Genomic DNA, 72,089 nt, shown 5'->3' on the forward strand with positions numbered 1-72,089 from the left:
AGGAATTTGAAGAGTTCTATAAGAAGTTTAGTATAGCATGACAAAATACTACTCCATACACACCTTAACAAAACAGAGTTGTAGAAATAATGAACCATTGATGGAAAAGGAAAGAAGCATGCTCAGTGGCATTGGGTTAGGACATGAATTCTGGGCAGAGGTAGTGGAGACTACATGTTACCTGGCTAATAGATCACCTTCACCAGCGTTGGAGGATAAGACTCCAAATGAGGTATGGAATGGTAAGAATCCCTCTCTTTCACATCTGAGGGTATTTGGCTGTGATGCATATGTACATGTTCTAAAGGTGAAAATAACCAAGTTGAATAGTAAATATGAAAGGTGCATCTTTATTGGGTATAAGGATGGTTTAAAAGGTTATGAGATTTGGAACCCAGAAACAAGGAAGGTTATGTACAACTAAGATGTGGTGTTTACAAAAGTAAAATATGTTATTAAACATGAATTCCTACCAAAGGAACTTGAGAATATAGAGTTTTAGCTAAAGGAGGAAGAATCAGACTCTACAGCAGAACGAGAATCAGAAGATGAAGAGCCACAAACTCCTGCTGTGAGAAGATCAGTTCGAGAAAGATGGCAACTAGAAAGGTATATTCTATTTGCTTTATGTTCAAATTTTGCTTGATCTATTACTGATGATGATCCCAAAACTATCAGGGAGGTAGTAGATTCAAAGGATGGAAAACTCTAGAAAGAGGCCATGGTTGATGAAATAACATCTTTGGACAAAAATGAGGCTTGGGATCTGGTGGAGTTGCAGACTAGAAGGAAACCCATTGGAAGAAAATGGTTGTTTAAGAAGAATATGAATGCAGAAGGCAAGATGTATAAATACAAATCTCAGTTGGTAGCAAAATGTTATTCCTAGGTGCTGAGAATTGATCTTAGTGATTTTTTTCTCATGTTTCTGAGGTAGCTTCTATTAGATTACTTTTATCTGTTTCCGCTGCTTTTTATTTTGAGGTAGAATAGATGGATGTGAAGACAACATTTCTTCATGGGGATTTGGAAGAAGAAATCTACATGAAGCAACCTGAAGGTTTTGTGGTTAAGGGAAAGAAAGAACTGGTATGTACGTTAAAAAAGTCTTTGTATGGGTTAAACAAGTCACCAAGGATGTGGTATCATATATTTGATACATATATATGGGGAATTGGCTTCACTAGAAGAAAAGAGGATCACTATGTGTATTTTAAATTAATTGGTGACCATGTTATTTATCTAATCTTGTATGTGGATGATATGTTGATGATTGGAGATGACGAAGAAATTATCCAAGATTTGAAGACCCAATTGTCCTCCAAATTTGACATGAAGGATCTTGGTGCTGCAAACTATATTTTCGGCATGAAAATTAAAGAAGATCAGGAAAAGAGAAAGCTCTGGTTAAACTAGAAGAAGTATGTCGAGACAATCCTACAGAGGTTTAATATGTAGGATAGTAAACTGGTGAAGGTTCCTATTCATGTAGGTGTAAAGTTATATGTTGAACAGTGTCCCAAGACACAAGAAGAGGAAGAGGACATGCCCCATGCTCCATAAGTAAGTGCAGTTGGTATTCTGATGTATGCAATGGTATGTACTAGACCAAACATTGCACATGCAGTGGAAGTATTGAGCAATTTTATGTCAAAACCAGGGAAGGAGCATTGGACAAAAATGAAGCAAGCTTTTAGGTATTTGCATGGCACTAGTGATTATGGTCTGTGCTACAAAGGAAGACCAAGACTGGACAAAACTTTGGACATTCGTGGCTTTGTTGATGTAGATTAGGCTGGAGATCTGGATCGGAGAGGATCTACAAGTGGGTATGTGTTTAACCTATTTGGAGGTGCAAATAATTGGATGAGAAAGAGATAGTCTGAAGTGGCACTTTCAACTACAGAGGCAGAATAGATGACAACAACTCATGCAAGCAAGGAAGCAGTTTGGTTGTAGAGAACATGTTCAAGTATGGGGTTAGTACAGTGAGCTGTAAGGATAGACTATGATAGCCAAAGTGTGATTTTATTGGCAAAGAACCATTCTTATCATTCGAAGACAAATCACATCAATGTTCAGTATCACTTTGTGATGGATATGTTTGAGGACAAAATGGTGTTGCTGGTAAAGGTGGACACCTTGAATAATGTTGCAAATGCATTGATGACACTTGTGAGCACTCAAAATTTTTCTTGGTGTAGAGAAACAATGGGTGTTGCAGGGTTGAACCAATGACTAAGCTCTCCTGTGACCCCCTGTGTGGAAAAGAAAACAAGTGGGAGAATGTTGGGTGTGTGTTATATTATTTCCATGACTAGTCACGATAGCTTCCCATGTTCATTGCACTAGGAGCAGTAGGAGGGTCATAGCCCCCTTAGACAAGGTCCAGGGAAATGCATCGGGAATTATTTTTTGGACCCTATATTATGTGGGCAGACCTACCTATGATTTTGTGCATTGGTTTTGCACATGGTTTTGAGCATGATGGTTTCCTGCCCATGGTATTTTGAAGATCCGGTTAAGGGAACTACGATTGTGTTCTAATCCAGGGTTAAAGGATTGGGTTTATGAATTCTTTGACATGTATATATGTGTATTGTAACATTTAAAGCAACATAATGAAAAATCAATTTGTTATTTCCAGTTTTGGTATCCAGGGGAAATATCTATATATTTGTTTTATATTCTTGTCATTGTCTATTTATTTTTTTAGAATTCTTTTGCAAGTAATTTCTGTACAGGGTTAAAACTTACAATCAAGGCTTATAAATCAAGGAAGTTAAATGAAAATGAAATAAATTATGTCATCCATGACCTAGAACTTGAAGCAACCATTCATGCATTAAAATGTGGTGACATTACTTGATAAGGAAATTTTTTGTGTTGATGTTATACCATGTGGGACTAAAATATTTATTCAACCAACCCAAATTGCATGCAAGAAAGGCTACATAGTTATCCCTCCACAATGAATTTTACTTCGAGATAAAGCATTTAAAGAGTAAAGAGAATAGAGTGGTTGATGCTCTTAGTAGAAGTCTACAAGTAAATCACTTAGCAACCATAATTTTTTGCAAATCTAGAATCCGAGAAAGCATTAGGGAAGCATTGGTACAAGATGAACACTTCCTGTATGTGGAATATTATTTGAAAATAGAACTAGAAGGACCTTTAAGTAGAGACTACACACTCATAGCTCAATCTGAATGATTTTCATAAAATCTCATATTCTAGTCATCCTGGGTATCAGAAAATGATTAATACTATATAAAAAAATGCATTATTGGCCAAGTATTAGAAAGGAAGTCATGTAGTACATTTCCAAGTGGTTGGAGTGTCAACAAGTGAAGGTGGAATGTAGGCATTTGGCTGGAATTTTACAGCCAATCCCAATCCTTGAGTGGAAGTGGGAATTCCTATCCATGGAATTCATTACATGATTACTAAAGACACCCATACAACATGATACCATCATGGTGATGGTGGACAAGTTGAGTAAGGAAACTCACTTCAAACCTATTAATTTTGCCCACAAGGCCATTGATATTGCACAAATCTTCATGAAATAATTATTAAGGCTATATGGAAAAGCTAAGAAGATAATCTCAAACTGGGATGCCAAGTTCACCTCCAACTTATAGAAAGCATTGTTGACTAGATTTGGGACTCATTTGGCATTAATTACATCATGCAATCCTTACTTACATGAGAAAATAGAGAGAGTGAATAGGACGTTGGAGGGCATGGTAAGAATGTACGTGATGCATCGACTAAAGAGATGGGAGGATTGCCTTAACTTAATTGGATCTACATATAACAATGGATATAAGGAATCATTAAATGTGGTCCCTTTTCAAGCTATGTATGCAGGAGGTGAAATACACCCAATAGTTTGGATGACTAGTAAACATGGTAACTCTCGAGACACAGTTATGTTAAAGGAGATGAAACATGAAGTTACTAGTATCAAACAAAATATGGAGGTAGCACAAGACAAACATAAGAGATATGAAAATCAACAGAGAACACATGGATAATTTTAACTAGGGGATCGTGTGTATCTCCGAACTAGACCGAGGAGGAGCTCATTGAAAGCAAGGTCATGTGCTAAGTTAGGACCTAGGTTTTGCAAACCTTTCTAGATTTTGGAGTGAGTGGGGCCATTGACTTATAGATTAGCCTTTCCTCCCACCATAAAAGCACATGGTGTACTCCACATATCCTTATTGAAAAGGTATGTGTGTCATTCTAATCATGTGATTGATTGGTTTGTGAAACAGGAAGAGCCCTAGGGAGAGTTCCAACCCAAACCTCTATATATTCTAGACTAGAGGAAGTGTGTTCTCTGTAACTGAGGAATAAAATAGGTCAAGGTGAAATGGAGGCACTTTGGGCCCAATTAGAAAACCTAGGAGCATACTAATCAGATGGAAGCATTGTACCCATTTTTTTTTAATACATAACGAATGTAAAATAGTTGTTTTTATAAAGCTCAAATTTCATTTATTGTCTTTTTCAATTTTGTAAGAACATTGGGGACAATGTTCCTTTAAGGGGGTGGGGTTTGTAAAACCCATATGTTAATATGTTATTTATAGACATTTTTCTGTAACTGAGCATCTCACCCAATATTTGATTGCTCGAAGAACCTCCATCTTAATATAATGAAGACCATTACTAATGAAATTCGTCTTTATTTCGATCTTGATACTAAGTTGTGTGAACACCTAGTTTAAATATTAATCACATTTTCAAAACTAGAATAAACAATCAATTGAACCTTAATGTTACAATTAATACGTAATTTTATTCATAATAGTCGATCATCATAATTAAACATAATTGATCATGATTGATAATAATGAATTAATCATAATTATGTGGTGGCCACGATTAACTTGTAAGCATGATTAATTTTATTTAATTAATTGAAGTTATATGGTGATCACAATTAGATTGTAATTCATTTAATTATTCATAACCTGTAGAGAAGAGATAGGTCAGAGTTCGAGAAGGGGTAGATTATGGCACAAATCCATTAGAGAAATTTTGAGGTCTAAAATGGGTCTCCTAAGGAATATTATAAAATAACAGTGGAAATAATAAAATAAGATTAGATTACCTCATCATGTTTTGGAGGGAAAAAAGAAAAAACTATTTTTTCGACTTGTATTTTCCTTTTATCTCCCTATGATTTTACTCAAATTTTGAGCAGGAGCACTCGTTGGATGCAAAATTTATTTTTTTGTCCAAGGACTACCAAAGTTGCATACTTTCTATGGACCCTACTACATGAAAAATGTGAAACACATGAAAACATGATTACAATAATGCTTTTCATGTATTTCACATTTTTCATTTAGTAGGGTCCATTGAAAGTATGCAACATGGGTACTCCTTGGACGAAATATGAAATTTTTCATCGAACGAGTGCTCCTACTTGAAATTTGAGTAAAATTGTAGGGAGATAAGTTGAAAATACGAGTTTAAAAGGTAGTTTTATTTTTTTTTATCTTTTTACCTTTTTACCCCAAAAATCATGAATCATCCCTCATGGTTGACATCATCATATTGAATCCTATTGGCTATATATATAATTTTGTTGTACATTTTTTCTTAGGCCCATTTTAGACCACAAAATTTCTCTAATGGCCATGCCCATCACCTTAAAAATTAAATGTCAATCTCATGGTAGGAAAAGGATCAGTCCATTAAGTGGTCATTAATGTAGTTCTGCTACCCACTACAATTGGATTACCTTCTCATGCATGGAAGAGGTAACTTGATTGGCAAGGCAGTGTGAAGAGCCACCTGCGGAGGGAACCCCCAAACTGATATAAAAAAATTAACTAAACTAAATAGGGGGTTCAGTGTTCAATACTGGAGGGAGAATTTATAAAACAGAGGGTAGCATAGTGAACAACTATAGGAATATTTAATTCTCTGGAATCCACTACCCATTTTGTACTCCCAATATTTATCCAGTGTGACAAAACCTATATGCAGAAGGAGATATAATTCCCAAGTTGGGCAATTCCTGGGGGCTGACAAACCACGATGCTTGCTACAATTGATAAACCACTTGCCTAATGATTTATTGGTGCTTTTGAGGACTAATAAACCACGTGTAGTTTCTACAACTAATAAACCATCATGCTTGTCCATAGCTGATAAACCACCTATAACTAATTTTTTTGTTCCCTTAGCTCATTTGGCGAACTGCTTGGAAATTCAAGCGCTCAAAATCTAAACCTTGCACGGGGTGGAAAGTCATGCAAAAACGTCTCATGACTATCTACAGTTGGGAGGTGAACATGTCTCCTTTTCTCGAATTTCCAACAAAAAACCAACTTACCAAATAAGTTATATAGTCCCTGTATGTGGATTTTGAAATTACAATATAGCAATTAAATATGTTTATTAATTAATATGCTCTACACTATGTGTTTTAATTGTGTTATATACTTGACCTTTATTGTTCATTTTGTACCATATATTTTAAGTGTATCGTGTAAATACAAAACTCGCCCTTGAATTAGTTTCATTGGCTTTATAGTCGACCATTCAATTTAATCTTAATGACATTATAAAATGACCTCTCAGTTTTAGTTGTAATTATATCATAAAAAAATGTCCCCATGCCTCTTGGATTATACTATCATCTGTGTGCTAATATGTTTTAAAAATGAAAAATGTAGAATTAAAACCCATCCAATTATATTTTTTCACTCATTGCAAAATCAATATGTTTTAAAACGATGAGTTTAACAAGGACCAACCTAACTACCTCTTGATCTATCATTGTGGGATTAATATGCTATAAGTCAACATTGATTTATATTACATTCGGCCAAGTCCCTTTTATATCAATGTATAACTTAGTTCATGAAATTATATTTCAATTTAATATGTTACCTTTCAGCTCAAGGTCCATGTATTATACATATAAGTGCAAACAATTTGAGAAAGGTCAATTGAGAGTCGCACCCCTTTTGTTACTCACATTATTAAATGGGAAAATGCTACAACCCATTTAGATTGTGTAATATTGAGTCCCAAATTAGTAAATATAAGAAATCTAGGAGAAGTCCTCGTAAATTAGGTTGCTTGATTGTTTTGATGTTTCCAATTTGTTGTAAGTTCCTCCCTTTAGATTGTGAAATAATACACTCGATATTGAGGTCCTTACGGCACTTGAACACTATCAAATTAGGATGGATTATTCACAATCATTGTGTTATCGTATAACCTTCATGCCATTTGTAAAATTGATTGACCTCAAGATGATTTGAAAGACCATCTTTCATCTTGTGTTGAGAATTTGGGCCCCCAAACCATTCACATTGCTCCAAATATTCGACATTTATAGATCCTAACCAGTAGGTTGTAGTATGGGATAAGCCCCACTGACCTAGTAGGCCATTGAGGTTGTGGTGAAGTCATTATCATAAGACACCATGCCATGATCTATGGAGTTGACCCAAAATTTTGTGACTAAAGGTTAGTTGTCAGTCCATTAGGACCTAACCCTCCACTCAATGAATGAGAATGATTGGTACCTATGGGGGCCCCACTAGGGTCAAGTTCTATGAGGTCAAGTTTCCATTAATTGGGAGAAATTGTAGTCAAGATCCTTTGACCCAATGGGAGGAATCCTGAGTGATCCATATAGAGCACAACTAACAACCACGAGGACTTTGTTAACATGGGGAGTAAATAGTGGGTCTGGTGGGCTACAAGTCTTACTGACCTGCAACCACTGGCAAACATGAATGAATATACAAATCACTAGTGATTAGTGTTGAGCACAATCCAATAATGACCAAGGGCTCCAGTGAGCCCCACACTTAATTATATACAAAGTCTGCAAAGGAAAGACATGGACATTGGGCATTGGACTCATGGTGTTGTATGCACATATGATTGCATACATCACTTAATCATGGCTATATGTGTGTGTGTGTGTGCGTGTTACAAGTCTTATCATTAGATACAATTTTCTTATTTATTTGTTTTTTAAAACAAATACTTTTATTTATACCACGTGGGTCATCCACATCATAATCTTTCATGAAATGTCCTTTTAAACATTGATTCACACATGTGGTTATAGTAGTTATGGAACTCAAGACGTGCGTGTGTGTAGAAACCTGTTGAAGCCCTGAAAATCGGGTTGACAACAAGGGGGATACCCGCCCGGTCCGAACCTTGGTTGGTAGCTCCTTATCCATTTGGTATAGCGGGTCCGACTAGGGATAATGGGACCAGTTTCCCAATCTATGAGTGTGTGTGTGTAGAATTTGATGTTGTTGATCTAACAATTCCTATTTAAGATATTCTAATTCAAACTTTAATCTAATTTTATGCTATTGTAATCTAATAAACAACACATCTAAATCTATACTAACCCGGGATGTAATTCTTCTATTATGCGATCTAAAGATATTTCAGATAACAACTGGTAATAAAGATCATTCAGCGATTATAAGAAAGGAGACCAATAAAGATGAACCATTTCACATAAAAAGTTAGATGAAACAGTTGTGAAAAACATATCGCATAATGAGCTATTCATACATTAGGCATAAATAAATAGCTATCACCGTACAAAAGTGCCAAATGATAACCCAGGCATTCATGCAATAATACATAAACAACTAAAAAATGTATATCACTTTAACATATAAGCAGAAATGGTCAAAAGATAAAAGTACCATTTATGACTAGTCCTACTCATAAGCTTCAAGCGACAATGATTTATCTTTCCTTGCTCTAACATCCACTAAGAGTACAGAAGTGCAACATTAGTAGCAGATATCAAATGCAAACATCAACAAATCTTGATCCATTCATTCACCAAAACCTCCTCTGAGGGTGCAAAAGTGCATGTTCTGAGGACAAGTTTTTGATAAATTTCTGGACCCTTATCTAAATGCATGAGAAGGGTTTAAATACTACTTGATAAATCTAATAATAACTTATTTACAAAAATTCAGGATGCGGTTTAAATGACCGCCTTTTTTCTAAGCAAAATTAAATCGAAAATTGAATCCAGAACTAAACTACTTCTGCATCTGGTCTTTAAAACTGCATGTATGTAGCATTGGTTTAAGGAGAGTCGACTGGCTGACTTCTGCTTTTAACTGGGCTGAGAAAACGGAATCAATGAGAGCTGGTACCATCTTTTCAGCCGCATTTATGATACACTTAATAGTCATCCACTGGCTATGCGGCTTCACCAAGTATGCCCAGTAATATTCCCAATTTAACCTGTTCAGCCCTTGAATTTCTTTTGCCTTTTCTTGCGCTCTCTGTTTCCATTCTGCCTCTAGTTGTAGTTTGTTCGGTAAATATCCTGGGGTGGTTTCTGCGATCAAATTTGCCCTGTGCAAATTCTCATCTACACAATCAATAAGATTGCTTGCTGTCGTGGCTGCTGTTTCTGCTGCTTGTTCTACCTCCCTGATTTGATCGTCCCACTTGTTAAAGAGTAGCTCTTTATGGTTCTCATTTATCCTTGGTGCGCCTGCTCTTTTTCCCTCATCTTCATCCTGCCAAGCCAAGTACTCAGTCACCCGTTTATCAATCAGATCATAGTCACTTCATAAATCGACCACTTGATTAGTGATCTTATCACTAATTTCACAATAATAACTCCACTGTGATATCTTTTGGCCCAACACTTCTTGCTGCTGCAGTAATTGTTCATTCAAGGAAATAGATTCCGAAATAAACTCTGTAAGCTTAGGGTCATCTTTGTGCATCTCTTGTAAATCCTGTAACTGCTTTCCTTTCTCATCCAAACTTTTCTGATATCCTATCTGCATTTGCTGGAAGTCCTGCTGCAACCTTTCAAGCTGTTTCTGTGCTTCATTATTGGTGTTGGCTTGTTGCAATTGTTGTTGCAGTACTTGTATCTGATCTTCCCGTTCTTTTAACAACTGCTGTACTTCAGATGCTTTATCAATAGTCGTAGAGGTGTATGCTCCTGCGATCTGAGATAGTTTGGTGAGATTTTCAGTAGGATTGCTAGTGGGATCTTTCCACAAGACGTCTAATTGTTCTGTGTCTTGAGAGAGTGTATTTTCCAATTTCCTTTTCTTTCTCTATCTTCTTACCACTGATTTATGTTGTGGGCTATAAAATATATCCAGAGGGGGAATTTCTTCTATGTTAAGTATAAGCTTAGAAGATGGGGCAACAGGAATATGCTCTGTATCTGAGACATCGCTGACTATTGTTGTGACTACTTCTTGTGCTACCTGTGTATTGCTCACAGGTGTTTTTAGGGCTTGTCCTTCAAGATTGATCAATTCGTTGAAGGTTTCCCATTCTTTATCTAATTCGGTTGTGACTGGTGGTGCTTCAATGATGAGAGGAGGAGGATCTCTTTGCAAGGAGGCAATAACCTGCTGTTGTAGAAGTTCTATTGACTGAGAAGTATCTTTAGCTGACTCTTCGCTCCTATCCTTGTCATTTCCAGATCTTTTAGAGTGTTCGGGCATTTCTTCTTCAGACTTGGATTTAGATCCATTAGTGCTTGAACTCCCACTGAGGCTAACGCTTGGAGTTGATTCTCTTTCGAACAGTCATAGTTTCTCTAGAGGAATATTGGCTAATCTTCTTTCTTTGTATACCATGAACTTTTGAAAGTCTTCTGGAGACAATTGCAATTGGGTCTCGTGCAAAATCTCTTGAAGTGTGCTTTTCTGTTGGAATATATCATCAAATAAATCCTTTTTCCCAACGAACACTTTTATCTTGACTGTAGTTGTGAAATTCTGGGCAACCTCATTCAGGTCCAATGGTCTTCCCGGGAATTTGAATAGTTGTAAACACGTCATATTCTGTACTTTAGTGAATGTGTGACCTACATCAAATAGTGAAAAGGCCCCACAAGCTACAGGAAACTGTGGCCATATAGCCTTCTTTTTTTCCTTTAAGTCTTTAGTTAGGCCACCTTCTCCACAGGTTTGATATGCAATTTCTTGAGCTAGGAGTTTATCAGGGATATACAAAGGTAGAACATGAGGGGGTGCAGTACTTCCAAATACCCTAACATAAGTGAACAATTCCTCTTCGAACCCTCTTGCGACGGGGAGGATGTCTACCTGTGCTTCAGGTGAGCACCTCGGGGGGTCTTTATCATACAACATTCTATACAAGGGCAGCATAATTCCATGACAAATTTGGTAGAAGTATGGAGTGAACTGAGATTCGTACAATTCCTTATGATAGACATGGATGGGTAAGGGGTCTTGGGTTGTCCACTTCCAACCCATAACAAGGAACTTAAAAACATAACATATTGAATCCATAATATATGCAGCTAAGTAAAAAGGAGGATAAATCCTTTGAGACGTGGCTCTTTTGGACCGGTAACTAACAATAGCCGTGATTAGGTTATTAGATAAAATTTTGGCCCAATATAAAATAGTGGCATTTATGGCAGCATCTAGTAATGGTAACCATTCGGATGAAAATTTGTTGATATCTGGCATTCCAAATATTCTACAGAGCATGGCAGCAGCAAAGCAATATGGGGAGGTAAGGGAACCAGTACTGTACATACCGTGTTTATCTTTCTTGAGCGGTTCGTCTTTCCTGGACCAGTCTTTGGTGGTTTCTGACAGGTTTTGGTTCTCCTTCACGAATTTCTCTATGAATTGCGTGTTATAAGTTGCCTGTGGCTCAGGTAGATGATACATGAGCTTTAAATCCTGTGCAGCAAATGACCTGATGAGCCCTTGACCATGAACCTTGAACTGTCTATTTTTTATTTCTGCGCTATCAAGTATCCACTTGACCATATCTGTGTATGGGAGGATTTTTGGCCTCGCTGCTATCCGATGTAGGAATGAGCAAGCTAGCTCTGTTAGGGTTGCTTCAGAAGAACTCTGTGAGCCCACAACAGCAGTAACTTCCATTACTCTGGGGTTCTCCTCTTCGAGTAGCCTGTACATGCCTTCCCACGTAGCTATTCCCGCGTCTCTGTTACAAGCCGTGTCTGTATACAAAGGTGCCATTTCCTTTTCTTCGGAGCTCGGGGCTTTGTTTTTCTTTCCCATTTCAACCTGCGTATTGCTTTGTATCATCCTCCGTTCTCCGTTCCTGCAATTCACAAGTGAAGTAGAAATGAATGACCAGGAAGGGTGATGGGAGAGTTTTAAATGCCGCAGACATACCAAATACACCACCTTACGTGAAGTGATTCTTTGAAAAGAACGCGTTCATATTTTATTAATAGCTGACAACTAACTCCTTTATTAGCATTTAAAGCGCATAATCATGTGTCAGCTTATGGAAAATAGCTTTTCTTGAATATCGTTCCCGAAAGATCTGCGATGGAGTGATTTTGCGATTTGCTTCGCAACATCGCAGATCGCACCATCGCATATCACAACGTCGCAACATCGCGAAATCGCACGAACATAACATCGCAGCGTTGATCTCGCCTAGCATCGCAACCATCACTTTATCGCGATATCGCAATATCGCAGATCGCAGAAGTTTTATGTATGACAAATTTCATTAACGTGTTTCCTGCGATATGCGATCTTGCGATCGGCGTCATCGCAAATCGGTAAATTCTGAAGTATTTCATATAAGTTTTGCTTAATGCGACGCGATATTTGTTTAATGCCACGATCTTGCAAATGCCGGGATTGCACTTGAATGGTGGCATCCTACTACCTTTTTTACGATGCGATTTTAAAGATTTTTCCTTATCATAAACTTAGATTTTAAGTATTCAAAGGAGTTTCCTAAGCTTATGATGGTAACTTTATTTGCGGAAAAGGAATTTAAGCACTACTTTTGCTTTTCCTAAATTTTAACTAAGGGTCCCCACACATTTAGCATTTCGAATGATACTTAAATGAGAGGGGGGGGTGTTGCTGGTCACAACAATTGGCGATTCACTCGGAAGAACCAGTTATCTATGTCTTTCTATTGAATTTTCTAAACTTCCAAAACATAAAATTTTTCAGAAAATTAAACTTTATCATGGAAAGATAAAGTACATTATGCTCTATCCTGTCAATGATATTTTGTTTCAACCATTTTCAACTTTGATTATTTGCTTCCTCAGGCTAGTCCTTGTATTTACATCAGCCATTACTTGGTCTTGTAAAGATAAAACAAAGTCTCCTCTGTAAACCAGTTTTAAATATGCTCATTTGTCGTAGGTAGAGCCTCTGCTGCCAGCAGGCATTTATAGCCTCGACAGGGTTACCTGTTACCTAGTAATGATCCTGTATCCTACTTAAGGTGGCCTACAACTTTCAAAAAAAAAAATCCATATCCACACTTATTGCTTTGATTTTCTTTTTATTCTTAAAGAACAATGTCTTGGTTTGGTAGCGAAATTATGACATAGTCATTCACTTGATTTATAACATTGCTGAACAAGCTAGCTCGTGATGAGACCCCTTGTCTTTTGATTGCAACAATCTTGAGTCATTGCCCCGTTGTGTTGTACAGTATTGGCAAAGTCAGCAAGTTATAATATATGTGATAATGATAAGCCGGCTCATGATGAGACCTCTTATTCTTCAAGATAAAGTGTATCCTTGGGTTGTTCCTCTGAAAGTTGTGATTTCCTTAGCAGGGAGGAAGGCATTGTTTCCTTAAGATATCTCTGGACGATAATAATATAGTTTTTTAGAAACAGTTGTTCTACAGAGAATCTTTATTTTGTTATTGATACCTTTCTTTGTACTAAGATAAAACAATTTCTTCACTAAAGGTTGTTTTCATCAAAATTTTTGAAGTTGGAACTAGTATCATATCTAGGCTAGAGTTTTTAACTGTATCTATCAATAATAAAGATCGGTTTTCCAAAAGATTTGCCATTTATACAAGCGAAAAGTTCAAAATATGAAAGAGAATTGGTGTCTTTTCGTAAATGCCAAATGCAGTTAACAACAGCAGATTTTATTATGGAAAAACATATTTAAGAAAATGAGAGGTAACTATTCCCTTGGATTATTTATATGATATGAAGAGGGTTAATTACTTCTCTTATTTTGCCTGCAAACTGTTAAAAATAAACTATCCACCTAACAACCTAACTAAATTAATTCTACTCCTATTTTAACTATATACATAAAATTGACTAGGTATAATGATATTTCCAGTGTAACCATCTTCTCATTTTTATTCCTGGACATATATACATTTCAAATATTAGTACTAGCAATGAAACTTTTTCTGAACTGAGAATATTAAATGTGAAACTAGAATGCGCAACTATTGTCAGAATTTTGCTCGAAATCTCCTTATGAAATTTTCTTTCTAATTGAATACCTATTGGATCATAAAAATCAGGATGAGTTTCCATCATGGATTGGTAAATGTTCAATAGGAAAGATGACAGGCCAGATTGAGAATATGAGTTTTTGGATTTAATAGCCTGTAACGTATTATTAATGTTATGCGTGAAAGTTAGGCCTTTGACAATTTCTAGTGAAAGAAAGGTTTCCAAATATATCTTTCTGAATGGATCAATGAAGAATGGATGGAAATCTCTCAAAGGAAAATTATCAATTAACTTGAATTGTTGGCAATTTTCTAAAAATACATTCTTTTGTTGACATTGTTTTGGATAAGATAGAAGCTTTTCAAAAAACCTTGATATTGATTGGAATTGAAATTGAAATAGTTCTACATTCTTTCGAAAAACTTTAATTTTCCAAAATGGTAAAACATCACTCGAATGTTTGACAGTAAGGTGCTCAGTATGCCAGAGTAATCTATCAAGAGTCTGAAAATTAAAATCTAAAGCAAAATCCGGTTTTATACAAAATGAGTGCAAACGAAAAAGAATGCAATGACTATCTGTACAACTAGTGCTATAGCACAATTGGGATCGTTTTGAAATATTTTCTCTTTCACAAGGATTGGCAAGAATTATGGGATTCGAGTAATTTCGAATTCCATCTTGTGAATTAGAAAACCAATTATGATTGTGAATAGGCGTGAAGGTTTGTTCATGATATGAATCATACATTGGAATGCTCTCTTGGGTAGTGAAATCATGCAGATGATTTGCTGCTTTAGAATGAGGATCGGTTGAAATGATTTTGGATTTAAAATATCTCTCATTCTCAGATATTTGAAGTTTTTGATGATTCTCTCGAGATAAATCAACATCTTCCATATCAAAGTAATTATCATAAATGACTTCACAAGATCCCTTAGATTCCTCTTTTTCATCCAGTATATTCAAACAAGGAGGGACAAGTCGTTCACGTTTGTTAATGGCAAAATGGTGTTCTATAGCTGCTTCTTTATCTTGAAAACCTAATGGTGATTCATTTAGATCAGCCTCTGTATTTTCTGAAATATCGTTAATACTGAAGGGGGAAAAATTACCATCATTAAAAATATCAGAATAAAGAGAAAAATGTGAATTTGAAATAATTCTTTTAAAAATATCTTTCTGTGATAATTCTTGTGCATTACATCCATCGTAGATTTCAGGTTTTAGATCATACCTTTGTGTACTCATGTTTTTTGGAAGAAGATTATTTTGTTGTTCTAACCTTGGCATTTGCATTTGTCGAGTTGCGATCATATTTTCTGAATTTGTCTCAAAGTTGCTTTCTAATTCCAAGGCGGCCTTTCTTCCAAAGTTGCCGCTTTTTTCTTCTTGTATGGGATCAAACATATCCTCTAAGCTTTGGGAAACTTCTTCATCGTGATTTATTTGCACATCCAAATTGGATTTCTTATTTATATTAGAAGAAAATGGAACAAAGCTTGTACTAATTTCCACTGGATCGGGGATAGGAGGTAGAGAATAATTATGATCAACACACTCTAATGATTCTCCATTCATGAGTTCATTTTCAACATCATATTTCAAACAATTAAGATGAAGTCGAATATTAAAATCTCTAACAGACTCATCTTCTTTGCGTAGATATTCAGTTTCATCATATACTTGATCATAATCATAGCAATCAAATTTACAAATGAAAACCGTGGCAAATTGATCCCAGCTATGAATTGAGGCAACCGGAAGGGTTCTACACCAGTTTCTAGCTTCCGCTACAAATGTGAGAGTAAAAATTCTGCATAAAATGCCTTCATCAATTCCTTGAAAATTCGAATTTGAAACATTTTGAATAAATTGAAGGGCATGATTAAAAGCAGAAGAATTTCTCTTACCATTGAATTTTACTTGAGACAAGAGTCTTACCACTTCGGGTGGAGTGTTGGAAGAGGCACGAACATGGATACAACTCCAAATGGGAAGTTTAAGAGAGGCCATCCTAATTCGAATGTTACAATTGAAAACAAACCCCAACAGACAACATGTTTCAGGCCCTCCTTCTAGCGCCAAATATGTTGAAGCCCCGAAAATCGGGTCGACAACAAGGGGGATACCCGCCCGGTCCGGACCTTGGTTGGCAGCTCCTTATCCGTTTGGTATAGCGGGTCCGACTGGGGATAATGGGACCAGTTTCCCAATCTATGAGTGTGTGTGTGTAGAATTTGATGTTGTTGATCTAACAGTTCCTATTTAAGATATTCTAATTCAAACTTTAATCTAATTTTATGCTATTGTAATCTAATAAACAGCACATCTAAATCTATACTAACCCGGGATGTAATTCTTCTATTATGCAATCTAAAGAGATTTCAAATAACAACTGGTAATAAAGATCATTCAGTGATTATAAGAAAGGAGACCAATAAAGATGAACCACTTTGCATAAAAAGTTAGACGAAACAGTTGTGAAAAACATATTGCATAATGAGCTATTCATACATTAGGCATAAATAAATAGCTATCACCATACAAAAGTGCCAAATGATAACTCAGGCATTCATGCAATAATACATAAACAACTAAAAATTGTATATCACTTTAACATATAAGCAGAAATGGTCAAGAGATAAAAGTACCATTTATGACTAGTCCTACTCATAAGCTTCAAGCGACAATGATTTATCTCCCCTTGCTCTAACATCCACTAAGAGTACAGAAATGCAACATCAGTAGCAGATATCAAATGCAAACATCAACAAATCTTGATCCATTCATTCACCAAAACCTCCTCTGAGGGTGAAAAAGTGCATGTTTTGAGGACAAGTTTTTGATAAATTTCTGGACCCTTCTCTAAATGCATGAGAAGGGTTTAAATACTACTTGCTAAATCTAATAATAACTTATTTACAAAAATTTAAGTTGCGGTTTAAATGATCGCCCTTTTTCTAAGCAAAATTAAAGCGAAAATTGAATCCAGAACTAAACTACTTCTGTATCTGGTCTTTAAAACTGCATGTATGCAGCATTGGTTTAAGGAGAGTCGGCTGGATGACTTCTGCTTTTAACTGGGCTGAGAAAACGGAATCGATGAGAGCTGGTACCATCTTTTCGGCCACATTTATGATACACTTAACAGTCATCCACTGGCTATGCGGATTCACCAAGTATGCCTAGTAATATTCCCAATTTAACCTATTCAGCCCTTGAAATGCTTTTGCCTTTTCTTGCGCTCTCTGTTTCCATTCTGCCTCTAGTTGTAGTTTGTTTGGTAAATATCCTGGGGTGGTTTCTGCGATCAAATTTCCTTGTGAAAATTCTCATTTACACAATCAATAAGACTGCTTGCTGTCGTGGCTGCTGTTTCTGCTGCTTGTTCTGCCTCCCTGATTTGATCGTCCCACTTGTTAAAGAGCAGCTCTTTATGGTTCTCATTTATCCTTGGTGTGCCTGCTCTTTTTCTCTCATCTTGATCTTGTCAAGCCAAGTACTTAGTCACCCATTTATCAATTAGATCATAGTCACTTCGTAAATCGACCACTTGATTAGTGATGTTATCACTAATTTCACAATAATAACTCCACTGTGATATCTTTTGGCCCAACACTTCTTGCTGCTATAGTAATTGTTCATTCAAGGAAATAGATTCCGAAATAAACTCTGTAAGCTTAGGGTCGTCCTTGTGCATCTCTTGTAAATCCTGTAACTGCTTTCCTTTCTCATCCAAACTTTTCTGATATCCTATCTGCATTTGCTGGAAGTCCTCCTGCAACCTTTCAAGTTGTTTTTGTGCTTCATTATTGGTGTTGGCTTGTTGCAATTGTTGTTGCAGTACTTGTATCTGATCTTCCTGTTCTTTTAACAACTGTTGTACTTCAGATGCTTTATCAATAGTCGCAGAGGCGTATGCTCCTGCGATCTGAGATAGTTTGGTGAGATTTTCAGTAGGATTGCTAGTGGGATCTTTCCACAAGACGTCTAATTGTTCTGCATCTTGAGAGAGTGTATTTTCCAATTTCCTTTTCTTTCTCTGTCTTCTTACCACTGCTTTATGTTGTGGGCTATAAAATATATCTAGAGGGGGAATTTCTTCTATGTTAAGTATAAGCTCAGAATATGGGGCAACAAGAATATGCTCTGTATCTGAGACATCGCTAACTATTGTTGTGACTACTTCTTGTGCTACCTATGTATTGCTCACAGGTGTTTTTAGGGCTTGTCCTTCAAGATTGATCAATTCGTTGAAGGTTTCCCATTCTTTATCTAATTCGGTTGTGACTGGTGGTGCTTCAATGATGAGAGGAGGAGGATCTCTTTGCGGGGAGGCAATAACCTGTTGTTGTAGAAGTTCTATTGACTGAGCAGTATCTTTAGCTAACTCTTCGCTCCTATCTTGGTCATTTCCGGATCTTTTAGTGTTCGGGAATTTCTTGTTCAGACTTGGATTTAGATCCGTTAGTGCTTGAACTCCCACTGAGGCTAACGCTTGGAGTTGATTCTCTTGCGGACAGTCGTAGTTTCTCTAAAGGAATACTGGCTAATGTTTTTTCTCTGTATACCATGAACTTTTGAAAGTCTTCTGGAGACAATTGCAATTGGGCTTCGCGCAAAATCTCTTGAAGTGTGCTTTTCTGTTGGAATATATCATCAAATAAATCCTTTTTCCCAACGAACACTTTTATCTTGACTGTAGTTGTGAAATTCTGGGCAACCTCATTCGGGTCAAATGGTCTTCCCGGGAATTTGAATAGTTGTAAACATGTCATATTCTGTACTTCAGTGAATGCGTGACCTACATCAAATAGCGAAAAGGCCCCACAAGCTACAGGAAACTGTGGCCATATAGCCTTCTTTTTGTCCTTTAAGTCTTTAGTTAGGCCACCTTCTCCACAGGTTTGATATGCAATTTCTCGAGCTAGGAGTTTATCAGGGATATACAAAGGTAGAACATGAGGGGGTGCAGTACTTCCAAATACCCTAACATAAGTGAACAATTCCTCTCCGAACCATCTTGCAACGGGGAGGATGTCTACCTGTGCTTTAGGTGAGCACCTCGGGGGGTCTTTATCATACAACATTCTATACAAGGGCAGCATAATTCCATGACAAATTTGGTAGAAGTATGGAGTGAACTGAGAGTCCCACAATTCCTTATGATAGACATGGATGGGTAAGGGGTCTTGAGTTGTCCACTTCCAACCCATAACAGGGAACTTAGAAACATAACATATTGAATCCATAATATATGCAGCTAGGTAAAAAGGAGGATAAATCCTTTGAGACGTGGCTCTTTTGGACCGGTAACTAACAATAGCCGTGATTAGGTTATCAGATAAAATTTTGGCCCAATCTACAATAGTGGCATTTGTGGCAGCATCTAGTAATGGTAACCATTCGGATGAAAATTTGTTGATATCTGGCATTCCAAATATTCTACAGAGCATGGCAGCAGCAAAGCAATATGGGGAGGTAAGGGAACCAATACTGTACATACCGTGTTTATCTTTCTTGAGCGGTTCGTCTTTCCTGGACCAGTCTTTGGTGGTTTCTGATAGGTTCTGGTTCTCCTTCACGAATTTCTCTATGAATTGCATGTTATAAGTTGCCTGTGGCTCAGGCAGATGATACATGAGCTTTAAATCCTACGCAACGAATAACCCGATGAGCCCTTGACCATGAACCTTGAACTGTCTATTTTTTATTTCTGCGCTATCAAGTATCCACTTAACCATATCTATGTATGGGAGGATTTTTGGCCTCGCTTCTATCCGATGTAGGAATGAGCAAGCTAGCTCTGTTAGGGTTGCTTCAGAAGAACTCTGTGATCCCGCAACAGCAGTAACTTCCATTACTCTGGGGTTCTCCTCTTCGAGTAGCCTGTACATGCCTTCCCATGTAGCTATTCCCGTGTCTCTGTTACAAGCCGTGTCTGTATACAAAGGTGCCATTTCCTTTTCTTCGGAGCTCGGGGCTTTGTTTTTCTTTCCCATTTCAACCTGCGTAATGCTTTGTATTGTTCTCCATTCTCCGTTCCTGTAATTCACAAGTGAAGTAGAAATGAATGATCAGGAAGGGTGATGGGAGAGTTTTAAATGCCGCAGACATACCAAATACACCACCTTATGTGAAGTGATTCTTTGAAAAGCACGCGTTCATATTTTATTAATAACTGACAACTAACTCCTTTATTAGCATTTAAAGCGCATAATCATGTGTCAGCTTATGGAAAATAGCTTTTCTTGAATATCGTGCCTGAAAGATCTGCGATGGAGCGATTTTGCGATTTGCTTCGCAACATCGCAGATCGCACCATCGCATATCGCAACGTCGCAACATCGCGAAATCGCACGAACATAACATCACAGCGTTGATCTAGCCTAGCATCGCAACCATCGCTTTATTGCGATATCGCAATATCGCAGATCGCAGAAGTTTTATGTATGACAAATTTCGTTAACCTGTTTCCTGCGATATGCGATCTTGTGATCGGCGTCATCGCAAATCGGTAAATTCTGAAGTATTTCATATAAGTTTTTCTTAATGCGACGCGATATTTGCTTAATGACATGATCTTGCAAATGCCGGGATTGCACTTGAATGGTGGCATCCTACTACCTTTTTTACGATGCGATTTTAAAGATTTTTCCTTAGCATAAACTTAGATTTTAAGTATTCAAAGGAGTTTCCTAAGCTTATGATGGTAACTTTATTTGCGGAAAAGGAATTTAAGCACTACTTTTGCTTTTCCTAGATTTTAACTAAGGGTCCCCACACATTTAGCATTTTGAATGATACTTAAATGAGAGGGGGGGGGGTGTTGCTGGTCACAACAAAACCACAAAGGACCACATACACCCACATCTAATTTCGCAAAGTATGAATTTATGGCAATTTGTAACTTGACATCTGAATAATCTTACACTTTAAGCTTTTGTGGTAGTTTTTTGGAGTAGTATGATCCGGATTATCTACAGTACTATGTTCATTATGTCGACGTTTCGAATCCCGAAGGGGGTCCATCATCAAGACCAAAAATGATAGATCATGAATGATAGATTTTGAGTTAAAAAAGTGTGTAATACCTCCCATAAAAGATGAAAATAAAAGTGATATGTTAGGTACTATTACACCAATCTTCCATGATTATAGTGAGGGAGTCTTGACACTCAAAGTACTTCTTAATAAATATAAACAATTTGATAGAGCTCTTCAAGTTTTTCCTTGTCTCTTCCATCCTCTTGTGAAACACCTTCATCTACTCCTTCAAGTGCTTGTTCTCTTCTTGAAGCTAAACATTGATGGCCCTTAAGTCTTTTGGCTTTTCTTTACTTTCTTTACTCATGCTAAGGTATGCAATTTTCTCTTCAAAATTATAGTAGTCATGTCATGGTTAAGGATGTAACTGTTATGATACCTTATGATCCATAAATGAGGTACTTATATCCCACTCTCTTCACCAACATAGATATCATGCATAATTCTTCTAAGCTATATTCTCAAGGTTTTACAAAGTTCTCTATCTAGAAAAATGCCACTAGGCCTCTATTCCTCTTGCACTATACAATAATATGTGATCTTCTAATGGTTGTAAGCCCTTCTCTTGGTTGCAAAGTTCACACCACGACCACTATCTAGTGAAAATAATTAATGTGTGATATCAATAATAAAAAATCCTCTGCAAACATTATACACCTAATAAATCTATGTAGCCAACTACCTAATATTTTAAGTAGGTCTCTTAATTCTAAACTAGGTAATGGAAAATGGATGTGTTCTATTTTTCAACTGTGTGAGTGAAACATACAATCCAATTTCATTAATAAAAATAATGGATACCTCCAATGACTCACTAATACACTTGTTAGTGTGCTCAAACCATCATTCAACAATAAGAACCATGTAAGCATAATAATCTAGTGTTAAAGCATGATTATTTCTTGCAACAATGAAACTTAGGATTTTTCAACATAACATGCTTAACATGGTTATTGTGAGTAATAGTGAGTGAGCACTAAGAGATGATTCTTATTTCAAGATCAACCAATGTATGCATTTCCATTTTCTTTGAAGGATGTGCACTAATTCAATGGGAGGTTTCTTTCAATAGCCAATTTTGATAGAATATATGCAAAACCTATTGTCACTATGTAAACTTCACTCGAAAGAATGAGCTCGAAGGAAAGATATAAATTTAATACACCATTGAATACCATAATCTCATTGAGCATTGAGAACAAAAATGCTTGAAGGTCAAACATTATTCTTGTCACAACAAACATGATCTTGAATTTTTCTTTAATATCTTTATTCTCTACAATGAATAAAAGAAACACCTATAACTTAATGCACATTTCAATTAATGAGTCCATTTTTAATTATAGAAATAACTCACAAGTCTCTTTGCATCCTCATGATTATTGTAACACCCTCCTCCCACATCTACCCAAGCAACCAACCAGTCAAGGTAAACATGCGACAAAAGGACACTATGATATGATTCAACCTCCTAAATCACGTTAAGGAAGTGGAACCAACAAAAACACACCATAAATACATCCAACATCAGCTTTAATACCCTCAAGAACCAATCCAACCTTTCTCCCATTCATCCCCTAGCCCCAACTGAGATTTTGGACCACTTGACCTCTGGATGCTCTCACAAGCCTACAAGCCAATGTCTAGGGAATATTTTTGCTCAATTTTGTGCCAACATCCCTAGGATTTAAGCCACTTTTTCGGGCCCAGAGCGCAATTCACTTCGTAGAATTGAATTACATCTTCATAATAGTAAAATAACAAGGAAATGACAGTGCAAAAGCAATTACTTGAATAAGACCTTGACTAGAGCCCTACTAGCCATGATAGGCATTTCATCAAACATATCATGAATATGTAATCTACAAGTGTAAATAACATATCTGAGCATAGGGGTCTCATACATATCTGAGATTCGTTATGGGGCATTGTTTCCTTATCACTTTAGTTGTAGTTTCATCCACTAGGCCATAGATACATTGTTCATTCATTTACAAGTATAAATATGATGAGAGTCATACATAGCTAATGTCATAAAACATATATATAACCAACATAATAGCAATAGAAATACCAATGAAATCACATCCATATGATCCACATATAATCCAGTATAATATTTATGGAAATACAAGGAAAAATAACATCATATTAATGATGCAAAATCCAACCCGGTATGGGACTACCACGTTCCACCCAACCGTAGAATGGCTGAGCCAAATCTCTCTTCATCCATTCATCCCTATGTCATATTCCAAGAATGAATGTGGGTCTCATAGAACACATCAATCCAAAACCATCCAGGGATTCCAAAGGCCATCCACCTCAACCCATCAAACAGTGATTCCACCTCATATTCGAACATCACAAAACCATCATCTGATTGCTCTCTATCCAAGAATTATAGGGCTCCAGAGCATTCATTCCAACTCCACTTCCAGGACTAGTAACTCAATCCATAACATATACCGGGTTCCGTAACTTTTTTCCAACCAAGGCTCCAGGACTAGTAACTCAATCTACAACTTTTACCAGGCTCCATAGAATTTGTCCAACCAAGGCTCCAGGACTAGTAACTAAACCCACCAAGGGCTCTAGAGCATTTGCCAAACTAGGGCTCTAGGATTAATAACTCAACCCAAGTTGTTATAGGGCTCCACAGTAGTTGTCCAACCAAGGCACTAGGACTAATAACGCAACCCAAGTCATTACAGGGCTTCCAAAGCATTTTTCCAACCAAGGCTCCATGACTAATAACTCAACCCAAGATAAAGAAAACATGAGAACCAACCTGAAAAAACAAAGAAGTAAACTCACAACACCATGGCTTTCTAGGAAATGGAAATTCTAGGAAATTCCACTGTCAATACCAGTCATCCTCCATGCCAACAACAAATCATGACCAATAAACCATATGCATACTAAATCTAGTGAGGAAAACACACATGAAACTCGATACTTGCAAGCAAATTATGTTGTAGTTGTTGACCCCGATGTCCTCTTGTGCTTTTCTACTCTTCCTTTTCCTTCTTGCTCCAAAAATCCAAGTATGCCACACCCTCCAAGAGTTCTCCAAGAAAAATCTAAGTATCCAAGAGTATGAGAGAGAGAAAAGAGAGTGAGAGCTCCAAAACTGAACTGACCAAGCCTACACTGACCAATCTTGCCCACTGATCCTCAGAATCCTTTTAGTAATGAGGTCTCTATTTTCTTCATTTTCCATTATTTTCCATTATTTTCCTTAATTTTCCTCCTCACGTGCAACTTGTGACCTTTCACCTTCCTTTTCTCCTAATTTCCATTATTTTCATAAATATAATGCCAATTAATGCCTCTTTCCTTTCCAAGGCCTTTTCCATTTCCTTTTCCAATTTCCTTATCCATAATAAACTGAATGAACACCCACTATGATGTCTTCCCCACCATTCAACTTGGAATATGTGTCCCATCCATCGTGGCCTTATATTTGTTTACATGGATTTTTAATCAGGGTTGTTACAGAACCCTCCCCCTTGGGGAACACCATCCTCGGTGTTCAATGACACCTATAATCAACAAGACCATTGAAAACAAAACATATTGCCCATGGAGATTTATAATATAGCTTGTTGCAGTATTTACAATTACCATTCGCTAAAACATGACAAACATATTGTTTATTGGAGCTTTATAACACAAATCATTACGGTATTTACAATAGAAATCACATATACTTAAGCACATTTTCTTCAACCAGCAAATAATCATACTATCTATGGAGATTTATAAATCCAACTCGATACAGTATTTACAATAATACACACATATACACATATGCACATTTTCTCAACCAGCAAATAAAAGGATACGATGCCTACATATGCAAAAATGGAATCCAAAGGCTCACACCTCCACCCTCAAAGTAATACCACGATTCACCTCCTTCCCAGGAAGTCCATAATCCATTGTCAAAGTCAAAGCTGCATCCAATGTCCAGTGCTATAATATTGTGCCACTTTTCCTCCCAGTGAACAATTACTGACTCATTGTTCTAGGGTGCACTCCCAATGTGCATCTGATTTCATCTGGCAATGTTAATGACAAAAAAAAATCCATCTCGGCCTTCCCTTCTCTGCTACATAGTCCCTTGGGGAATCTGGTCTCCCCCTTCCATGCAGTCACACACCTTCCAAGTTTCGCTAGCATACCCATATCGAGCAATCCATCCCTTGGCAAGGCTTCCTTGCATCGGAAGATACAAAAAGCAAGGCATATCCCTGCTTTAAAACCATCATACCGGTTATAGCATGCTCATGGAAACCGATGGAAACTATTGGGTACTAGTGTCCCATAATGGCCCTACTCCTGAATACTTTACCGTCATACTGCTGCATTTTCCAATTCCTTTTGCTATTGACGCTAATGCTTGTCATCAATTTCGATCACCCAACTAAGTATTTCATGCTTTCTTGTATCAAGCACATAATTCCTATTAGATTCAAAATAAATTGAAAGAACTTCAAATCATACCACATTAGTGGCCCATCAATAAGGTACAATTGTAATTATGTTCGCTTCCTATCAAAATAAGTCAAACTAACATTTTTTACCAAATCATCATGTATAAACATATCACATCAGGTTAGCTCAGAACACAATCATCATAGACCAGAATTATAAATCACGTGTAATCATCATAAATCACATGCATAATAAAACTGAAATAAAATATTGATACTTATCCTTTAATCAATCCTTAGCTTGTACCTTTGTCCTTATTCCATACACACTCTGGGTCGGTTGCCACATGCAACAAACACCTAGTTCTTTCTCCTCAACCATGTGCACATACACATAGTGTGCATCACACACATACAACCACACACGACATACAACACCATGCAATACATCCACCTACATCTGACATACCACACATACATCTATACCCAATGTACAATACAACAAAATACCTATGCCTACATCCAGTGTAGACCACCACGCAATGCATACACCTACACCTGATGTACAACACAATACATAAATGTACATAAATCTATACCCAATGTACAAAACCACACAATACATGTACTTACACCTGGTGTACGACACAACACAGTAGATGTACTACACATAGTGCACCATAACAAGTACACATGTCACGATACCACAATTACATAATGCACATACATAGTAATGCATTTACACACCACAACATGTATGACATGCACATAATACCACATGTACACTAGTACCACATGTCCAAAATGTACACAGTACCACCTATACACATTACCACCTGCATAATATGTACACAACATCACATTCACATGACACCAGCTACACAATGTGTACATAATGCCACATGTACATCATACCACCTGTACAATGTGTACACAATACCACATGTATACAATACCACATGCATGACATGTACACGACACCACATGTACACAACACCACATGCACACAACACCACATGTACAACATGTACACGGAACCACATGCTCACAACACCACTTGTACAATCATGCACACCACACCATATGTACATAACACCATATGTACAACATGCACACAACACCATATGTACATAGCAATGCATACACAACAGGTACATAACACCCTATGTACACAATGTTAGATTTGGTCTTGTCAGTCCTCCTCAGAGATCAAAACTCTTTTTGCATTTCATTTTTAGGTGTCCCATTCTGCTTGATCACCTACATTCCATTTAGGAGCATGCCATATTCTGATGGAAGGACCTGGTCACTCATTTATCTCTTATGCCATGTCCTGTGGGATCAGCTCTATTTATTAAAGTTCATTAAGACAGTCTTGAAATCATTTACAGTCTTGTTTTTATCGCTTGATAAGCAAAGAGTCAACTTGGTCATTAGGTCTAAGGTTTGCAAATTGTTGTTCTCAAAGTGCTTCAATAATACTTGCAGGCTAGAGGAAGGCTCAATAATTCAATCAAATGATGTTTCTGAGCAAGAAAAGAAAAAATTTGGAAAATGAGAGAGGTTTTTGTCCACAATAGGCCAAGGAAGAATCCTTCACTTTTTACACAGGTGTCATGGTTTTAGAGAAATGTCAAAAATACAATTGCCTTGGGAGAATTGATGCACCTCTAAAGTGACCTTGGGAAAATCAAGTTTTATCCTAGCTTGGTTAGCCAAATGACTTCCTTGATCAGTAAAATGATAACTAGACACAAAGAGCTTTCCAATGAGCTATCATGAGCTCAATTTGGAGTTGAGGAACACGTTCGAAAGTTGACTGCAACAGCACTCTCCCTTGAGGCAGCCTCATTTGGCACATTTTGAATAGTCTTGGGAGATTTGATTTTTGACAGGGAAAATGAACTCCAAATTGAAAAATTCTGGTTGGGTTGGAAAGTAGACTCAAAGACCTTTCCAACAAGCTATCCTACGCCCAATTTTGACACCGGGAAGGCCTCCAAAAGTCTCCTACAAAAAGCGTTATGCACAGGCTCTATGCGCCGCGCCTCAAGCCCAGTGCGCCGCGCCACTTCTCTATGCGCCGTGCACGTGGCGCGCGCTTATGCTAGGGAGCTCTAAATTGAAAAAAAATTATATTTTTGGATTTGGCATGAAAAATCATGACTGATGGTGCATGGCCAAGAAATTTGGGCAAGTTTTGAGTCCCCAGACCTCTCCATCGGTCGTTTGGGTGGAAAATGCAACGCTGGCAAATGGTTGGCTCTTCAGCTTCCATTCACTAATGATGATTAAACAACTCCCTATCTTCGGCGATTTTCTTTCCCACTTCTGAGGTTATTTATTGTATTGAAAAATCATTTGTAAGGGTTGGAGTTTCTGGGAATAACGTGGAGAAAAAACTCAACTATTCATTGTACAGCTTGGCCTGGAGATTAATGAAAAATGATGCAGCTCTGATTTATGAGATTCCTGTGGCATGAGTTTTAGCAATATGTTTCTTCTCTGTTTCATATGTAACTTGTAATGTTTTTCCGTTCATTCATATTCATTTCCAGTTGAATGTTTTTTAAGTAGGAAAGGTAGAATCCAAATTTATTGCTCTACCTTGGAAAACATTCATCCTTTGTGTTTCTTCTTCTGTCTAAAAAGGATTCATGCATATGCCCTTCTCAGCTTTCTCAGCAGTCTTTCCACTACATATTATTTAAATCTAATTGCTAAACTTCCTGCCTATCTTGCCTCACGAACTATTATGTGTCTTTGATTTAATTTCCCAGCTCATGCGGTCCTTTGGTCCCACACAGCCCAAAAAATTCAATCATTCAAAAAATTTCCTTTTTTCATATCTATTTACTAGCCTAAAATCAGTATCCAATTTAAGTCATTCTCAGTCCCTATTTGTTTATTCTTCATTGAGCGTGACCCAGAGAGAGCCCTCTCCTATTCTGGTAGGGCTAGCTACCAGACTGAGCGTGGTTTGTGGTTACCCTGAATTTTTCCTTCCTTCAGCCTAAGGCAGATTTAGGCACTAACATAGTGGTGACCATACTGGGGATGAAAATGGTTTGCTTGAAGATTGTTTTGCCCCAATACATATCTCAAGTTCATAGCTGATTGTTGATGGTGAACAGTGATCAGACATAAGAAGGCTGAAATCATTCACCTGGTGACTCCATTCACTAAAGAATCTAGCAATCGATGCTTCATGGTGACTCCACTGCAGAGAGATCAGTAGCTTTGAGATTTTCAAAATGGAGCGGGTTGCAAGAAGATACGCTCCCATGAGCCGAGATCACATCCCAGGTTTTCCAAATAAAATGCCCAAGGTGGATTGGCTTCAGAATTTGCCTATGTTCAGAAATGTGGAAGGTAATGACGCTGCTCTTCATCTGGTGAAATTTCACATTCATGTGCATAAACTAAAGATCAATTTTCCTGAAGACTGTTTGATGAAAATGTTTATGGCTACTCTGGAAAATGAAGCCCGATCTTGGTATGAAAGTTTGCCACCTGCTTCTATTCATTGTTTAAAAGAGTTTCATACAATATTCTTTGAAAGGTATAAAGAATCATATCCATCCTTGGCTTTAGTTCAGGACTGTTGTAGCCATGTTCATAGTTTCATTGAAGATCTTGAGAATTTTTATGGGCGTGATGACTTAATGGACGGAGAAATCATGGAAGCATTGTATGAAAAACCACTTCAACAGCATAAAGACGATCATGAAAATTTGCAGCAGGATCAAGATTTTAGTATGGTGGAAGATGAAGGAATTTTTCATCTTGACGGTCAACAGGAATTACATGAAATGGATCAGCAATATGAGGAAAATTTGTATACTCCTTCACTTGAAATTAATGAAGACAATCACTGTTTGAGCAAAAGAAAACAAAAAGTATTATCTCCTCTGTCTGAAGACGAGATAGATCAACTCTTGAACAGTCATGTTCCAGCTCAAGTTAACGCAGATTCGTAGTGTGCACATGGTCAAGAAGGTGATGGTGGAACTTCTTCCTTTTCTAAAAAGGATGACAATCCTGTAAGCAGCCTTATAGATCAGCAGGCTGAAGATTTCCATATGGCTAGAAATGATGAAAGAAGAAGTTTTATTTCAGATCTGGTGGAAATAAAAGATGATATGCAAGAAAATGATGTTCCAATCTCAGATAATGGGGATGATAAATCAGATCGAGAGACAGATTGTGATGAGGAAAAAGAGAGTTGCATGGTTGAGGCTGCCTCAAATGGAGAAAACAGAGTTACAGACCTAACTGACCTTATCTCACCAGAACTAGATCTTCATGAGGAGGTAGCTCATTCAGTTCATGAACAGCAAGATGAGATCTTTGTTCAAGTAAGTGAAAAAGATCTGGGTGAATTTATGGTAGATGATATAAATGATTGTGTTGGGTTTCAAGAATCATTTGAAGTTTCCTTTCTCATGATTGATGGATGCAAAGACAATCTGGCTGTCATATCATATGAAGATGACCTACAATATATTCAGACTTCAGCAGACCAGACCATTCGGGATTCCCTTTCTTCTTCCTATGTTTCATGTTTTGAAATGTTCTTTAAAGAGGAAATCTGCTCATCCACTTGTTCAGAAATTTTTGAGGACCAGGACCATACTTTTTCTGAAGTACATTATGAAGGAAGATCAGAATCAAAAGAAAAAGACATCTTGTTTCCTCAGCAAGAGGTAAATCTTCATGTTTTTCATGATCCAATGGCAAATCTGTTGCAGTCAGCAGTGAAGGTGATTATTGTAGTATTCAGTGATGAAGGAGATCATGGTCAACTGGGTTTTTGGATGCCCAGTTACCAATATTCATTGTTGACCAGAAGATCTGATCAGGAGAATCAATCAAGAAGGCATCTGCTTGATTGGTTACATTGGCATTTTGATATAGTTTGATCGTATATTTCCTTGTAAGAAACACAGCTGGCCATGTACTGCAACCAAGCTTTAAGTTTTAAGTTCAGGTCTTGGTATTTTGAGTTAGTTTGTTAGAGTCAAGTTTTTCAGTCATTTCAGTTTGCATTGAGTCAGTTTGAGTCAAGTTTCAGTCAAAAAATTGAGTCATGTTGGTTTTTCGAAATAAGGGACTCCATAGCCCAATGGACGAAGGCACTGTCTAGCTCTTCCAGAGATCTGTTGTTCTTGGTACCTCCAAGGAGCTACCATCCCCATTGGAGTCAATGTTAGAGTCGGTCTTTTCAGTCCTCCTCAGAGATCAAAACTCTTTTTGCATTTCATTTTTAAGTGTCCCATTCTGCTCGATCACCTGCATTCCATTTAGGAGCATGCCATATTCTGATGGAAGGACCTGGTCACTCATTTATCTCTTATGCCATGTCCTGCGGGCTCAACTCTATTTATTAAAGTTCATTAAGACAGTCTTGAAATCATTTACAGTCTTTTTTTTATCGCTTGATAAGCAAAGAGTCAACTTGGTCATTAGGTCTAAGGTTTGCAAATTGTTGTTCTCAAAGTGCTTCAATAATACTTGCAGGCTAGAGGAAGGCTCAATAATTCACTCAAATGATGTTTCTGAGCAAGAAAAGATGAATTTTGGAAAACTGAGAGAGGTTTTTGTCCACAATAGGCCAAGGAAGAAAAAAATCCTTCACTTTTTACACAGGTGTCATGGTTTTAGAGAAATGTCAAAAATACAATTGCCTTGGGAGAATTGATGCACCTCTAAAGTGACCTTGGGAAAATCAAGTTTTCTCCTAGCTTGGTTAGCCAAATGACTTGCTTGATGAGTAAAATGATAACTAGACACAAAGAGATTTCCAATGAGCTATCATGAGCTCAATTTGGAGTTGAGGAACACCTTCAAAAGTTGACTGCAACAGCACTCTGCCTTGAGGCAGCCTCATTTGGCACATTTTGACTAGTCTTGGGAGATTTAATTTTTGATAGGGAAAATGAACTCCAAATTGAAAAATTTTGGCTTGGTTAGAAAGTAGATTCAAAGAAATTTCCAACAAGCTATCCTACGCCCAATTTGGACATAGGGAAGGCCTCCAAAGGTCTCCTTCAAAAAGCCCTATGTACAGGCTCTATGCGTCGCGCCTCAAGCCCAGTGTGCCGCGCCACTTCTCTATGCACTGCGCACGTGGCGTGCGCTTATGCTAGGGAGCTCTAAATTGAAAAAAAATTATATTTTTGGGTTTGGCATGAAAAATCATGACTGATGGTGCATGGCCAAGAAATTTGGGCAAGTTCTGAGTCCCCAGACCTCTCCATCGGTCGTTTGGGTGGAAAAAGCAATGCTGGCAAACAGTTGGCTCTTCAGCTTCAGTTCACTAATGATGATTAAACGACTCCCTATCTTCAGCGATTTGATTTCCCACTTCTGAGGTTATTTATTGTATTGAAAAATCATTTGTAAGGGTTGGAGTTTCTGGGAATAGCGTGGAGAAAAAACTCAGCTATTCATTGTACAGCTTGGCCTGGAGATTAATGAAAAATGATGCAGCTCTGATTTATGAGATTCCTGTGGCATGAGTTTATCCAATATGTTTCTTCTCTGTTTCATATGTAACTTGTAATGTTTTTCCGTTCATTCATATTCATTTCCAGTTGAATGTTTTTAAGTAGGAAAGGTAGCATCCAAATTTATTGCTCTGCCTTGGAAAACATTCATCCTCTGTGTTTCTTCTTCTGTCTGAAAAGGATTCATGCGTATGCCCTTCTCAGCTTTCTCAGCAGTCTTTCCACTCCATATTATTTAAATCTAGTTGCTAAACTTCCTACCTATCTTGCCTCACGAACTATTCTGTGTCTTCAATTTAATTTCCCAGCTCATGTGGTCCTTTGGTCCCACATAGCCTAGAAAATTCAGTCATTCAAAAAATTGCCTTTTTTCATATCTATTTACTAGCCTAAAATCAGTATCCAATTTAAGTCATTCTCAGTCCCTATTTGTTTATTCTTCATTGAGCGTGACCCGGAGAGAGCCCTCTCCTGTTCTGGTAAGGCTAGCTACCAGACTGAGCGTGGTTTGTGGTTACCTTGAATTTTTCCTTCCTTCAACCTAAGGCAGATTTAGGCACTAACACACAACACTGCATATCCAACATGCGCACAACACCATATGCACACAACACCTTATATCCATCATGCACGCAATACAATATGTACACAACACTTCATATACAACATGTACATAGCACTATATATACCGAGCATTGCATATGCAATATTCGCACAACACTATCTGTACCACCATGTACATAACATTACATAAACAACATGTACACACACTACATATACAGAACATGTCATGCGCACAACATCATAGATGCAACATGTACAACATATACAACATATGCACAACAATAGTACCACACATCCAAAACTACACTATCTCTACCAAGCAACCTTGCTTTCAGTGTCTCTCTCCCATCTATGCTTGTCCCAGCATGCCGCAAACAACATTGCTTTTATTTTGCTGATGTATCCATCAAAGTTACTTGTCATAACATAAACATCGACATAATACAAGCATACAATATTAATTCATATCCACATGATATTGACCTCATATATTTTTCATGATTACTCTTCCACTTGATTCCTCGTAAGACGAGGAACCTCTTCGTTCCATTCACCTGCATAAGAAATCATTCCTCCACAAGAATGATCCTTGACAACCCTATCAGAAAGTGATCTAGATACATAGATACATAGATACATAGATACATATACATAAAAATTAGCATAAAATAATCATGATATTTCCAGACAACGACATACATACACACATACATACGTATATAAACATCATCATAATCATGATAATAACATAATTACCAGATATCATAAGGTCAAGGTTAAGAGAACTCCCTTTACGTGTGCAACACATGCGCAACATCAAGAACAACAATTCCCAAAATAGCCAAGGCATATGACGCCTCAAATCCATTCACCTTACCTTTTCTAGTTACCTTTCTCATGTCTCTACTACCACCATCCATTTACCATAATGGATCCAACCAGTCCAACCGACTATAATAGTCTTACCTTCCGCTACACTTACTCATGCACTGAGCTTCATCCTAGTCTTACCTTACTTGTCAGATTTCATTAAGCTCTTCTCAATCTCCATTAACTTTCCTCGTTCCCAACCAAATCCCAAGAATCTCAAAACATAAAAGGCAATACCAAGAAGCAAGCAAGAGAAAACCATGGAAACCGATAACAATATGACACCACAAACAAAGTGGTATGGCCATACACCATATGTATAAAAAACCACAATCAAGCACAACAAATCACCAAAAGGCCAAAATCACAAGACTGACAGCATACGCCATGACTCAATCCCCATGGTTCCCAGTGCTTCCAAAGGAATGCTAAACCTAATCCTTCTTCAGAATTTCATGGCAGTCTCTTTTGCTATGCAACCCGTTGCATCATACTACCATAAACACATAACTTCCAGTGCATAAATAAATATAACAATATACCAATTGCCTTATCTAGTTGTGCCAAGCATGCTTCCTTGTAACCAAACACATATGTGCCATGTCTCAAGGGACTCCAATTCCCTAGACAGATCTAGCTATAACTAGACACCAGCTGTTATACCTATCAAATACATGGAATCCATAAGAATAACACATATCCACATAATCTCAGACAAATTAGGGTCAGGAATACTTCTTGTATGCAAAGAAATCATTCATTTGGAATTAGGGTTTCAAAACATGGTCAAAGGAGTTCTTACCCAATTCCTTTCTTTTACCATTTACCTTGCTGCAATTAAGTCTTATTATGAACTATCGCATCATCCAACTGTTGGTTATATAAACAAATCAATTATTACCTTGTCATGCTAATACCAAGCATGTTACCCTGCAACTGTTTACACATGTCAACCACATGTTCCAAATATCAAGACAATCATATCTATCAATTTGAAATCATCCTTTACAAAGACTAACAATCATGTCATAATCCATAGTCAACTCATAGCCATTAGACATAATGCTACAACTGTCACCTACTACGCTCAAGTACATATCAACTGTCTCAACACATATGTATTAGTACAACCATGTTAAAACAAAAGCATTCCTTCATGCAATTATTACATGCACATAGTCATATTATGCAATTCATCAAACATTCAACCAACTCGCAAACATACCATGTTAAATAAATCAACTAGATGATGTAATCAAACACTCAAACATTAAATAGATGACATAATCAAACATTCAAGCACCAAGTACACAACATAAGAAAACTCAAACCTTAATGTATCTCAGGGCAAGCTATATTGTTTTCACAATCAATATAGATTAGCATGATATAACTTCACGACATATCAACTCAAACATAAATAAGGTCATGATATCCATAATAGTCACTAGATAACATGTTCACTTCATAAGCTCATAAGCAATTATCATTCACACATAATAATCAAATATGCACAGTTAGTCTAGATTAGTATGACTTAAAATCACATCATATTAACTCATAGTTTAATGTCATAACCCTAACCATTTGCATGGACCAATCCATCTTAGTATGATACATATAACATCAAGATCTTAATGTAATAACCCTAATCCTCAAATTACTAGCATATAACAACAACAAGTTATATATCATGCTCATCAACAACATATAACTTAATCATCAAACTAACTATCATATAACAAAAACAACTTATATATCATTTTCATCAACAACATATAACCTAATCATCAAGCTAACTAACATAAAACAAAAATAACAATGCATACAACCCCAGGTTACCATCATTCATGACTATTCAACACATGTGCATATGAATACACTAATGGACTAGCATCTATCATGTATGTAACCATAACATCCATAGAATGAAATACATACACATAACCATAATGCATATAACAATCCTTAACCTACATACTACCATGCCCAACATACAAACCTACATGACTACATGTTCTTACCTCAAGGTCTAATGTTGCAACTTCACTTTAATGATCTGCATCTCTTGCTCTATCTCAGCCAACACATTAGCAGTATAATATACCAATATCATCATGATGACATAATTGGATACAATGGCCTCATGCACAACAACCTTCACCATGACAATGCATGAACAACATATAGACACCGACATGCAAAACAAATACATATACCACCATACACTCATGACGACACATCCCACAACAACACCATCAACCTTCACATGGAGACATCAATACAACCATGATCAACACCATGAAAATGCAACAAGCACATGGACTACAAACATAAGGAACACATATGCAACCGACATGAATTCATGACCAACACACAACCCATCCAGTCCGAGGGGTGAACCATGCTCTGATACCACTCTGTAACAGCCTCCTCCCACATCTACCTAAGCAACTGGCCACCCAGGGTAAACATGATATGAGAGGCCACTATGATATGATTCGACCTCCTAAGTCATGTTAAGGAAGTGGAACCAACAGAAACACACCATACATTCATCCAACATCAACATTAGGAGCCTTAAGAACCAATCCAACCTTTTTGCCAACTAGCCCCTGTGTCCCACTAATATTTTGGACCACTTGACCTTTGGATGCTCTCATGATATGGGCATGCTAGTGTACAGGGACCTCTGGATGCTCTCACAAGCCTACAAGCCAGCGTCCAGGGACTATTTTTCTCAGTTTTGTGCCAGCGTCCCTAAGATTTAAGCCACTTTTTTAGGCCCAGAGCCCAGGTCACTGCCTAGAATTGAATGACATCTTTAAGATAGTAAAATAACAAGGAAATGACAATGCAAAAGCAATTACTTGGATAAGACCTTGAATGGACCCCTATTAGCCATGATAGGCTTTTCGTCAAACATATCAAAAATATGTAATCTATAGGTGTAAATAACATATCTAAGCATAGGGGTCTCATAATTATTTGATATTTTCTATGAGGCATTGTTTCCTTGTCACTTTAGCTATAGTTTCATACATTGTGCCATAGATCCATTGTTCATTCATTGCCAAGTAAAAACATGATGAGATCCATCCATAGTTGTTGTCATAAAACATATATATAACCAACATAATAGCAAAAGAAATACTAATGAAATCATAGCCATATGACCCACATATAAACCAATATAATACTCACAGAAATACAAGGAGAAATAACCTCATATTAATGATGCAAAAGCCAACCTAGTATGGGACTTCCACGTTCCACCTAACCATAGAATGGTTGATCCAAATATTTCTTCAACCATTCACCCCCATTACATATTCCAAGCATGAATGTCGGAACTCATAGAACACATCAATCCAAAACCATCCAAGGCTTCCATAGGCCATCCACCTCAACCCATCAAACAATGATTCTAACTCAGGGTCAGACACCATAAAACCATCATCTGGTTGGTCTCTATCCAAGCCTTCAAGGGTTATAGAGTGTTTGTTCCAACCTGACTTCTAGGACTAGTAACTCAACCCACAACCTATACTGGGATCCAGAGCGTTTGTCCAACCAAGGCTCCAAGACTAATAACTCAACCCACAACTTTTACTGGGCTCCAGAGTGTTTGTCCAACCAAGGCTCCAAGACTAGTAACTCAACCCACCAAAGGCTCCAGAGCATTTATCCAACAAAGGGTCTAGGACTAATAACTCAACCCAAGTTGTTACATGGCTCCAGAGAATTTTTCCAACCAAATATCCAAGACTAATAACTCAACCCAAGTCATTACAGGGGTTCCAAAGCATTTTTCCAACCAAATATCCAAGACTAATAACTCAACCCAAGCTAAAGGAAACATGAGAACCAACCAGAAAAACAATGAAGTAAGCCCATAACGCCATGACTATCTAGGAAATGGAAAGGCTAGCCAAATCCACTGTCAATCCTGCCCATCCTCTATGTTAATGACGGATCATGACCAATAAACCACATTCATGTGCCATGCATGCCAAAACTAGTGAGGAAAACGCACATGCAATTCAATACCTGCAAGAAAAATCCACTGTAGGTGATGATGCTGATGTCCTCTTGCACTTTCCTACTCTTCCTTTGCCTTCTTGCTCCAAAAATCCAAGTATTCCACACCCTCCAAGAGTGCTCCAAGAGAACTCTAAGTATTCAAGAATATGAGAGAGAGAATAGAGAGAGAGAGCTCCAAAATTGAACTGACCAAAGGCTACACTGACCAAGTTTGCCCATTGATCCTCAAAATCTGTTTTATTAATGAGGCCTCTATTTTCTTCATTTTCCATTATTTTCCTTCATTTTCCTCCTCACATGCAACCTGTGACCTTTCAGTTTCCTTTTCTCCTAATTTCCATTATTTTCATAAATAAAATGCTAATTAATGCCTCTTGCCTTTCCAAATCCTTTTTCATTGCCTTTTCCAATTTCATTAGCTATAATAAACCAAATGAACACCCACTAGGATGTCTTCCCCACCATTCGACTTGGAACATATGTCCCATCAACCGTGGCCTTATATTTTTTTACATGGATTTTTAGCGAGGGATGTTACAATTGCGACATATGAAGAAGGAATACACTCATCCTAGGAATTTATTTCCTACTCTGCCTCTAATTGCATCTTCATTCTTCAAACTTGAAAGCAATCTCATACCACTGTGAAGTTGACCCAATGAGAGGTAAAGATTACAAGAAAAGAGGAATATTATTCCATCAAGGAAGTTGACTAATCTAATGTGGAATTTGTGCAAGTAATTTGTAATTGCATTGTATTTCCAGAATGGAAGCCATTGATTTCTCATCTCCCAATTCATCGAATGGTCGAGGATAGAGATACATTGGGAAAGATATTATCCATCAAACTGCTACATATGAAGTCAAACTTCCAAAGTATAGAGGTAACTAAGTTTTAAGCTTAATAACTAACACAACAAGTACTGAAATCCTCAAAGTAGCCATTAAAATGCAGAATCAACACTAGTACATAAAGCGTAATAAATAAATAAAATCTAAGAGAAAATTGAGATACATTAGGCACCATATTTACCCTAGAAACCCAAATGGGAAAATCAACTTGGAATGGGGCTCAATTACCATTTTGGTAATCTCTAGTAACATTGTTGTCCTATTTCTATTCATCTTTCTCTTTTGGAGAAAAATATCATAGAAGATAAAAATATTTTACCACCTCTGGATTTGAACTTGTAACCTTTTAAAAAGAAACACATTTTTAGGCTGATAGGCCTTCCTATGCATCAACAATCGTCAACACTTTTACCCTGCTCTGTTCGATCAAGTGAGACACTTTCAACCGTTGATTTGAAGTGTCATCTGGCAAGCATGCACTGCACTTTGACTGCTTTTTCCAAATATCAATTGAGTTGCCTTCTTTTCACCTCCGAGTTCTGTTGTGCATTGAACCTGGCCCTATTATGCAAAAACTCTGATCCCGCGCAGGCCCTCAGTCTTACTACATAGAGTTCTTCTACGTCACTTTCCTGATCGCCTTTGTCGTCAATTACTTCGTGGGCCGACGACAAAACGAGCAGATTGCCCTAGCTTGGGCGGCGCAATTTGCAACGAAGGACGGGATCTTTGAGAAAAAATTTATTCTATTAAGTACCGGGGACGGAAACGATACTCCCCTGATGCTGAAAGAAGGACAAAATGTCTTCAAGTTTTATGCCAGTAGGCGCCGCTATTGCTAGGGCTTGTTGGCGACCATGGAGCTTCAGAGCAGGAATGATCTGATCTCGAGGATGTATAATTCTATAGTGCCTTGTAAGGATGAGGTCAATATCAAGGTTTATATGAATGAGGATGGTATGGATGCTGTCATATTTGTGCTGGCCAGGAAGAAGGCTACCAAGAGTATGCACAAGGATACCACGGATCTCCAACAGTATGCTAGCTTGCTTACGTCGCCTTTGAATCAGAAGTGGTTCAGCGAGGAGCTCGTTACAATTACCGAGTCACAGATCCTATTTTCTTTCCCCTCATTTTGGTTTAAATTATGCTTCTTTGTTTTGAGAGATGTCGAACGAACCATCTTTGATGTCAAGAGACTCATTGGGAGAAAGTAAGTACTCTGATCTCTTATTTGCCCATTCATTAGACAATTATATTTATTGCAAGTCCAATTCTCGCCTTGATATTGAACCCACAAGGGTGCCAGTCATGAAATTGGCATGTTAAGTCAGGGGTCGAGCAACATTCTGGTTGGGGTCAGATCAGGATTTGATTCCTGCCCTGTCCAAACTTCAAGAAAATGATTTAAAACTTTTACTTGATGAGCACAATTAAATGAAAACATTTGTTTTATATAGGTTTGAAGATAAAGAAGTTCAAAAGGATATGAAACTAGTACCATACAAGATTATGAACAAAGATGGGAAACCTTATATTCAAGTTCAGGTACGAGATGGAGAGAAAGGTATTTAGCCCTGAGGAAATAAGTGCTATGATTTTGACTAAGATGAAGGAGACTTCAAAAGCATTCCTTGGCAAGACTATAAAGGATGTTGTGGTGACTATCCCTAGTATGCTTTCTTTTCAACTTTTTTTTTTAATGAGGTTTTGGGTAACCAATTGTTGACTGCATTGTGACTGTTAACTTGTGGGCTTGCGCAGCTTATTTTACTGATGCACAACGCCAAGCAACGAAGGATGCTGGTGTTATTGCTGGCTTGAATGTAGCTCATATTATCAACGAACCCACAGCTGTAGCAATAGCTTATGGCTTGGACAAGAAGGGTGGAGAGAAAAATATTGTTGTTTTTGATCTTGGCGGTGGCACGTTTGATGTCAGCGTTCTGACTATTAACAATGGAATTTTTGAGGTTTTGGCTACAAATGGTGATACCCATCTTGGAGGTAATCTGTTTGAACTCTATCTGGCAGTTTTACATTACGAATTTGAATATGTGCACAGTGGTTATCATTGACTTTTTTGGTTGGCTTTCGAGCTTTGAACTTACCGGGATGTACACTAATATGCAGGTGAGGACTTTGACCAAAGGATAATGGAATATTTCATCAAATTGATCAAGAAAAAGCACAGAAAGGATATTAGTAAGGATAGCAGAAATGAAATAAGACATTCAATGTGTTCCTTGTAATATAGATATAAACAAAACATCTAAAGAAAAGTAATTGCACAATGATCCAGTCCAAGAAAGCAAGGTTTTCCACAAACCAATTAACTCTTCCAGAAAAATTCAACAATTCCAATTTAATAATCCTATCGGCCTCTCTTTATACTTTTGGGACAATTGCTAGTCTTAACCATTAAACCCACGAAAACTATACCCAACCATTGAAAAAATAAAATAATAAACATATTATAATTTTCCATTAAAAAAAATTATACCATACACATGTAAAAACAAAATTTAAAAACTTAATAAAAAACTTAAAACAAAGACATAAACAAAAGCTAAACAATAATAAATAGAAAAAAAATAATTAAAAAAACATAAAAACAATTTTTAAAATCGAAAAATATTGAAAAATTTTAAAAATAAAACAAAAACACAAACAATATAGCTCTACGCTCTGATAATTTGAGAGCTTGTGAATATTGGAAATTATAATGGTATGGAGACAATTAGATGGAGCATTATGATGTAGTTCAATATTGATGATTGTCGAATATAATACCTACGCTTTTATGAAGTTTACAAGGAGCTTAACGTATCTGTATTTTTTTTTTTTTAATGGGAGTTTGTGAAAAATATTTAATTTTGATGTTTTAGTTTTCAATTAATCTGTTTGATGTTGCATTAATATTTAATATATCAGTGTTATAATAAATATTTTAGTTATTCATTAAAAATGTTAAATGATATTTTCAATAAGTAAATATGTTATTAATATAGCTATACAAATATAGATAAGTAAATAATGTGGTAATAATTTAATCTATTTTAATTTAATTTATTATATAATAAATATTAATTTATTTATTCTAATTTTATATAGAGAAATATTATTTGATTTTAAGAAAAATTCAAATATTAACCAAAATAAAATTAATCACATAGAAATCATGAATGTTTTTATTAAACTCGAAAGACTTGTTGTGTACCTGCAGATTAGTCCACATAATAAAGAACAATTGTTAAATCATAACATCATTCATTCAATAACATCCATAACCAAGCAACGAAATAGTTCATTGACTTAGCATGTAAATAAAGAAACATATATCGTACACATAACCAGAATAGTCCAACTATATACATGGTACATGTGTGAATGAATGCCATCTCACTAAGCTTCTAATTATAAGTGTAACATCCCAAGAGCATTGTTACATGAGTGAAACATTGTGTCCAATAGTGGAAGACGAAGACACAACTTTCTTCACCAAAGAATAATCTATTATCTATCTCCTATGTAGTGCAAGAGAAGCCAAGGCTAGGCCTCCAAAAGCCCGACAAAATCCTAGTCCAAAAGCCCTATGCTTGAGTTATGAGGAGATATTTATAACAAAAAGAATGATTCTTGAGCCTCTCATGACTCTTTGACTTCTATAACTATTCATATTCTAATATGACTCATTACATTCCAAAGTGTGGCTTTTCATATTCCACATGTCCCTTGGACTTCATTACATAACATTTATTACAAAAAACAATTTACACATGAGACAGTGGCCTAATATGAAAAAACTACTAAAAGACAAAGCTCATCAAATCAGATAGATCAAGTGATTCTTCATGGAGTTTATTTGTGATGTAGGTGTTCCATACTCTAAACTCCTTTATGATGGCTTCGATCTGGTCTGGAAAGTCTCCTTTGTAGCACGCCCTCACTTTCAATGCTTCTAATAGTATGTTCATGGACCTCGACTGAAAATTATTCCATAGCCATGAGAGCTTCATGTGCGCTTAGACTGGGGCAAAGGCATACTACTGAATAACATCCTTAGTCACTTCCAAGGCTTCTGGTTTTGTTACTTTCTTTATGTGTTCAATGTAATCTATGATCTCCTTAAATATGCCCCCCTTGCCTCTAATTACTTCAAGAAATCTGATGGCAGGCATCCCGTGCTTCTGTGTAAGAGACTCAAACCCATTATGCAGTTGGTTGTACGCAACCATAGTGTTAACTAACTATGCTCCCAAATGAAAGTAATTATGTAGGTGGAGTCTAAATTGCACTCTGTCTATTTTTGTAGAGAGCTTCTCCTTCTTTTCCAAGTGCCACAGAGCATCTGGTTATTTGGCAATCCACTCCTCTGGTTGCCACCTTTAGGAGTTTCTCTACTTCTTGAGCATTCTTCTGAATGCTAATGAGAGGAGCCATGACCTAATGTGTAAGTATCATCTCATTGTATATTTGTGTCATGGTATCCTCCATTGGTCCCAACTCTTTAAGCATGGATGACTTCTATTCTGTGATATTGGTACTTTGTGATGAGAATCATTGGTTCTCTACCATGATATGTTCTATTTGTTGCTTTGTCGTAGCCAATTCTCTTCTCAACTTGGAATTATCATTGAGAAATTACTCAGTGTTTTCTTGTGCCATTGTAGCGAATGCAACATCTTCCACCATAAATACCATCATATTTCTTCTAGTGTTAGAGGTAATCACCTTTTTTGTTTCTACTGAGACTAGGTTCTGAGGATCCAATGAGAAGTATCTATGCCTTTGCTGCATGATCCTCTTCTTCAACTGATCAAACGTTATGCTACATATATCCATGACTCGATTCAATGAAGGAGGTATAATCCCCATTTCGTTGAATGGAAGATGTCCTCCTATGAGAGATTGTTCACCCAGAGTACTGGGCTCATCATCCATGGGATGGATAGTGTCTTCTTCATCATTCTACTCCTCCTCTAGTTCATGAGTCAACTATTCTTCTTTTAGCATTTGCGCTGCTTCCTCCTCCTGAGACCACCTCTGTTATTGTTCCTCTATCTGTCTCATCTCTTCTTCTTCTACTAGTTTCTTCTCAAGCAACTCATCCTCCTACCAACTCTCCTCTTCTTCCTCTTCTTCTTACACTTCTCTCCTCTTTGGCCATGTTTGTGTAGCTCATGTGTTTAAAGGATTTACCTTCCATTTTCTATTTTTCTCGCTTGATGAGTACTTGATCCTTTTCCCAGGAGCTAACTTCTTTAATTGAGGTGTTTTTTTTCTCCTCCTCCTCCTGTTCCTGCTCCTGCAAGTCTTGAGTTTGAGGATCATGAGGTGAAATGTTATCCATTGCTAGATGTGTCTTCATTCTGGCATTGTACAATTTATTTATCTTTTCATCCTCTAGATAGCATATTGATGAATACTTTGTATTATGACCAATCCTTTCATAATATTGCCTCACAAATTGCCTATGATGATATGCATGGAAGTCTTTGGTGGCACAGTGTAGGCGACCTAGCCCTTCAGTTTTAGTGGCTAATGTCTTCTGAATCTTCAATTCATATAATATGATCCTTAATGGAAATACAGGCCAAGGGGCTTTCTTCCTCCTGTGAAGGGTTCCCAATAGTCCCTTGTCCAACTGATTTTCTACCTCCTCCATGACCATCTTGTTCGTCACATATTGCAACATAGGATGAGGGGTTGTTTAACATCTGAAGCATCAGATGTATGTTCCCTCAGGAGCTGCAAACCAGTATGCAATATCTTGAAGTGACTCCTTCACTTTATCTGTCATGCATGGCGAATCGATTTCAAATATTGGACGAAAGATGGCTACAAATAAGTGTTTGGCCAATCTGTCGTACGCGCCTCTGAATATTCCTTCTAAAAACACCCAGTAATGAACATAAAATGGGAACTTCTCTTTAGGAGTCTAGTTCCAATATAGCTTTGGGAACACATATTATGCACATATACGATCCAAAACATATGAAAACATGTAAAATTTTGGAGCTTGATTTGCTTGCAAAGATGCTTTGACCTGCCCCACCTATCGCTACAATTCAGATGATAATATATCCACCGAATTGAAATCTCTTCTATGGTTCACAACTAGATTGAGCGTATATATCCAATTCTTTTGGAATTCCTCATCATTAAGTACCCAAACATCTGAAAATACATATCTGTCAAATACTGATATACATCTCTTAAGATCTTCGTTGGATAGACTGTTGAGGGGCAATGGCGAAACTTGGCAGGTTCTCAACACCATTGCTTGATAACATCCGTCGTGTCAAGGGTAGACCTTATTGTGTAAAAGGAATCAGTTACATATTCATTGGTCTTGATCATCTTATAATACATCTGCATATCCCCACCATAATAGGTGGCAAGGTGACTTCCACTCTCACTGCATAGCATAAGGCGAGAGTCATCCATGTGTGTGATTTTCCATTCAACAACTTATGCGCATGGCATGACTAGGTATGTACATGTGATCTTGTGTTTCATGGACTTCTTGATGTTTATATATGCATACACATCTTCTATGTCCTCAGGAAAGTTTTCCTCCATGAATGTGTTGTAGATCTTGCTCCCAGTAACCTCTATCGTCTTGTCAATAAAACATTAAGTGTCCTCATATATAGGAATGATGGACTTTGTAACTTGAAGTGGCTCATCAAATCGTTCTCCTAAAATTTCCTTAGAGGCTACTTTGCATGGAGACATGTCTCCAACATATGGCAGCACAATGTTAACACTTGTAACACAAACACTTATTTGTGGAATCACACTAATAGTGACAAGATCAGCTTAAAACAACTAAACATGCAACAATACTTATAAATCACATTCAAAGAGAAAAACAAATTATAGATCATGAAATAATATGAACGACAACCAAACATAAATTTCATGCAAGCAAAAACACACATGCAAACTAGGAGGGTGCACTCTCAAAGAACGAAGGGACATGCATGGTCATTCGAGGCTTCATGTTGTGCTAATGCGCTCAAGAAAGAAGAAAAAATCAGCCAGGGCTCATTCTACCATCCTAAAGGGTTGAAGGAATGATTAAAATTGGCTTCAAGTCTTCCCTATGCGCCCATGCTCCCTGAGAGACGAGGAGGGTGAACTATCGCACTCCAAATAGACGAAGGATGAGGAAAAGGGATCTTTGGGTCTTCAAGGTGTGCCTATGCACTTAAGATGAAGGAGGGCACACTGTCACATGTTGAAGGGTTGAAAGATGAGGCTTCGTGCCTTCGTGATGTGCCCATGCACCCTAAGGAAAAGATGGCACACTGTAGAACTCATAAAGGCTAAAGGGAAAATCTTCGTGCCTTTGTGATGTGCCCATGCACCTATGAAGAATACTAGTTTGAAGAGGGCGTACTTTCTTAGAATAAAGGATCTTTGAGCTTAAAAAGTGCACTCTGCCTGAAAAGAGCCCAGAAACAAGTACATAAAGTAGAATTCGATGATAATATGAGGAGAAGAATGATCTACAAGGCTTTATAGCCATTGTCGCATGCATGATGGAAGATGAAAAGTTTCAGGAATTTGAAATGTTTCTTGCATGTGACAATAAATGAACACTTTCAAGATGAAGATCTAGCTAAAATTCCAACAAATACACTATAAAACAATAAATCGATAGCAAACAAAGTAAGATTTGATAGTGAAATGATAAAAAGCAGTAAAGATTGATCATGCAAACTTACTTGCTGCACTGGTTGATGAAATGCTTATTGACGATTTTCTAGCAATGTGCTTAGATGAAATGATGATGAGGGAATGATTAGCTGAGTTTATTTAAAGAGACCAACATGCAAAATAGATCCATGCATGGGTGCCACTTGTCGTCGCATGAAACAATCACTTAAGGGGAAGTTAAGGTTGTTCCTATTTTCTAGGAGTGCACCCTCATGCAACAAGTTGGATCATGCATACAACAGGATATGGCACAAGTCTTCATCACAAAGGAGTGCACCCAAGTAGGGTGCATTCCTTCGACCAGAAGAAGTGCGCTTAACTCAAGTGAAAGCCTTTGTCGACTTTGAGTGCGCTTTTTACTTGTATGATATATTTTCTTGCTTTTGCTTTCTTTTTTATACTTTTTGCGCTTTTTGAGTATGTGCAAGACTATAAGGCAGGTTTCTATGTCTAGAAAAAATCATGAGCTCACCTAACCACAACTTCCTAACTTGCACACTTTTAATGGTTAAGTGATGACACTTGAGAAACATAGACTTAGGAGGATGTGAAATTAAGAAAAAACACACAAATATCAAATAGAACCACATGATGACATAAGGGGGCTTGAAACAACAGTTATATAGGCTCCAAAATTGACATGGGTATAAATTTTGGAGAGTCGTTATCGCAATGACAACATTGGTGGCACACTAGGAGGACCCCAGCTTCTCTGGAATGGTTCCATTGTAAGCACAAAGTCTCATTTCTCCAGGAAGTATTGATTCAATCAATGAGTTATCTTCAGCTCCCCGTTCTACCCGATTAAAGATATAGCCTTCCTAATTCCACTACTCATTGTAACATAGAAATTAAACAAGCCACATCAATATCTCGTTGACATAAGTAAGGGTAATATAGTATGATAAAAGAAAATATTCAAAGTGTGGGTTTTACATCTCTGGCATTGCTCTGCTGCCAGCAGGCCTGGACAGTACCCTAATGGAGTTTCTTCATGAACATAAATGTTTCTTCACTGCTAGCAAGCCTATACATTACCCCGATGAAGTTGCTTGCTTCACCTCCCTGCGCAGGGAGCTTTTCTCTTCTTTCACCCTTTTATTTTTTCTTTTATTTTGTAGGACTGTGCAAAAGCACTTATTATTTTTTTGAATGGGCAAAAGAGCAATCCCAACTTATTGAGAGGAGAAGAGGTTGTTCCTTCAAAGACAGATTTTAGGCCTCTGATGCTTTAATCACTAATTTTTTTCCCTTATCTTATTCCACACAGATAAATAAGCAAGAACACAACGTTTATAATAGAGCCGAGTGTGGGAATGAGAACACACAAATAGATACAGGCTTCATGGTTTTCTTACAACTTCTTGGTTGAAGGATCTTATTTTCTATCAGAAAACCACTGACTTGAAAGATGTAATCCAAATCAAGGAAGAGGTTGACAGATAAGATAATGACTATGAGTTGTTGCAACTTGCCTTGCACAAAATATTAGCCAATCCATCCCAAATGTCAAACAAACTTATTCAAAGACTATTAAAATTGAAAGAGTAAAAACACAACATGAAATATGAAAGGACAATGCAATGCATCTAAATACATGCAGCCTAGCCTAACCTAAAATAGAAAATTCAAGGCTAAATAATGTAAAGTGGAATTTCCAATGCAACCATAGAAGTTTCTCCTAACTTTTAGACCAAGATATATGATCATGTAAAGTCAAGACGAAAAGCAGCATAGTGAAAAAGAGGAACCGTGATATTATCTGCAATGACCGATTGAAACAGGAGGTGTAACCAAAACGATGTATTACAATAGACTATTCTACCACACAAGGAAATTCACAACAAAAATAAATATTGGGCCTACAACCATATATGACTCTATAACACATATGAAAGTACAAGCTATGAAACATGGGCCCAAACTGAAAATATTTTTCTAATAAATCAACAACAGGATCGTGGATGCAACCTTTAGGGAAAGACATACAAGAAAGACCATACAAGGAAAAATCCATGTCATAAGCCATATCACAAGGTTGACCACAATCTAAGATGTCATGCACATGAGATTCTTCAATGGATGGTGTGAAATATTTATTATAGATTTGAGATTTTCTTGTAATGGGATGAAGAGGTGGAAGATCAATAATCAAATTAAATCTCCTTCCCTGAGGGTTAAAAAATTTTAAGTGAATAAAAGAAGCATCCCTCAGGAAGGCATCATCATCCCCTGTGTTGATATCAATGAAGAAGGTATGTAGGAAAATAAAAAACTGACTGAAATCACAAACATTTCCAAGGTGACATGGACTTGACATAACCATCAACCTTGGTTGAAGTTCCTTAATCACCTACCTTGATTTTTAATTCTGAGACAACACGGTTAATGGTTCATCAAAAGAGGATTCAACATGAGATTCAACAAAAGATAGATGTTCAAGTCTAGTGCAAAATTCTTCAATGTTAATCATATCAGCTTCTTAATCGAAAGCAAATATACCTGAAATAAGATCTTCAACAATTATGTCAGACTAATTTTGAAACTTCAACAAATCCAAAGCTTCATGTGGTAATTAAGGTTCCTCCGGATTACTTAAATGATCATGGCCATATAATTCAGAGAGAAGAAAATCATCGGGGCCATGCTCATTCAAGGGTTCATCTTGATTAATGGGTGGAAGATCAATAAGGGGAAAATCAAGATTTAAATATGGTTGATTGACAGAGGCAAATGAATAACCATCAGATGAGAGATGTGAAAGAAATATGAGTTCTTCATCTGGAATATAATCTTTCGATTCAATAGTTGGTCTAGGTCCAACGTAAAGAACATCAAAGGGAGGAGAACATAGGGCAAAGAGCATACTCGATTCTTGTTCTAGAAGTTGATATTCTTCCTGATCTGAAGGATCTGATTCAAAATATTTTCTTGACATCTAGACTAAGAATTGAAACTTCTCATCCAAGAACTGTCATTCCATGTCCTCATCTAGAAACTGATAACAAAGATGAAGGAACTGATAAAAAAAATGCTTAAGAGATTTAGTCAATTCCATTCTAAGTTGATCAATTTCATCAATAACATATTGATATTCATATTTATCAAAACCTTGATAAAACTTATTAACCAAGTGATCGAGAAATGTGATAGAAGCAGTGGGTAAAGAATAATGCCATTACTTCGCATGACCACCCAATGTAAGGGTAAACAACCGTGCAATGATTTATTCTAAATCAACACCGTTCAGGAAGAAAAAATGAACAAATTCAAAAATATACCCAAGAATAGTTCTTGTACACTTGCCATAAAATTTAAATAGTGACAAGTGATATAAAAATTCCACGGGGATTGAAAGATCCAAAGTCCTTGTAAAACACCTCGGCATTATTATTTGGGATGAAGCCATTAAAGGTAAAAGATTCAAACAAACTTCACAGGCTCAGCTTGTCATCTAACTGTCCTTCTAGTGCCATAAATGTTGACAGTATTGGACCCCGCCAATCATTTCAAGGGGATATCCCTGATGTAAGGTCCCAACTTGACCTCACACCATTTGGTGTAATATTCCCATCCGGTCATATGGTCTAGCCACCATTGGAATGTTTGTCTAATAACATGCCTTGGTTACAATAGGACATAAGAGAACACAACGCCTCTTTGGGTCAGCAAGGATGTTAGCTTTGTGAAACACTTGGTGTAAGGTGTATGAGGCAGGCTTCCATGGATGGTGAAGGAAAAGAGCCATCGGTTAGAAAAGTAATAGTACTATCTTAAACAGGGGGGCGAGGGTAAAGAGAAAGACTTGTTGTGTACCTGCAAATTAGTCCACATAATAAAGAACAATCATTAAATCATAACAAAATTCATTCAATAACATCCATAACCAAGAAACGAAATAGTTCATTGAATTAGCATGTAAATAAAGAAACATATACCATGGACATAACTAGAATAGTCCAACTATATACACAATACATGTGTGAAGGAATGACTACTCATTGAGCTTATGATTATAAATGTTAGATCCCAAGAACATTGTTACTTGAGTGAAACACTATATCCAATAGTGGAATACAAAGCCATAGCTTGTTTCTCCAAAGAATAATCTATCTCCTATGTAGTGCAAGATAATCTAGGGCTAGGCCTCCAAAATCATGGCAAAAGCTTGGTCCAAAATCTCCTTACTTGAGTTATGAGGAGCTATTTATAACAAAGACAATGACTCTTGAGCTTCTCATGACTCTTTGACTTCTATAACTATTCATATTCTAATATGACTCATGGCATTCCAAAGTGTGGATTTTCATATTCCACTTGTGCCCCTTGGACTTCATTACATAAAATTTATTACAAAAGACAATTTACACATGAGATGGAGGCCTAATAAGACAAAACCGCTAAAAGACAAAGCTCATCAAATTGATAGATCATATTCTTCTTCATGAAGTTCAATTTTGATGTAGGTGAACCATATTCTAAAATCCTTTGTGATGTCTTTGATTCGATCTGGAAAGTCTCCTTTGTAGCGCGCCCTCACCTCCAATGATTCTAACAATATGTTCTTGGAGTTCGAATGGACATTATTCCAAAACCATGAGATCTTCATGTGCACTTTGACTGGTGCAAAGGCATACTACTGAATAACATCCTTAGTCACTTTCAAGCCTTATTGTTTTGTTACTTACATGATTTGTTCAATGTAATATTTGATCTTTTGAAAGATGTCCTCCCTGCCTCTAATTGCTTCAAGAGATTTGATGGAGGGAATCCCGTGCTTCTATGTAAGAGACTCAAACCCATTATGCAGTCAGTTGTAGGAAGCCATAATGTAACCGACTATTCTCCCAAATGCGAGTAATTTTTTAGGTGGAGTCTCAATTGTACTCTATATATTTATTTGGAGACCTTATCCTTCTTTTCCAAGTGCTGCGGAGCATCTAGATATTTGGCAATCCATTCTTGTATCTGGTCCACTGCTTTGGTTGCTATCTTCAGGAGTTGCACTAATTCTTGTGCATTATTTTGAATTCCAATGAGAGGACCCATGACCTGGTGTATAAGTATCATCTCATCATATAGTCATGCCATGGTATCCTCCATTGGTACCAACTCTTCAAGGATTGAACACTACCATTTTGTGGTCTTGGTGCTTTGTGATGACAACCGCTAGTTCTCTGTCGCGAGATGTTCTACTCATTTCTTCGTTGCAACCAATTCTCTTCTCAACCTGGAATTCTCATTAAGCGAGTACTCTAAGTTTTCTTGTGCCACTGTACTGAATGCAACATTTTCCGCCATAACTGCCCTCTGATTTCTTCTAGTGTTGGAGGTAATCACCATTTTTGTTTCTACTAAGACTAGGTTTTGAAGATCCTATGGGAAGTATCTATGCCTTTGCTACATGATCCTCTTCTTCAACTGATCAAACATTACGCTACATACATCCATGACTTTATCTACTGAAGAAGGTGTAATCCCTATCTCGCCAAATGGAAGATGTCCTCCTATGAGTGGTTGTTCACCTATAGTATTGGGCTCATCATCCATGGGTTGGATGGTGTCTTCTTCCTCATACTTCTCCTCCTCTAGTTCATGATTCAACTGTTCTTCTTACAACCTTTGTGATGCTTACTCCTCTTGAGACTTCCTCTTCTTTTCTTCCTCTATTTGTCTCCTCTCTTCTTCTTATATCAGTTGCTTCTCAAGAAACTCATCCTGCTTCCTTCTCTCATCTTTTTCCTCTTATTCTTCCCCTTCTCTCCTCTCTGGCTCTATTTGTGTATCTCTTGTGTTTAAAGGATCGACCTTCCATTTTCTATTGCTCTCACCTGATGAGTACCTGATCCTTTTCCTAGGAGCTAACTTCTTTACTTGAGGTGTTGTTTCCTCCTCCTCCTCTTGTTCCTACTCCTATAAGTCCTGAGCTAGAGGATCGCCAGGTGAATTGGTATCCATTGCTCGATGTGTCCTCATTCTGGAATTGTACCACTTCTTTATCTTTTTATCCTTTGGATGACATATTCATGAATACCTTGTATTATGCCTGATCCTTTCACAATGCTTTTGACAATTCACCTGGGATCATATGCATGGAATTCTTTGGTGGAGAAGTGTAGGTGACCTAGCTCTTCAGTTTTGGCTACTAATGTCTTATGAATCTTCAATTATTATAATTCCATCCTTAATAGACATATAGGCAAGGGGGCTTGCTTCCTCCTATGAAGGGTTCCCAATAGTCGCTTGTCCAGCTGATTTTCCACCTCCTGTATGACCACCTTTCTCGTCACATATTGCGGCATAATATGAGGGGTTGTTTGACATCCGAAGCATCTGTTGTATGTTCCCTTAGGAGATATAGACCATTTCACAATATTTGAAGTGACTCCTTCACTGGATCTGTCATGCATGGCAGACCAATCTCAAATATTAGACAAAATATGGCTACAAAGAAGTGTTCGGCCAATTTGTTGTATGCACCTCTGAAGATTCCTTTTGATAACTCCCTGTAGTGAACATAAATTGAGAAATTCACTTTAGGAGTCCAGTTATAATTTAGCTCTAGGAACACATATTGTGCACATATACCATCCAAGAGATATGCAGACATGTAAAATTATAGAGCTTGATTTTCTTGCAAAGATGCTTTGACCTACCCCACCTGTCGCTGCAATTCAAATGATAATATATCCACCCAATTAAAATCTCTTCCATAGTTCACCACTAAATTGAGTGTATATATCCAATTCTCTTAGAATACCTCAACGTTCTTGTGCCAAAACATTTGACAATACACAACTATCAAAAGTTGATATATGTATCTTAAGATCTTCGTCGAATAGACTACTGATGGGCGATGGTGAAACTTGGTAGGTTCTCGACACCATTGCTTGATAACATCCATCATGTCAAGGGCAGCACATATTGTGTAAAAGGAATCATTTTCATATTCATTGGGCTTGAGCATATTATAATACATCTACATATCCTTACCATAATAGGTGGTGAGGTGATTGCCACTCTCATTATGTAGCACAAGGTGAGATTCATCCATGTGTGTGATTATCCATTCAACAACTTTCGTGCATGGCATGACTGGGTATCTTCATGTGATCCTGTGTACCTTGGACTTATTGATTTTGATATATGCATGCACATCTTCTAAGTCCTCATGAAATGTTTCAAGCACGAATGTGTTGTAGATCTTGCTCCTCGTAACCTTTGTAGTCTTGTCAATAAAACGCTGAGTGTTCACATATATCAGGATGTTGGACTTTGAAACTTCAAGCGACTCATCAATTCTTGCCCCTGAAAGTTCTTTATAGGCTAGTTTGCACGGTAACATATCTCCAATAAATGACGACACATTGGTAACACTTGTAGCACGAACACATGTTTGTGGAATCACATTCATAGCAACAAGATAAGCTTAAAAAAACTAACTATGCATAAATACTTGTAAATCATGTTCAAAGAGTTAACACGAATGTCATAACATGAAAAAATGTGAATGGAAACCAAACATAACTTGCATGCAAGGAAAAACACACATGCAAACTAGGATGGCACACTCTCAAAGTACAAAGGGACATGCATGGTCATTTGGGGCTTTGTGGCACACTAATGCACTCAAGAAAGAGGAAAAATTCAGCCAGGGCACACTTTAGCACCCTGAACAGTTGAAGGAATGAGAAAAAGTGGCTTTAGGTCTTCCTTACCAACCCCTACACCCTGGTAGACAAGGAGGGTAAATTTCTGCACTCCGAACAAATGAAGTATGAGAAAAAGGAAGCTTCAGGTCTTCAAAGTGCACCTATGCACTCAAGATAAATGACTGCGCACTATCGCATGTTGAAGGGATGAATGATGAGGCTTCGTGACTTCGCGATGTGCCCATGCACCCTAAGGAAAATATGGTGCACTTTAGAAATCTAAAAGGTTGAAGGGAAAATATTCATGCCTTCTTGATGCACCCATGTGCCTATAAAGAAAAACTTGTTTGAATAGGGTGCAATTTTCGAGACTCAAGGAGTTTCGAGCTCAAGAAGTGCACTCTTCCTGATAATATCCCAGAAACAAGTATAGAAAGCATAATTTGATGCTAAGATGAGGAGAAGAATGATCCACAAGGATTTATAGCTGTTATCACATGCATGGTATAAGATGAAAATTTTCAAGAATGTGAAAGGTTTCTTGCATGCAACAATAAATGAACACTTGCAAGATAAAGATCCAACTAAAACGCTAGCAATACCATGCAAAACAAGAAATTGATACCAGACAAAGAAATATTTGATAATGAAATGATAAAGTGCATTATATATTGAGCATGAAAACTTACTTGCTGCAATGGTTGATGAAATGATTCTTGATGATTTTCCAGTTATGCGCTTAGATGAAATGACGATGAGGGAATTAGTAGATGAGTTTATTTAAAGAGATCAACATGAAAAATAGATCCATGCATGGGTGCCACTTGTTGTCACATGAAAGAATCAATTAAGGGGAAGTTAAGGTTGTTCCTATTTTCTACGAATGCGCCCTCATGCAACATGTTGGATCATTCATGAAACTAGACAGGGAACGTGTCTTCTTCACAAATGAGTGTGCCAAGTTAGGGTGTACTTTCTCAGCCTGAAGGAGTGCGCCCAAGTAGGGCGCATTCCTTAAACTTGAAGAAGTGCTCCCAAGTAGGGCACATTCCTTCAACCCGAAGAAGTGCACTTTCCTCAAGTGAAAGCCTTTGTCAACTTTAAGTGTGATTTTTTCTTTTGTGATAGATTTCCATGCTTTTGCTTTCTTTTTATGCTTTTGTGTGCTTTTTGAGTGTGTGCATAGTTAGAAGGCAAGTTTCTAAATCTAGAAAAGATCATGATCTCACCTAACCACAACTTACTAATTTGCACACTTCTAATGGTTAAGTGACAAGACTTGAGAAACATAGACTTAGGAGGATGCAACATTAGGAGAAAGCATAAAAATATCAAATCAAACCACATGACAACACAAGGGGGCTTGAAACGACGGTTTTCGTAGGCTCCAAAATTGACATGGGAAACTTTTTTGGAGGGTCGTTGTCGCAGCGACAACATATCCATAACCATAATATTAATAAACATATAAAAACCTAGTAAATTTAATTAATACATTTATAATTAAAAATGAAAAAAGTTTTAAATATAGAAATGTGAGATATATAAAATATAAATAAAATCTATTAATGATGATGATGATGACGATTAACATCCAATATGACTAATATGGTCTATGAGGCCCTAAGAAATTAAGCAATTAGTCAAGAAGGTAGGCCCTAAGAAATTAAGCAATTAGTCAAGAAGGTTGGTAGTGTGGAAAATATTTTGAAAATTAGAACGGATGTAAGAGCTAGGAAACCACGAGAAAGTGCTTTACATCTCCAACCCTCTTAGTGTCGCAAAGGTGACAGAATCTTTCATTCGAATTTGTTTTGGGAATTGATCAATGCCCATTTTCACTTTGAAGCTCATGAGAATTACTTCTTGTTTTGGCAATGTTCATTTTCTTCTTAGTATTGGTTAAGACAAAAATATAATTATGGTTATCAAGATTGGGGTTGATCACGTCCTTATAATGGCTTAACTTTCTTTTTCCTTCCAACTCCTTATCCCAAAAGTTATCCTTAAATTTGAAAGTAATAATATTTTTAATATTGTCCTTATTCTCCAAGATGATTTCCTCCTTTAACCCTCAATGGCCCAACCAAGACTAGGCTTCCTTATTCCAGCCTCGCTTGAGCCAAAGGTGGGGTTTTTGGCTAGAGTTAGAAACAATTTTGGGGAACCTCTTGGTTTCCATGTTGTATAGCTTCTTCTTATACATGAGATACCTAATCATAACCATACTTTCAATGGGGGAAAGGGTAGTTTCATTCAAGAGGATAGGGTAAGGAGTATTTCCTTAAATATTGAGGTTGTAGGTTATAAATTTCTTTTGGATTAGCTCTATCTTCCTCCATAATTCTCTAGATATATTGCAACCCAAAACCTCACATCCATATAAAATAATAGAGGTGATGAGAGTCTAAAAAAGGAACCTTTTTTTACTCCATACCCAAATATTTGTCAACTTACAATTGTTTTCAAGCCCATAATAAGATTTCCAGCCTCCAATTATCCTTTTCTCAATGCTATAATTCCAATTGAGCTAATGATGAATGTCAATTCCCATATATTTGTATGGGGAAGATTTCTCTAAGTATTTGTTTTCATAAATGAAATTATCATAGTTGATATTTTTGGATTTAGATATCATGACTTTAGTCTTGTCGATATTAACGATCATACCCATCTTGGAGTAGTAATCTTGGAGGATTCTAAGTTGTTTGTCGAGATCATCATGGCTTTTGGTTAGAAGAATGATGTTGTCAACATAAAGGATAAGAGTAATGACCATACTAGTGAGCCTGGTGTCATCACATCCTGCAGCTTACAAACACTCTTCTAACTTATCAATGTAAATGCCAAAAAGGGTAGGGGATAGAGGATACTGTTTCTTAACTGTGATATTGCATCTAATTTCTTATGAGAAACCCTCAGTGGTCTTAAGCTTTACAATAAAATTCTAGTATAGCCTAGTCATAACAACCCTAAAATCAAGAGGAACCATTATGTCTTCTAGCCTTCCCATAACTTATCTCAAGGAATTGTGTCAAAATATTTTTCTAAAGTCAAGAAAACAACAAAAGAGATCAATTTTATTATTGTGACATTCCTCTGCAATGATCCTAAGAGTAACAAGATGATCTATAGTTGAGTGATGTCTCCTAAATCTAGCTTGCCCTTTAGCTCTTTTACCATGGTTGTCAAGTCAAAGGCTAATCTTATTTTCCAAAATGAGCACATACAGTGTGGCTAAAATATGGCTAATCATAATGGTCTTGTAGTTAGAGGGAATACTTTTATCTCCACTTTTAAAGATAGACACAATAAGGCTTTGCACCCAAGAATTAGGGAAACCTTGTTTGAGATGATGACAAACTTTTCCATTTTGAAAATTTCAGCTTGGAAGCCTTCAATATCCCTACCTTTCCCATTAATGAGTTTCTTAATCGCTGACAAAACTTCTAAAAAATATATATCCTCCTCTATAGGAGTGTTCAAGATGGTGTCCATGGTGTTAGGGGAATCATAGAGATTTTTAACATAAATATCCTTGTTCTTAAAAGAGATCAAATTATTTTGGAACAAGAATTTTCCTCCAAAATTTTATAGACTCAACTTTAAAAGGGTGAAGAAAATGTTCTCATATAAGTATGAAATGTTTTTTTACTTTTGATAATAAAAAATTGTACATATTTATTCCATATTAAAAAAAACATTGCAATCTTAAAAAATTTGATCGTAAGAAAAACCCAAAATGAAAGTGAATCCATAGCTACATAATTATGGAGAAAATCATTATACTTCACACAATTACTCATGTTGTCTCTTATAAATGAGACCTTGTATTCTTAAGAATGTTCAGGGTCATATTACATAATGTACACTGACAGATAAAGGAGTAGGGCCAAGGAAGCTCGACACGGTCTCTTTTTGTTGGCGTTGTGTCCTTTATGGCCTCCCTTCTGCTTTTAATAATTTTGCACACGGTGGAAATATTCATGAACACATCACCTTGTTCACCATTTTCTCTTCTCATGAATAGCCCATGAGATCAAGAAGAGCTCCAATCATAGAAATATAATCATAAAGATGGAGAAGCTGCCCTACACCGCCAATCGTCAAGAACGGTGGGCATGGAGAAAAAGTTGGCAGCCTCTGCTTGCTGCAATAAATAGTTTTGACGAGACAGGCAGCTATAGCTACATGATAGTTGCAGACATTCGTAATGTCTTCACTGAACATTGAATTGTGCTTCCCATATGTGTGATTAGGGTTCATGAGGAAACTTGGGTCCACTTTTCGAAGGTAGTCGCGAGGAGCCTTCCTGTCGTAAACCCCAACAGTGTAGGGATGGTATGCCATTTTGGCAGGAACATAAGGCCAAATCTTGGTGTGCTAGCCAATGCGTTTCACCCTCCACAGTGAACAAAGTGCCTTAACAATGCACCCATTCACTGTCAATCCAAAGCCCTATGGGCTGTTCCAAAATATAATTCAATCACCATTTAAGGTTTATATTTCTGATAAAAGTAATGTATAACCGATAGTTAATATCACCATTTAAGGTTTATATTTCTAATAAAAGTAATGTATAACTGATAGTTAATATCACCACTTAAGGTTTATATTTTTGATAAAAGTAATGTATAACCTATAGTTTTAACTGAGAAAAATTTAATATGATTTATACTAGTAATTGTCCCAAAAGGTACAAAGAGAGGCCAATAGGATTATTAAATTGGAATTGTTGAATTGGAAAAGTTGTAATTTGATTTGAAATAATAATTATCGTATTAGATTTAGGTTTTTTAGCGTGTTTTAGTTAAGTTGGTAATACACAATTAAAATAATAATTGAAATATTGAAATGATGAAAGTTGACTATTCTAGTGGCAACTCTTGTTAAGTCATAAGTTATTGATATATTGGCTTGTGGGATGTTGATTATACTCTTGCTATCATAATTTAATGATACACAATTCTAAATATTTCACAATTTATATTTAAATTACAATTTTTAGTTAGTTATTTAAAAAGTTCTTTCAAATGTATAAATATATTAAATATCTATTAAAAAGAAATAAAAATAAAATTATATAGATAAAACAACTTAACTTACCATTCCAATAAAACAAATTTTAAACAAAATTGGAAAAAAATGGATTGGATTTCCAATAATCCACTTATTTTAGATTAATATTGTTTTGATTTTCACCAGATGATCTTCTATAGATTTGATTACTATTGTTTTGATTTGCACCAAGTGATCTTCTATGGATTTGATGGGTTAAATATTCAGGTCACCAATTTCTAAATATATAGTTTCCTATTACAACCAAGACTATGACCAGAGTTAGAGAAATACATATTTGAGTTTTGAATTAGAGAATTTTCTTAGTAATTTAGCACGTTGAATTTATAAAACAAATGTTTATAGGTAATTTTTGTCTAATTAGTTTTTTAATATGAGGAATTTGACTCATCATAAAATTGACACTGGTTTATTGCTCTCAAAAATCTATCTAGATTCATTTTTTTTTACATAAATGACAACACCTATCTCACGTCGAAGTATTTGATTTTCAGAACATGCCAAATCCCTAAAATCATTCCTTACAAATAGAGTATCTATATTTATATATTAAATTAATTAGTATGCTAAGAAGAACTTTAAAATATATTTATGAAAATAAAGACAACATAGAGACATGGCAGCTACAGACACAAGAGAAATATCTACACATAAGAATGTGCAGCCTCAGGATTAAAAGTACCATCTACACAATAACATTATATTTCAGGAAAAAGAAAACAATTCTAAATTCTCGTGTCAATCCTGAAATGATGTACCAAATAAATAATGTAAACGCCTTGTACCTATGCAAGTGAGGGAATCCAAAGAAAAAGTTGCCGCAGAAGAGATGAAAATGCAAATATCATTCTTTGGCGGGGAAAAAACCGGCGATATGGAATAGAAGCCCACGACCGACAAGCTACCAATTCCATGCCATATTTTTCTATGGCCATCAAACGTTACTTTGTGAATCTCCTCTCTCTCATTTCTCCACCCTCTCAATTCCATGCCATATTTTTCTATGGCCATCAAACGTTACTTTGTGAATCTCCTCTCTCATTTCTCCACCCTCTCATAGATGTGAGACAAAACATAAACAGTGACCAATATATATACTCTCAGTGACCAATATATATACTCTTAGAAGAGACAGACAACCAACAAAGACAACACAACACATATACACAATGTTTCTCAACTTATCTCGATCCCATATTTTGGGAATATCCTGAAATGTCAGACAATAGCAACTTCAAGTTTCAAATTTCAAAATATTTTCAAAATTTGTCATCAAAATAAAAATACCTGCAATCATGAATAAATTTAAATAGGGCTAAACAATAAAATTTGAAGCGTGATGAATGGAATGTAATTTGTTTAAAAGTAAACTTATCGTGACTAATCATGAATAAATTTAAATAGGGCTAAACAATAAAATTTGAAGCGTGATGAATGGAATGTAATTTGTTTAAAAGTAAACTTATCGTGACTAACACACAATGAAATTAGAGAAATCGGTTTACCTACAATGAATTTTATTCATGTTCTTTTTTTTTTTTTTCAAAAGAAAAAATCAGAATGTAATTATATTAAGATGATATAATTGATCGTCATTACAGTTGTCTCCGTGGAGACATGTTACTGATTGTATGCTATTTTCCTTATAACAGAGAAGATCCTGGACAGAGAAAAACATATATTTGGCCTGCAGTTAGCAACATCAATCTAATGAGGAGAGATATATATGCCGAATTGAAAACCATATTTGGAAAACACATATGAGCCGTAAGTATAGCAAAATGTAGAAGGTGCCGAATTTTATTCATGTTCTTGTATACAATACCGTTGGATATTGTACGTGTATCTTGCTAATTCCCAACGCAAAAGATGAGAAATCTATTTTGAAAATGGAAACTCACTTATTTATACACATCAAAGTGCCACTCCTTTTATAGAAGTCACTGCAACTACAAAAGAGATGCAACCAATATTATGAGGAATTCAAAACTCAATACCATGATTTACTGAACAATGCAGATGATTTATTTAATACATATAAATATTCATACGCTTACAGAATCATTTGTACAATTGCCAAACGTTGTAATTCTCACATCCCCAGAATAGTTAAGAGGTCTATAAATATGTACCTAGTGTTAAACGATGGCTTGGACCTTTCCAGAATATATCTCTGAGCAAATCCTCTTACACAAAACGCTAGCCTAAACAGAGAGACTGTAAAACATAAAAAAAAATAAGTCAGTCGGTGTTCATCATAAAAGGCTACCCTACCGGAAGAACAAAATCAATGTTCACATGAAAGACAGAAAAGGGGAAAATAGTTCACCTCCAACTCCTAATAATAATTAGATGGATAAAAGCGGCCAACTTCAATTTCTGACTGTACCGAGGAATTTTGTACTGCAGAGAGTGAAGAAAGGCGAGCCAGAGAATACAAAGATTTCAGAGTTACGGGCGGGCGGAATGGTGGATGCGGGCAGAATGGTGGGCATTTCAATTATGGGTGGAGAGCTTGAAAAAAAAAATTTGTTAGGCTTTTCTCTGCGATTCTTCTTCTTCTGCTCAGTGTCTCTCTGGTGAAATCGTCCACACAGGAGGAGGGTTGAGCAGGAGGAGGGTTGAGGGCAAGGCTCTTGGTTTGGCAGGGGTTATCTCAGGGTTTCTCTTTTGATTTTCTATGCCTTTAGACTGGGTTGAGCAGGAGGAGGGTTGAGTGCAAGGCTCTTGGTTTGGCAGGGGTTATCTCAGGGTTTCTCTTTTGATTTTCTATGCCTTTAGACTCAGGCTTACAATAGAAGCATCTGGAAAAATTGCTTCCATCTCTGATTATGCTCTTGGAAAATGCTATAACAGTATGACTTTTATATTACAAATACCCCTTTTAGATTCTTTTAATGCTAAAGGAGCCAGAGAACTGTTGTAAGTTGAACCACTCATCTCCACTTGAACCACTCATCTTTTTAGATTCTTTTAATGCTAAAGGAGCCAGAGAACTGTTGTAAGTTGAACCACTCATCTCCACTTGAACCACTCATCTCCACTGTCGATAGTTTGGAAGGGTGCTTGCCTTATCACAATGAAGCAAAGATGCCTTTCCCAATATGAGAGTATTACAAGAAAGTGTAGTCGGTTACAACCCTGAAAAATTATTTCTTCATTTAAAAAGCCACAGGTCTGGGTAATCTGTTTATTCTGTCAAATTCATTCAAGATTTGCGTCTAGCCTAACAAATACCTTGCAAAGAAACCATATCTCCAGAAGTTTGAATCCTTGATATTGTCACCACAACTGTTTAACGTGCGAACCAAAACCCTGTTTATAGAACTAGACATTAACAAGATCAGTGGATGCAAACCCCATAGATTTGCCCAAATATCCACATCAAAATTCAGTTTTCTTCCTTTGAAAACAAAATCCAAAAGACAATGTGGATTTTTTGATCAAATCTATGGAATTCCATCTGATGATGTTGTTTCTATCAGTGTTTGTTGATGAGATATTTCTTGACTGATACCTCCATCTACAACTGTGGATGGGGTTGGATGAATTTTAATTGTGGTTCCGCATGAAATGAAAGCAGGGAGGGCATTAGCGAAACTGATCACAGGATAACATTTAGGTTTCGTTCTTGATCGTTGGGTTTCGATGTTAAGTATGGTTTTGGGGGATTCAGGGAACCACCTGCGCTTGGCTCCAGGGTGGGGAACATTACCCAGTATGTGTTGTTTACACATTTTTGGTGAGTTGCAGAACTGTGACTATAACGATAATTAGGAAACGAAGAAACAAGCTAGCGAGGATAGCGTAACTAACTAGCGAATATAAATGTGCACATACAGATGTCAACCATATGTGGTCATAAATATAAATGTGCACATACTGATGTGTGCCATATATGTCCTCCATGTTCAGTGCCATAAACTCCACTGAAAATTCAAACGAACTCTCCTGAAAATCCGGAAAATGGTGCGCGTAGATGTCAAGTGGAGAGCAGAAAGGTGGCCTGAAAATCTGTGCACAGATGTCAGACGAACCAGAAAAGTGTAGATGATCGGACTGATTCAAAAGATGTCAGACGAACAAGAAAAGTGTAAGACGATCGGACTGATTCAAGAGAAGTCCTATCTACTTAAATATAGTTACTGAGTTTGAATTTTTACACCTAAGGTGTTTCTTTTGAATCAGTTGATTGTTTATCATCATCGACCTTTTCATTTTCCACGTTACAGCTGTCATTACTATTTTAGTTGTCACTACTATTTTAGTTTTCCACCGTTGATTTTCCAAACCACTCTCATTACTATTTTGGGTTTACACCGTTGATTTGTCAAACAGCTGTCATTGAGCATTGGAAGTCGTTATGTCTATAATGCGTGCATTTAATTAACAAATGGACGTCGTTATGTCTACAATGAGTGCATTTAATTATGGAGAGGATATCCTTTGTATCTGTCCATTTGCTGTTTTACCAGTCAGTTACATCTGTTAATTTTATATTTCCACATCACTAGAGCAGAGAAGAATGATGCTAGACTAATGTTTACGTTCTCGCATTAAATCTTGTTCTGCTCACAGCCACCTACAACCTAACTTATTCTCACAAGGAACTCTACGGTGCATGTTCCTTCCGCTGCCGGTTGGGAGTGGCGCCTAACTGCCCAGGTAGTTTTCTTTTATTCTGGTTTGGAAACCTTTCCTTGGGATTTACTGCTAATTAATCGAAGATTGCTCTTCCTTTGGACAAGGCGTACCCAAGGCACCTTTCTGCACAATTCCTAACAGGTATTTTCTTCTGAGGATTTTATTTTCTTCTATTATTATTTTAATTACCTTTTATACGTGCGAACACAAGTAACTCTAGTTTTTGGTTTGCAGGTGAGGTCAATCATAATCCTTGCAGTCCGCAAAACCCTTAGAGTGAGGTCTTACAGCTGGCTGAATCCCTTTCATTTCCTTCCAGGTTTCGCTTACTCCATCTCTTTCTTCATTCCAATATGTGGCTCCATTAAAAGAAATGCGGCCATTCGTGGACCGAGACTCCTTACGGCACAAAGCTTTTTTTATGAAGTATTTAGTTATTGTAAAGAAACTAAGAACAATGAGGGTTTTACTGTATAGTTGTTAACCCGACCAAGGCTTACACGACCTTGTATTATTTATAAGAGACAATGTTCCATCTTATTTGTATTGATTTCTTGCTAAATTTAAAGTATAGAAATTCCTCAACTTGTTTACTGCGTGGTTGTAGCAGTCATGACTACCATATAATTAGGTATTTTCTGTTTTCACTCACTCGCAGGAATATACTATGGATTTGCAGTATAAATGATTTTCTAATGGTGTATATTAAGTTTGCAATTTATTCACTGGTTGCATGATTTAACATTTTGTTATATTTTTGCACAAAAATTATCCTATATATTATTAATATTAATATTAATATATTATATATTTTAAAGACTTACCACATTTATAATTATATGATATTCTAATTCATTTATTTATTTGGTATTACAATTTATATCTCTATTTTTTGAATAACATTTATGTTTTAGCATCATAACCAATGGCAAAATTCTACGCTAAATAATAAACTATATTATAAACTTTGAAAGGGACTTAAAAATGGCGGTGAATTTTTATATAGAGAAACATTGACATCCATGAAGTCAAGGAGTATAAGCTTGTATCAAACCTTTTACCATGTGATTTTAAGTGAGGAAAGGTTAAGCGAGAGTTCGTAGTCACATTGGATGAACAAGATGGGTTAATATAAAAAACAAGTAAATTTGTTAATATAAATAAGGTGAATTGGTAATAATAAATAATATTATTATTGTCAAGTAGTTTGTAATCTATGGAGGAGAAAATTTAGCTACAGGTACAGGTAAGTGCCAAAATTTGATTGGTTCAATTTAATAGTGGCGTCATTCAAGGTCGTTTCAATAAACCCAAAATTATGTTCTCCAGACGACCAATTTTATGTTGGAAGGAATTAATTCCAACTACCCACCATTATTACAGCGGTTGGATTAATCTAGAATTCAGCAGATGTTTTAAATGGAGTTTCTAGAATTCATTGACAAATGGGCAAGCTTCCTAAAGAAGCCACCGCCCCATCAAACTCCAGAAATTTCTCTGTCATGTATAAATACCTGTTCAATCATCGAATGAAGGCAAGTTCTAAGTTATGTGTTTATGTGTTTGAGTCTGTGCTCTCTGATTTGGTATCAGAGCAAGGTTTGAGGTTGAGTTGTGAAGAGCTGTGAGACAGCTCAGTGTATGCTGATAAAGAGCCGTGAGCGTGGTGACTAAGTTCTGTGTTGAGTTGCTGCAGTCTATTGGAGGGAGCCGAACTGTTGGAGAGACTGCAGAGTGCGATTAAGAGAGCGTCGATGCTGGAGAGTCGTGGACCGAAGTATAGTGTGCTTGTGTGGAGACGAACAGAACGTGGAGTGTTCACTATGATTGGTTGCTGAGAGTAAGCGAGCGTGATGCTCTGTTTTCTTTTTCGATTCTGTAGAATTATTCTGCTTCTGTTTTAGATCGGATCGAGTGGGAAAACGTCAAAGTGAGGCTGCTCGTGAATCCCTGTAAAGGTGTGGCTAAGTTGAGGATCTGTGGAGCCTGTATGCTTGTGGAGCCGAGGTCGGCACAAGTGAAGCTGCTATGTAAGAAATCGCTGCGTAGGAGGACCATGTGTAAGTTATTTTTTTTTGCTGCCGCAAAGTTGTAAGTTCTGGTGGGTTGAAAAAAAAGAAAGGAACCACTATATTGAAGGTGGAGATGCTGGAAATCGAGCATAAAATTAATGAGATGATTAGGAGGATGAATTAGTAACATGATTATATTGTTTTTTAGCATTTGGTCAATCTATAAAGAGTTGCTTTACGGTTTTAGCATCAAACATCAAAAAGGGCATTCTTAACAATTTTTGGGAGGTAATTATATAGTTTGAGTTGTTCCACGACATAAATTTTCAAATACCTTTTTTGTTAGATGCCTAACGTATAGCTAAATAGTTTTATTCATAAAAAAAAAAAAAAAGGAAGAGAAGGCAGCCATATATTGGATAAAATTTTATTCTTGAGGGTTTATATTTGTAAAAAATTTGTATCTTGGTGATCGGTATTTAAGGATTTATAAGCCTATTGACAATGACTAATATATTGGCTGAATCTTATATATCTGACTCTAACAAGTTAGATGGTGAAAATTATGCAAATTGGAAGTTTAAGTTGCAGACTTTGATGGAAGGCAACAATACATGGGCAATTGTGTCTAGAGCTGAAGTTAAGCCAGTGTCCCCTCAAGCCACAGATGCTACAATTCAAGATTGGGAGCGACGGGAAAACAAATCAAAGGTGCTTTTGCGGATGACGATTAAGGACAACATTATTCCACACATTAGAGAGTGCAAAACATCCAAGGAGACATGGGACACTCTCAAAAATTTATATGAGACGAAGACTACAAATCGAATATTGTATTTAAAGAGTAAGCTTCTATCAATTAAGATGGAAGAAAATGAAAGTGTTAGTGATTTCATTTCTATAATTAAAGATCTAAGGGATAAACTAGGTGACATTGGTGAATCAGTATCTAGTACAGACTTGGTTACTGTGACATTAAGTGGAATGCTTGATGAATATCAAATGTTTATAATTGGTCTTTCAGCTAGAGAGAAGGCTCCTACTTTTGATGAATTGGCAGGTATACTTATGCAGGAAGAAGAACAGAGAAGAAGCATTAAACAAAATTCTCCTAATTCAGATTTAGCATTGATGACCAAAGGGAAGAAGTCCTTCAATGGTAAACATTGGGGGAAAAATAAAGGCAAAAATCCACAGGTAAAATCATTTCAAAGTACCCCTTTTCCAAGGACAAATGCCAAATCAAGTAGAGATGATGTGTGTTATTACTGTGGAAAACCTGGTCATTTTGTTAAGAATTCATGAAAAGGAGGTCTGATCAATTTAAACAAAGAAGGCATTTAGGAAATTATGTTGATAGAGATGAAGTAATTAGTCAAGATGTTAGAAATCTTAAATTGTTTGTGTCCAATGCTGCTTTATTAGCAGAAACTGATGATGATAATGCTTGGTTTATAGATTTTGGTGCATCAATCCATATGTCATGCAAAAGAGATTGGTTTGATACTTATCATGAGATTAATAAGGGTGGACACATCTATTTAAGAGATAATAGATCACATGAAATTAAAGGATATGGTAATATAAGTGTTATGATGCCTAATGGACAAGAAAAACAAATTCAAAATGTGATGTATGTTCCTGGATTAAAGAAGAACTTAATTTCAGTCTCTACTATCACAGATCAACATTTAAAAGTTGAATTTGTGAAATCACATTGTTTGGTAAAGGATGTGCATGACAACTACAAGGTTGTTGCAAAAGGAATGAGAGTTGGAGGCTTATACAAGTTGGATGTAATGAAGAATGGGCATCAAGCTTTGGCATCAACAGGCATGTCAACTATAGAGCTTTGGCATCAAAGGTATGGTTACTTAAATCATAATGGCCTAATGTTACTACAAAGGAAATTGATGGTAGAAGGTCTTCCAATTATTAAGGGTGAACACTTTGAATGTGAAGGTTGTGCACTAGGAAAAAAACATAGGGAAGAATTTCCTGTGCATGAAAATAGAAGAAAATGTGAAATACTTGAACTGGTGCATACTGATGTATGTGGTCCAATGCAAACTAAGTCACTTGGTGGAGCATATTACTTCCTTATATTTATTGATGATAGCACTAGATACACCTGGGTATACTTTATAAGAAACAAAAGTGACGTGTTTGAATACTTTAAAGAATTCAAGAGTATGGTTGAAAAGCAAACATGAAAGAGCATTAAAATTCTTCGATCAGATAAAGGTGGTGAATACACTTCAGGAGCTTTTATCAAATATTGCAAACAAAATGGAATTATGCAACAATTTACAGTGCCACATACACCTCAACAAAATGGAGTAGCTGAAAGAAAGAATAGAACATTAGTTGAATGTGCTCGAAGTATGATAAAAAGTAAAGGACTTTCTAATAGTTTTTGGGCTGAAGCCATTAATACAGTTGTATATCTTAAAAATAGAAGCCCTACTAAGTATCTTGAGCAAAAAACACCATTTGAAGCATTTTATGGTTTTAAACCTAAAGTTAATCATTTAAGGATATTTGGATGCAAGGCCTTTTCTCATATTCCTAAAGAGTATAGGAGAAACTTAGATACCAAAGCCATCAAATGTATTTTTATTAGATATTGCACTGATCAAAAAACATATAAAATGTATGATCCAAGCACTCACAAGGTCTTTGCAAGTAGAGATGTTATATTTCATGAGCATGTAGATAAACAAATAAATGAAGATGAACATAATACATGGCAGTCTTCTTATGAAAACTTTAAGGAAGAAGAAGTTGTGGAATCAACCCAAGAACTAGAACACATGGACATTCCAAAAGACCCATCAAGGGATCAAAGTCCACAAAGAAGTGATAAAGGCACTCCACAGAGAAGAAAAGGAGAAGGTACTCCATAAAGTAATGAACCTCTAAGAAGGTCAGCACGACAGATTCAAGCCCCCATCAGATATAAAGATTATGCCTTAATGTCTCAAGTAATGACTATTTTTGAGCCCTTAAATTATGAACAAGCCAAAAATCATAAAGAATGGATGGAAGCTATGAAAGAAGAGTATGACTCTATAATAAAAAATGAAACTTGGGAATTAACAGAATTACTTGAAAATAAAGTTCCCATAGGATCAAAATGGTTGTACAAGACAAAATTTAATGCAGATGGTAGCATAGACAAGTATAAGGCAAGATTGGTTGCAAAAGGTTATTCACAAAAAGAAGGTATAGATTATGAAGATATCTTTGCTCCGGTTGAAAAAATGAATACAATCAGAATAATGATAGCATTGGAAACTAAATATGATTGTAAGCTACATCAATTAGATGTAAAGTCAGCTTTTCTAAATGGTGACTTAAAGGAAGAAATTTATCTTGTTCAACCAGAAGGATTTGTAAAGAAGGGTCAAGAACATCTTGTATGCAAGTTAAAGAAGGCCTTATATGGACTAAAACAGGCCCCCAGATATTGGTATGAGAAAATCGACAAATTCTTCTTCCAGCAAGGATTTAAAAGGAGTAAAAATGATCCTAATTTGTATGTCAGGACAAATAGAAATGGGGATATAGTATTAATTTCTATATATGTTGATGATCTAATAATAACAGGGAGTGTTGATAAATTAATTACAGATATAAAAATGAAGTTATCACAGGAATTCGAGATGAAGGATCTTGGTGAGATGCACTATTGTCTAGGTCTTGAAGTATGGAGAAATGATGGAAGAACCATAATCACACAAAGCAAATATACAATTCAAGTACTAAAGAGATTTCATATGAATGAATGTAAAGCAGTGAGTATTCCATTGGAACAAAATATCAAATTAAAAAGTGATGATGGAACAAAAGAGGTAAATGGAACAATGTATCGACAATTAGTGGGAAGTCTGAATTATCTCACTACCACTAGACCAGACATTGCTTATGCAGTAAGCATACTTAGTCAATTCATGGCTAAGCCTCATGAAAGTCATTGGATAGCCGCAAAAAGGGTCCTTCGATACTTAAAGGGAACTATCAATTTTGGTATTGAATATACTAATGCTTGTAATGTTGAATTCATAGTCATTCTGATTCTGATTGGGCTGGAAATCGAGATGACAGGAAATCCACCACTGGATACATCTTCAACATAGGATCAGGAGCCATATCATGGAGCAGCAAGAAACAGACAACAGTTTCCTTGTCATCAACTGAAGCAGAATATAAAGCATTATGTAGTAGCACCTGTGAGGCTATATGGCTCAGAAGAATGCTTGAAGATGTTGGTGAAGGTCAACAAGAACCTACAGTAATCAGATGTGATAATCAAAGCACCATCAAACTGGGGAACAATCCTGTATGTCATGCAAGGTCAAAGAATATAGACACACAATATCATTTTGTAAGAGAAAAGGTCCAATCAAAAGAAATTTCTCTAATGTACTGTAATACAAATGAGAATGTAGCTGACATATTCACTAAGCCTCTTGGAATGACAAAATTTGAGTTTTGTAGAAGTAAGTTATGTGTTGTAGAAAATCAAGATTATATTGTAAGCCTAGCTGAGACTTAGACCAGCAGGCATGTCAATTAAGAGTATGTTTACAGTGTCTTATATATTTGTTATATGGTTGGAATTAAGGGGGAGTGTTGGAAGGAATTAATTCCAACTACCCACCATTATTACAGCAGCTGGATTAATTTAGAATTCAGCAGATGTTTTAAATGGAGTTTCTAGAATTCATTGACAAATGGGCAAGCTTCCTGAAGAAGCCACTGCCCCATCAAACTCCAGAAATTTCTCTGTCATGTATAAATACATGTTCAATCATCGAATGAAGGCAAGTTCTAAGTTCTGTGTTTATGTGTTTGACTCTGTGCTCTCTGATTTTTAAAAAAATCAATTTATAATATATGGAGGAGAAAATTTAGCTAAAGGTGCAGGTAAGTTCCATGTAGTAGCCTTGCAAAAGGGCCATACAGTGGCTGGAATCTCTCCAAAATACAGCGACACCAGCATTAGAGACATCCTCTGCTCTTGATCGCTTTGACATTTCCTGTTTCTACTCTCAGAGGAATCCAGATTCACCAGATAACACAAGGAAGATTGATCTGTACCTTCAGAATACTTTCTCATCTGGTCGTATGTTCAAGTCGTCTTGAGTCACCCACTTATTCTCTCCGCATATGCACATGCCCTTTTGATAAATCAATCTCATAGATAAACAGCCATTGTGATTATTTTGAGCTTTTCTTCCAAATCCATAGTTAATATTGGTAAATTTTGCACTCTTATTAATACTATCTAAAAATCACACACACCAACAACAAAAACAACACACCAACTACAAAACCAAGAAATAGAGAACTTCATGCTTGATTTTAAAACTAATATTAATGTTATTCGATTTAAAACTAACATTGATGGTGTTGACTTTAAAGGAAATAGCGACTTCGCTTGAGGAGCCTTCGCTGGCTAACTAGGTACTCTCGGATTTTGGTATCGAAGTAAAAAGAATAACCGCTGACTCTAAAGGAAATAGCGACTTCACTGGAGGAGCCTTCGCTGGCTAACTAGGTACTCTCGGATTTTGGTATCGAAGTAAAAGAATAATAGCTGAAAATGGTGTTATTCATCCAGCAATGATATGTGAAATTGTAAAAAAACACAAACAAAAGATTTATAGAGGTATGTCGCGGTAGTGTCTAATTTATTAGGGGTATGTCGCAGTAGTGTTTAATTTATCTTGCATCAATTTATTAGTTTAAAAGCAATTGATTTTTTTAGTTTAAAAAGCAGATTGACTTTTTTAGTTTTAAAAGCAAGTGGATTTTTTTCCCAAAATGAGAAGGGATATTGAGAAAAGCATAAAGACAAATATATTTTAAAATTTTTTAAAAATATAAAAATTAAAAAAATTAAATATATATGTGTTTTTTTTGGTTATTTAAAAATATAATAATATTATTATTATATAAAAATAAACATTTTACAATTTTTTTTATTGAGAAAAGCACAAAGACGAATATATTTTAAAATTTAAAAAAATAAATAAATATAAAAAATTAAAAATTAAATAATTTTAAAAAATTAAAAATTATATATATATATATATATATATATATATATATATATGTCTTTTTGGAATTATTTAAAAATATAATGCTGTTATTATTATTATTATTAATATTAAAAAATAACATTTTATAATTGGTTTACTATAATATCTTTTAGTTATGGTTTCAAAATTATTATAATTTTTAATTAAATTAAAATAAAATAATTTTTATAGGGTTTTGCTATTTTATCTTATACACAATGGGAAGATAGAGGAGGTTGATTTTAGATTAAAAAAGAGAAATTGAGTTTATGAATTTTGTTGAAATAATTTTGATGG

This window comes from Pinus tabuliformis, chromosome X (genome assembly GCF_031772625.1).
Source record: "Pinus tabuliformis cultivar Carrire ecotype Pingquan chromosome X, CPIR1, whole genome shotgun sequence".
In the NCBI taxonomy this organism is placed as follows: domain Eukaryota; kingdom Viridiplantae; phylum Streptophyta; class Pinopsida; order Pinales; family Pinaceae; genus Pinus; species Pinus tabuliformis.